Source organism: Rhipicephalus microplus, chromosome X, assembly GCF_043290135.1.
Source record: "Rhipicephalus microplus isolate Deutch F79 chromosome X, USDA_Rmic, whole genome shotgun sequence".
NCBI classification, from domain to species: domain Eukaryota; kingdom Metazoa; phylum Arthropoda; class Arachnida; order Ixodida; family Ixodidae; genus Rhipicephalus; species Rhipicephalus microplus.
Window position 1 is genome coordinate 143,775,604 of NC_134710.1, and position 64,727 is coordinate 143,840,330.

A 64,727-nucleotide genomic window follows, 5' to 3' on the forward strand; every position below is an offset into this window, starting at 1 on the left:
ATATACATGACGACGATCCCAGTGATGAACGAACCAAAGGACTCTTTATTCCTGTATTTTCTGGGGCCGTGACGAGACAGTCTTTCACAGCATCTTGGAGTTTGTCGTCTGAGTTGACGCACTTCCCTTTCAGATGTTTTGTTTCAGGCACATGGAAATTGCAGGAAATGAATGATGACCTTCATTTCACTGTCAGAAATCTCGTAACGCATCATGGCACCTTGATCGTCAAACTTTTCAGTGTGAACACCATCTTGTCCTTACAAGCACTGCCGCATCAATCGTGGCACCTTTTTACAAGAACCTCTGCTCTCTCCTCCGCATACGGGTATCCCCACATACGCCTCTCCACGATATAGACTCCAATTGCATACTTGGATATCTTGTTACTTTCTCCCATAGCGGCATAAGCATCTATGTTAAAGGGACACTAAAGTCAATTAACAATTTACGTCAGAGTAAAAGCTCAATGTATGACAACATCTAAAACACCAATATTATCAACAGCAGTGCCCTACTTTCCGTGAAATTAAGGTGAATGCACAGGAACACATGCACCACAGTAGCACATATTCAAAATGATACCGATGACGTGAGCCGAACCGCGTGCAATTAATCACTAGTAATCGATCTAGCACAAACTCAACGCCGCAATAACTTTACGAATCAGTCCAGTAGGAGCAAAGTTACAAAAATTTGTCACACGCTGCAATCGCATTCTCTCTTTTCTCGTCCCGATAAAACCGGTGGAAGCCAAACAGGGAAGGATGGAAGAGGCAAACTAAAAACGTCACGCTCGTTTTGTGATCTTGAACACTTTTTTCCTTTTTTTGTTGTTGAATGCGTGGCTTTTTCAGTCCGATCGCACGTGCATTTGTGGACAAGTGACTGCCTCCCGCGGCGATCTCTGTAACGACCAAGTGTGCCATGTTCAAATAGCCAAAGGCTGATACATGGGCTTACTACGAGTGATTTTTGGGCTTATTGCATGAATGTCGAGAGAAGAGAAAGCAATTTTTAACTGACTTTGATAATCTATTGTAAATTCCAGGCTGCTTGCTACGCTCTAATATTTGGCTCGGGCGTTGTCGGGAGCCCCTACTACTGATCGGCAGCATTTTCTGACTATGATCAAAAAGCGTTGCAGGGCCCCTTTAAAAAATGTCAGCTTTGTGACTTATTTTATCACACTAGAGTCACTGTAATTTTTCTAAGGCCAGTTATGTCAATTTGTATGGTGTGCATTGTTTGTGCCATTTTCTTATGCTTTGTTTTAGACATAGTTTTTACTATAGGCATATTTTTAATCATGCAGTGCACCTATTCACCTTGTCTGTAGTATTTTGGTTTCTTGCTCCTTTTCATGTGTTGTGCCAAAATTTCTATATACAGCTCTGCTGTGGTGTTCAATTCATATTGTACTAGTGATAATAAATTTTTTTAAATTTAAGATTTTCCCAGTTCGATCTGAATGTAGGAGGTACTATACTGTAGGTTTTATTTTACTCTTTATTTTCTTTCTTTCTCTTTTTTTTCACCGAAAGGTGCTCTTGAAAAGGATGTGGTTTTATATGAAATTATCTCCTGAAATGTCCCATGTGATGTTAGTTCAGCCAAGAAAGTGAAAAGCAAAGGTTTAATGAGGTATTCTTCTTGTCTGCTAGAATTAACCTACACTCTTGCTTGAAGTTTTTACTAGGGTTCTTGAGATTAGTTTGGATTTCTCAATTTTGTGGTGTTCCCTGGCGGAATGACGACTGCCGTAAGGCTTGGAAGAAACAAAATAAAGCGTGGAGGCTTCTACGCGATATGCTCACTGCAGGTAACCTCATCAAGTTTAAAGAGATCAAATCACAAGGGCAGAGGACGTGCCGGTAAGCTGGGAAAGACAGCTGGCAGAGGTTCATATCGAAAGTGAACGCCTATAGAGATGGAGCTAAGGCCTGGAAGAGCATCGGGAAAATAAGAGGCCAACCAACATATTTGGTACCATTACTAGGCACCCAAGGGGAAAGCCTGGAAGATCAAGCTGATTTTCTTGGAGGATATTTCAAATCTATATCTCGCTCAACACACTACTCAGACACTTTCTAAAGGTACGAAACGAGGTGTGAACAACAAAATTTCAATAGAATATTTACAACTAATGATGTGTATAATCAACCGTTCTGCTCAGCTGAACCACGGACAGCACTAAACTGTTGCAACAGTTCTGCTCCAGGCTCTGATAGAATTGTTTGTGATATACTGAGACACCGCAGGAAACTCTAGAAACACTACTTTCCTTATACATTTTCATAGAGTTTTCTGGGCTCCGCCGTGGTGGTCTAGTGACTAAGGTACTCGGCTGCTGACCCGCAGGTCACGGGTTCAAATCCCGGCTGCGGCGGCTGCATTTCCGATGGAGGCGGTAATGCTGTAGGCCCGTGTGCTCAGATTTGGATGCACGTTAAAGAACCCCAGGTGGTCGAAATTTTCGGAGCCCTCCACTACGGCGTCTCTCATAATCATATGGTGGTTTTGGGACGTTAAACTCCACATATCAATCAATATCAGAGTTTTCTGGTGAGCTTCCTACTTCCTGAAAAGAGACTATTGTGACCCTTATTCTGAAACAGAACAAGGATCCATCTTCTGTCACAAGTTACAGGCCATTCGTGTTTACAAGCTCGCTGTGTAAACTTTTCGAAAAAATAAGAAACCACCGACTCATACATTTTCTAGATTTGATAGAATATCTTTACCCACAGCACTGCAGTCTACGAGAAGGTCGATCTACCACTGACCATCTTGTGCGCCTTTAGGGGCAGATCTATGAGGCCTTCGTACACAAGCAATATTTTCTCTCTGTGTTCCTCAACATGGAAAAAGCGTATCACACAGCATGGTGATTTGGAAAATTGCGAGATTCGTCCAACCTAGGTGTTTGAGGTAGAATGTCCAACATAGTTGAAGTTACTTGTCGGATTGCACGTTTCGTGTACGAGTGGGAAACGTGCTATCACGAACATTTGTTCAAGAAACGGGAGTACCATAAGGTGGGGTCCTCAGCTGCACACTTTTTATTGTTGAAATGAATTCACTGCATCTGTATATTCCACGCAATGTGTATTATTGCACGTATGTGGATGATGAATAGGTAGAATGTGAATCGTGCAACTTGGCGACATGTGAGCGACAGGTTCAGCTTGGTCTAAACAAGGTGGCCAAACGGGCTGACGAAAATGGGTTCTGCCTCAATCCTCCAAAAAGTACAATAGCGATAAGAAACACCCTATGCATTCGTAATTAATGATTTCTCTAGCTCTGCACATTTTCGAAACCGCCCCTCGGTGAGGCAGCCGTACTCACTTCTCGTAAGGAGCATAGCCGAGAAAACTGGTGTGCAGCTTTTTGAACACTGTGTAATGGCTCCTGGTGGACGCTGTTACGCCTGGGTGTCCACACCGAACGTCATTGCCACTGCCAAAACAAGCTGCGCTGTGGCTCTTAATTTGAGGATCATGACGCAACCTATTAGCGGTTCTTAAGTAGAGGAATCTAACATCACAGTCAGCGGCGCTTCTGATTGGATGTTGGTTAAGTAAAGGTTCACACGGTGCCTTTAAAAGAGCCTAGCGGCACGTTGGTATGTGTTCACAGAACTGAGCCTGGAGCCACATTCTCCCCCTGGCCCTGGAGGCGATCCTGGAGAGACCTGGCGAAGGAGCGCGCCCGACATCCGATCCACGTTGAAGCAGCTCATCTTTCCGGCGCATCGTCTGGTGGTGGGGGTGCTGTTACCATGGGAGTCCACAACGATTGTCGTAGCCACTGCAAAAGCAATCATTTTCAAGGCCAGCGAGCGAGCCCGCCTGACATCATCATCTCAACGACGTCAACAAGCGGCGCCATTCAGTCTGGCGAGTCTTACGCAATGCAAAACAGCATCACTCGTCCTTGGGTGCGACCCAGCGCAGCCATTCCAGATTTGGGGATCATTACGTAACCCAGCGGTGGTTCCTGACTCGAGGAATCTGACATCACAGCCACCGGTGCGTCTGATTGGACGTTGGTGACGTAAAGACCCACCCGGTGCCTATAAAAAAAGCCAAGTGGCGCGTTGCCAGCAGATGACCTATGCGTCAGAGAAGCCGACGTATGCGTCAGAGAAGACATCTCGGCTCTTCGAGTCCCTAAGCTGTCGGCCCGTGTGCCGAATATTTAACGCCTCTATTTCTATGCTGTACATAAACCTTGCCTTAACTCACCGTCGTCTTGTTCGTTTGTGGATCATCTCTGCGCAGAAGCAGTCGTGAGGTGAGAAACATACGCTACGTGACAGCCAGCGACCTTGACAGTGGCGAGTACCAGAGCAGTGGCACCTTCGGGACTGTGTTGTCGTCGCGCCTCGAAACAGTGGATGGCAGCTGCGAGATCGGACGGCGTCAGCGACATCGATGCGGTCAGTGCCTAATGTTTTCCCCTCAGTTCACCAGACTACTCGAGCACAGGTTATAGCAGCTTAGAGAAGGGCTGTGTGAAGCATTAGTGAGTGAGCTTTGATCGTTTCAAGCGAAGTCGGAACGCTTTGAAACCAAAGTTAATGCAGAAAATGTAAACACGACAGTGTTAAAAATTGCTTGCGCGTTTTGCAGGTAGACTTATAGTGGGTACGGCAAGTAGATTTTTAACAAGGGCAAATAGCAAGAAGCTAGTGTGAACGATGGAGAACCTTAAAGTAAACAAACTCGTCGAAATTTGTGAGGAACTTGGTTTTACTTTGGGCAGTGCGAAACGAAAGCAAGCGATCCTTGAGATCATGAAGGATGAAGGAGTGTCAGCTGAGGAAGTCGATGAGGCCTAGGCGGATATCAAAGCATATCGCGAGGAGGCTGAGAGGCGAGAAGGAAAAGTTCGCGAACGTGAAGAAGCTGGAAGGCGAGAATGCCGTGAGGAGGCCGAAAGACAGGAGCGCCTTGAGATGAAACGAATGGAATTGGCAATTCTGCAGTGTTTGCAGGCGCCTAGCGTAGCTTGTGGGACAGTTCAGGTCAGCGGGCATTGAATTCGGGAGCAACTGCCACCGTTCGTAAGCGGCGAGGACGTGACGAAGTATATTGCCAAATTTGAACACGTCTGTGAGCGAAATGCTTTGGAGCGGTCTCTTTGGGCGCAGAACCTGTTAGCTCATCTTACCGGGGAAGTGTCTCACGTGAAAACGTGCTTGCCAACGGAAGCGTTTGAGAGCTTTGACAAGGTTAGGGAAGTGCTCTTGAGACGTTATAAGTTGTCACCCGAGGCTTTCCGGCAAAGGCTCGGTATGCAAAAAAAGGGCAATGAGTCACACGTTGACTTCGCATTTCGCCTCAAAGCCTATTTATTTGAATGGCTCAAGTGCAAATGTGTTTATGACGATCGCGATAAAGTGCTAGAATGCAATGCATTGCAGAAGTTCTACCTCTGCGTCGAGGATGATGTCAAGCTTTGGCTGCAAGACAAACTTGGCAAAGTGCAGCTTAACAAGACAGCAGGGTTAACTGAGGAGTATTATACTTGCCGAAAGTTGTATAACAAGGTAATGCGCGTTGAAAAAGATGAAAGGAAAGAGAGCTTTTTAAAGAACCCTGATCAATGGAAACCAACTCGGTACAATAATTTCAGGAAATTAACCGTGTCTTATGAAGAACACTGTAGGGGAAGAGCAAACAGAAGCAGAGAAATCGAGTGAGGTTCCTAAATAACGCACTGATACCACACGGGCGTTTGAATCACAGCAGCCGCTAATCTGCTACAACTGCAAAAAGGAAGGGCACATTGCGATAAACTGTAAACAAAAGTTTGCTTTTGCAACAATCTGAGAATCGGAAAAGAACACGTGGTTGTTAGAGCCGTATCTTTAGGAAATTAGTGTGAATGGGAAAACGTGTCGAGCACTTCGAGTCTCAGTGGCGACGATAGACGTCATCCATCCTTCGTTTGTGTCTCCGGACGATTTTACAAGAGAATGCGCGAGGATCAGGCAATTCGCCGAGGCGCAGAGCGCTTGCTTACCAATCGCTACAGTTGTCATTGAACGCCTCTTCGATAAGCTTCGCACTGAAACCTCTGTGTCTGCCGCGCTTCCTGATCATTTTCCTGATCTTTTTTACAATAACTCTGCGCAGCTTCTCAAAGAGCAGGGTAAATCGTTCTTCTCCAACTTAGCGTACATGGCCCTCACACGATCGCAAGCGCGGAAGCTTTCCCAATAACTTGATCTCGTTTAGTGTAGTAAAACACCACCTGCTAAAGAGGCTAATCTGCGTGACTTTGGCAACGAGGCGATGGTGCCTCGGATCTCCCCATAAGTCACTCGAGCCACGTGTCGCGGAAGCCGTCTCTGTCGGCGGAGGAGGCGACATGACGCCATTGAGTGAGAGCAAGAGGGGTGCAACACTCTGGCCTGTAGCGAAAAGTTGGAGTGAGCTGTCGAGGGTAGATCGAGAAACGCTCATTCGAGAGCAGCGTGAGGACCTCTTGATTAAAGTGGTCATGGAAAGTGTAAGGTTGGAAACAAAGAAAAAGAATGTTTTTTTTTTTTTGTTGAAAAGGCAGGGCTCCTGTATCGGAGCTACACAAATCTGCAAGGTCGCAAGTACAAGCAGCTCTTGGTGCCACAAAAGTATCGTCGCCAACTATTGGAACTGGCGCATAAAAAGTGTCGGCAGGCCATCTCGGCACCAAGGCTAGAGTTTGCCTTGAGTTTTATTGGCCGAAATGCTGGAAAGGATATCGAAGACTTTTTAAGTTCCTGCGACACTTGTCAGAGAGTGGGAAATGCACGGACAAGTGCAAAGCACCCATGGAACTTGTGCCGATTATCACAGAACCTTTTCGGCGCCTAGTAATTGATATCGTCGGGCCATATCCAGAGTCAAGGCAAGCTTGTTTATACCTCCTGATGGCCCTCTGTGTAGCCACAAAATTTCTGGAAGCGATACCACTTAAATAGCTCAACTCTCCTCATGTTGTGGATGCACTGCTATCTATATTTGCATGCCTCGTATTTCCTTATGAATACCAATGCGACAACGATTCTATATTCACCAGGTGACTTACCTCTACGTTTTTGGATAAATGCAGAATAAAACTAGTTCACAGCTTGATCCATCACCCGCGCTTTAATCCAGTGGAGCGTATCCATTCCGTTCTGAGACGGATACTGAGAGCTCTTTGCTATGAGCACAAATGAGACTGGGAAGCGTGAATTCCTCCCGCTATGTTCGCTTTGAGATCAGCTTCTCATGAGAGCACTGCTTTTAGCTCTGCAGGGCTTGTGTATGGCAGGAGTTTGAGAACACCATTGTGAATGCTACGCGAGTCCTGGGAGAGATTCGATGAAGGACCCTAATGTAGTTGCGTATGTTCTAGACCTCCTTGGAAAAACTAAAGACCTTGTGGAAAGGCACATGAAGGCTGCACAAGTGTTGTTGAAGGAGTACTACGACAAATCGGCGAATAAACGCACCTTTGAAGTAGGTAGTCAGGTAATGCTGCTGCGGCCGTTCAAAAAGAACAAGCTGGAGGTTCATTGGGAAGGGCCCGCCAAATCAATATTGAAGCTTTCTGATACCAAATGTGAAGTGAAATTAGGAAGGCGGTTGAACAAAATTTACCATACTAACTTCATGAAACCATACGTTCAACGTCAAGTGGTCGTAAATCTGCTTTTGAATGTTTCAGACGAAGAAGGAGCAGAAATTTTGACTTCTAGTGATGTAATCGAAAGGGGATTCGATGTAATCTTGGAGCAGTTGAACCTGGAGCCTAGATTAAGTGAAGTCCAGAAGGGTGGACTTGAGGAGGATTGTTTCCGAGTTTAAAGACGTGTTTTCGGATCGTCCTGGAAACACGACAGTGATGGAACACGATATTGAGCTAACTTGTGGGAAGTCAATCCGTAGCAAGCCGTGTCGATGTTCCCCTGTTCAAAAGCAGATCATGAATGAGGATATCAATAAAATGCTGTAGTTAGGAGTTATAGTACCGGGCAGGAGTGACTTTACATCCCCTCTAATATTGGGTCAAGTGCCGGGAAAAGATCCTAGGCCATGCATCTATTGTCGGCGTCTTAATGCCATAACTCGAGACCAAACTTATCCAACACCAAATCTAGAGGAGAGGGTAGAAACTGTCACAGTCTAGTTATATTTCTACGTTAGATATCATGTAAGGGTATTGGCAAGTCCCCTTTAATTAGCACGTTAGACTCTACGCCATGTTTCTTTCTCAATTCGTAATGTATCGTCCACTTAAGCTGAGCTTTGGATTGAAAAATGCTCCCTTTTGTTTTTCAGGCTTAATGGACCGTGCTCCTAATGGCCTCTCTGAGTTTGCTTTGCCATATCTTGACGATGTCACCATCTTCTCAAGCAGCTGGAAAGAACACTTCGAGCATTTACGAGTCGTGCTGAACAGGTTGAAAGAAGTTGGTCTTACGCTAAAACCTGCTAAATGTCATCTAAGGTGCGGCGAGGTGCCTTACCTGGGACACATTGTGGGGGTGGCCGGCGTAGACCTCCAGAAACTAAGGTAGCCGCCGTCGTGAACTATCCCCGACCAACCACAAAATCAGAGATAAGGGAATTGTTGGGCCTAGCTGGCTACTATCAGCACTACGTGCAAAGCTGCTCTAGCATTGCCAGCCGTCTATCTGACGCACTTTGAAAGTATGAGCCGGTTAAAGTGGTATGAGATACAGAAAAAGAGAATGCGTTTTGCAAGCTGAAACAGGCCCTAAGCGAAAAGCCCATTTTCATGGCACCCAATTTCTCTAAGGGATTTGTCATTTGATACGACGCAAGTGATCGTGGCATGGGAGCTATAATATGCCAGGAAGACAGTGTTGGTAACGAAAGGCCAGTTTTGTATTTAGGTTGAAAACTGACCTGCAGGGAGAGGCATGCAATACCTCTGAAAAGAAATGCGCTTGCCTCGTGTGGGCCGTTCAAAAGCTAGCCTGTTATGTCTCCGGTTTGACGTTTGTGGTCGAAACGGACCACTGTCCTCTAACCGAGTTAACTGCTTTATTACTGCTCATTCGCCCTTTATTCTTAATTTTCACCATCATGTCAAGTTTTCTTTTAGCATTAGCTATCATGGCTCCACAGTCGTGGCTCTGCTGTCATGAGCACAGAGAAACGGCCATTAACTGCTTTATTGTCCTCTTTTGTCCTTTATTCTTAATTTTCACCATCATGTCGAGTTTTCTTTTAAGCATTAGCTGTTTTTATTATATTTTCATTTGTCATTGATGAAGAATACTGATAGCACTTTTTTCTGCACCATTACTTGTAGCATTTTTTATGAACGATCTTGTGATGAAATTTTAACTGCCCAAAAAAGGCTCAAAAGCTTTGTGTTGAAAACAGAAGCAGGGTGTAGGTGCATAAGAACAAAAGTACTATCATAATTTTTGTGTTGTATAGAGCTTCTTATAATGTAAATATTTTTTGTTGGTGGTTATGGTTTTGTGAACCTTTCTTTCTCTCTCTCTATTTTCCAAAAAGAGCAGGACATTGCTTTTGTGGCTATGTGAGTTACTCTGGAAATTCGATGTCTGTAGTTCTTAAAATTGGTCCTATTCCACAGTTTTACACTGCATCTGTGTTTTTTTTACAAAAACACACATACAGACATATTCAGACAGTGGTACAACACCGAAACAAAAGCACACATTCAGAATTTAGGCATATATAGCAGTGATCGAAGTGGCGATCGAAGCAGAATGCTTTTTTTTTTTCACTGGAAGTGTATTTCACATATTATAAATAATATTCCAGTAGATTCCCTTTAAGACGAACTTGAAGGGACCACGATCATTTGTTCATGTTATGAAGAGTTCGTCTGATCATAAGTGCCCCCGAAAACGAAATGCTAACATGCCAAGCAGTATGCCCAAATGTGTTATTTGAAAACACTTAATGAAGTATACTTGCAATGGGGAGGAAAAGAACAAGAAAGAGCATTTACTTGGCTCAGCTCGTTAAAACTCAAGATTTTATCTGATGTCTGCAAGATTTTATTTGATGTTTGAATATTTTCTTATTTTCAGCTCGCAGTAACTTTTCCTGAACGACATGCAGCCTCTTCGTTTACACTACTCACAAAAGAGACACAACGGAGCTGTATTCAGTGTGCAAAATGACCTTCCTTTGTTGTGTACTTTCACAATAAAAATGGCGCATCACAAGTTGCTAGATTCAGGCGGGAACAGATATGACGCACACAGGCCTTATGCAAAACAACGTAAACTGAACACATGTGCTCAGGCGCCATTATGTGATGGTAATAACAATCCATCTGGCTCTTCTGATCGGAGTGCTAGTGCCGCATATGTGGTTTTCATTATATCTCGCTTTCTCCATCCACATTGCACTTTGCTTTCGATATGCTTTGAGTCTCTGCACCAGGAAATTGTTCTTTATTTTGCTTTCTCTTGTTCACCAGTTCTTGTTGGTTGCTGTAACAGTTCATTCTAATAGAAGCCACCTGTTACGTAGTTCGTCTTAAGCAGATTTTTCGGCATCGAGTCTATGACAAACCAAACAAACACTCTCGTGCTGTTCGTCTTAAACAAAAATTCGTCTTAACACAGTTGGTCTTTAAGGGAGTTCAATTTATTTCTAGGCAATTAAGTACAAATCGAAATGCAACAGCACTTTGTTGTGAATAGCTTTTATGCTCCTGGATTTTTGTAATGCGTTTTCTGTGCTGACTGGATGCTATAAATGTGCTTATAGGAAAAAGCATGTTTCAATGACGGTAAAAGGGAGCTTGGACTTAAACAGTGTGTATAAGTCGGGGATGTTATAGTATTGGGATCATTATTAACCAAGCCATTGCCAAAGCCATGTCGTCTTTAAGCTATGTATATCATTTTTACACATTTATTTGAAACAAAACATGAATTTCACCCTGCAATTCATACCACAGTAATCTGAGAGAAACACTGGCATTTGCACTGTAAGTTTGTCAAACATAATTTCTGCTATTCTTTCTGTTTAGTAGAAAGCCATGTTACCCTAAATTTTGTGGGCATGAAAAAGGGGGAACGTGTGCAAACGTGGTGAAATCTACCCAAATTTAAATGCAATGAAAACTGTGGATAACTCACATTGTGTACTGGGCTTTGATAATGATAGCGTAAGGAGTAATATAATTCAGTATGCAACATGAACTGCGGTGGAGTGGCCACCGAAAGTGACTTGAAGGAAGAAGCCGCATATTTATTTCAATTAAAAATTTAGCTAACTTGTTGATGTATGGGCACAATTTAAAGATTATTCTATTATTGAGTATATTGGTTTCCAAATGCTTTTTGCATTGTTTTTCTGTGCACCCTGTAACTAGGAAAGGGTTTTTCTTAAACTGCATACACCTAAACACCAGGTCTTTATTTGTTAGCCTCTCATATGTAGCATCTCAGCACTGATGAAAAAATAGAAAATTATGTGGTGTTGACTCAACCTGAGTAAGTGTTCAGTTGTTACTCCAGGAAAGCTCACCATCTGGGCATTAGCTTGTGTTTGTGAGCTGCTTCAGCAGAGCTTGAGTTGCAAAATGAAGTGTCTGTAGCACATATACTTCATTATAATAATGAATATAGTAATTTTCTTATTAGGTCCTTAGAATAAAATACACAATAAAATACAATCCTGAAGCATAATTCTGTAATATAAATCATAAAAAAATAGTTTTTAAATTGTGAAATATATTTTATGGCATGCATCTTTCTTTGATTCTAACAAACTTGCACCACATTTCATCACATCATATATATTCGGCGACTTGCTGTCCACGGGAGTGATTGCATTATATTTTTGGGCTGATAACGTAACATCAACATCTTGTAGTGCAAGTGATCGTATACAAACAACTTTGATGGTTTATATTTTTCAATGAAACTTAGTTTTAGAGTCCTACGCTCTTTTCGCTTCAAGGTAGCCAGTCATATCACATTTAAAAATCTTTGCAATCTTGTACTGGGCTGCTATGCCTTTTGATTCCCTACTTTGGGAAAGTCTGCTACATAACTTGACTCTTGTTCCTATTTAGTCTGTGTTTGTGCAGCTTGTTTTTTTGGTAGCAAGTAGAATCCATGCGGTGTGCTCAGTCTATCATCTTGCAGGTGGCTTGCATAGTAACTTAGTATTCTACCGGTAACGTTTGGAAAAAAAAAGCCCAGAAGTGAAAGTAAAAGTAAGTGTGTTACATTGGTGCATTTTCCAGTAGGCTATTTTATTTCTAGGCCTTTTTTGGTCCTCTTTGTCTTTATTCTTTTTATAACGGCTGTACAAAATGTGAAAATTTAAGGTTTTGTTTTGTTAGTATGTAGCATTTGTTCTCTCTTGAGGACGTTGTCGCCAGAGGCAAAATGTAGCTTTTATGAAAGACTTTTTACAAGGTGCCAATTATTTAATACTCAAAAAAGTTGTATTGCATTGAGAAAATAATAGTTAGCACCAACTGCCATCTTTCAACTTGCTGCTCTGTCGTTCACCAAGTGTCTCCATTGCATCTGAGAAGGCCCAGCACCGATTGCAATGAGCATTTATGTTTATGTTTTTTTCTTAATGCTTAACCTACGTTAGGTTGCGGTAAATTATGTGGCTGTGGTACAAAGTTCCTTTTGCAAGTAGCAAAATGGCTGTTGGTGACTTATGGCGACACGTGCCTGCATAGAAAGGAGCAGCACCGTCTTGATGTAGCACAAGACCCTGCAATCAGTGGACTTTAAAGGAGGAGTGGTCACAAGGTTACCTGTTTTAAAGTGTGCAATGTGTGTCAGTCCCAGTATGAGGAAGTGTAAATAGTGTACATAATCTTCATAGGCAGAAGCATTCTACCTGGCCAAACAGGAACACCTAAGTTGGTCAAGATGCTGTGTGGGGTGTGTCTGTTGTGAATGGTGTAAATATATGTTAGAAAGGTCCGCAGTGCCACAGGAAGCGATTTGTGACACTACAGTGGATGTACAAAAAAGTGGTACATGCAACGGCATTGTGCTTTATTTTGTCAAATAAAAGAACAGAATAAGAAAAGAAAAAGAAGAATATTTCTGCAGTCGTCTTGCTGCTGGGAGCTTCTTGCAGTAATCGGGCTGCTGTCACCCCTGAGAAGCATGGTGAGCTACATTGTCAAACCTCAGCAACGTACTGAGCTATCTTTGACAGGATGTCGCTTTTCTTGGTCTTGATGTTGCAAGGAACATTGTTGTGGCGCAGCCAGGCAAGCAGCACAGCAGAGTTCACCTTGTTTAGCATGTCAAACTGGAACCAGAAGCATGTAATTAGTATTGTTATTTTGGTCACTGCTAAACAGGTGTGCACCTGGCTGACTGTTGATAGTTGTCTTGGAGTACATTTAGGAGCTAGTTAGATAATGACCTTGGTAGTTTCAGAATATTCTATCATTTAATCACTGTTTCTATATGATCAAAGAGTTAAGTCTTCCTACAAATTGACTGCACTAGACGGCATGAAGTGCTCGAGTTTGATAGAGTTGCTGTTTATGCCCTCATTCCAAAAGTGTGCTACGTAACAAAATAGAGTTTGCAATACAGAAGAACTGGGTTGTAAAAATGGGGATATATCTCAAGTACAGGTTGTAACTGTCGGATTGAAACATGCACACATTGTATGAACTTGAATAAGCGCCTTGGAACATTGTGGTGTCATCCATAGGTAGAACCCCATGAATGTGGTGTAATGGCATCCCATGCACTCAATGTGTTTTCATAGTTTTGCTGCATGCGAGTGCACTGCTGCTCATTTTTATAAGAATAAGAATAAGATTTATTTGATCTTGACAACTTCAAGAAAGGTACAGGAGCTAAAGGCGAACAACGCCTGACAGGGGCCCCGGTACCCGTAACATGTTACAACATCATATTACATGGCATAATAGTAGTTCATTGGCAGTAAACAAAAATATAAAAAAATCGTTACACATTTGATATACAATGCGTTAGGAATACAAAGTCTTTCGCATTCGTACGTCCACATAGTTACTGTGCTATTTTTTTTTTTTTTTTAATAGACAGAGGCATAAGATAACAAAAGGAGTATTGATATCAGCACACAATCAAGCTCAATCAAACGCATGGAATGCAATAGTATACATAGATACATACACATACATCCATATATATATACATATATATATATACATACATATATACATACACATATATATACACATACACACATATATACATACACACATATATATACATACACACACACATACACACACATATATACACACATATATACACCTACATACACATATATACACACATATACATACACATATATACACATACACATATATACACACATACACACACATATACCCACACACACATGTGTTGCAATAGTCATTCTCTCAAAGCCTGTGCAAGTAACAGTTCCTTCACCTTATTTTTAAATGCATTTCTAGTCGTGAAGAATTCAATATGACCTTCTAGCTTATTCAGGATCATTAGTACTTGGTGGCTGGTTGTTTGTGTACCATAGTTAGTCCTGGTTTTTAATGTTCGTCTTCTCTTCAGTCTCATGTCGTATGGGACTTCATTACTGCTGCTGTCGTCTAGATATAGTGCATTGGAATGTATATACTGCAGTAGTTTGAAGTCATAAACTTTGTTTGCTTGAAGCATTTGATATTTTAAAAATAACGGTGACGTGCTTAATTGGTACCATGGCCCCTGATAACTTTCATAAATGCGCAGTATCATTTTTTGTAGACGAATAATCCTATTGTAGTTGGTTTTTGTAGTGGTACCCCAGACCAGTATTCCGTAGCATAGTCTAGAGTAGAACAATGAATTATATAGGTTTTGCTTCAACCAGATAGGTATCAAGGGTGCAATTTTATACAAGCAGCCAACAGCTCGGGAGAGTTCAACGACTAAATTATTAACATGAACGTTCCACGAAAGATGCTCTTGGAACCAGACACCAAGAAACTTTTGCTCTTTAACCCTGGTTAACTCATGCCCTTGGAAAGTTAGAACTATTTCCCGGCTAAGTTGTTTGTTCAGAGCACGAAATATGACATAGTTTGTCTTTGCTATATTAAGCTGCAGTCTATTTTGGCCTAGCCAAGTCGAGAGCAACGCAAGGTACTCGTTGGCCTTAGTTTCCAAATCAGTTAAGTCTGTGGATTTAAAAAAAACATTAGTGTCATCGGCATACATAATAATTTCAGGAGAGTTTGCTATAGTTACAATATCGTTAATATAAACAAGAAATAAAAATGGCCCCAGTATGGACCCCTGAGGAACTCCTTGTGTTAGCTTTAGTTTCGATGATTTTGCGTTTTGTATTTGCACAATTTGAGAAAGTTTTATAAGTTTCTTGAAAGCGAAGGATGACTTTCACTGCCATACTACTAATAGTTTTAAACAAAAGAAAATAATAGAATGCTTTACAGGCACTTCTAAAAGCAATGTAATGCCCTCGGCTTGCTTCGCCAAACCAACTTTTTACCTTATCATTGAAGCGTGGGCATGCTGGTTGAATATTCGAGGGAACACAGCGTAAAAGTAGTTTAGGGCAAGGAAGCACTGTGTGTGTGTTGCCTTGCATTGTCCGAGTTTTCTTTTGTGCAATGTTCCTACCAACGTTTCCTGCGTAGCACAGCTACACCAACAATAACACCAGAGTCCTTGTAACACTGAAGCCATTGGCGACTCACTGCAGTGATCACATGGTTTTGCGGCAAACAAATCCATGTTTGCTAGCCATTACACATTAGTACATCAGATTAAGACGTTAATATTTCGACTCCCAGTACATAAATTCTGTTTGTTGGTTTTGGTTAAAAAAATAGCTGTCATTTCTCCTTAAATGTAAAGTTTTGACAATATTCAGTTAATTTTCATGTTGGAAGAGTCAAAGTTTCAAATATATAGGTGTGTACAGGGGCATAGACCGGAATTGTCTTTTTCTGGGGGAGGGGGGGGAGGGAAGGGAAGTTTCCTTCATTTAAAGTTGGGGCTGGCCAGGCAGATGTGTTCGCGTGTCATTTTGTACTTTGTACGGGTGGCTGGATGGATGGATATACTTTATTGGATCCTTCGGAACTCGCTTTAGCACGAGGCGGGCTGCTCCCACGTCGGAATAGAAAGAGCAAGGCTTTTTGCTGCTTCGCGCCCCGCTGGACTGCTCATGATATTCACACCGAAGAGAAAGCCTCGAGTATAGTGCGTAGAATACTGCCAGTATATTCTGGGCACTATACCTCGAAGGAGACGCGGGAGTTGCGGATTACCTGAGAATGACGTCACAGATTAGCGACTGCGCGTCTTCCCCGCGCCGGCTCGGAGACGACAGGGACCTTTTCTCCGACAAATGAAACTACCCACCCCGCGGTAAGGGATATGGCGGAATTTCGCGTGGCTCTTGGGCGTTACTGCCGCACGTGCTCCTGGATTAGAGTTTCTAGGCCAAGCTATTTCGATAAAGTTTGTTCGGGATAGAGCGGCAATGCGCTGGTGGTTCTGTACTAGACAGCTAGTGAAACGGGCGGTACAAGCCACCAGAATGGTCTAGTGACACTGGTTCCCCTCTGTTCGCCTCGTCCATGTGAGTGGGGGACCTTTGCGAGGCTTGTCTGAAGGCCCCTTTATAGAGTCCGGAGATGGTAATTGCAGCTTCCCATTTGAACGACGTATATGACTTCGCGCCGTGCAGCGTCTGCGATGTTTCTCTACCGTGTCGGTGTATGAAGATCTGTGACTTCCTGTGCAAATGACTTCCTGTGTGGCGTGTTCGTCTGGGGCGATAGTCAAGTACTGAGGAGGAATGCGCACCGGCGTAGCCAGGGGGGAAGTAGATGGCGGGGTTCATGGTCCCCCCACCCCGAGGAATTTCAATTTTGCATACGTATGTACACACACGCAGAAACATGTGGAAAGAGTGGTCGAACCCTCCCATCGAAATTCTGGCTACGCTACTGGGGATACGGTTTGGTTTGTGTGTTAAAATGGTGCCCTTAGCAACAAACGGGACATTTTCCTGCGCGCGTGATGTACAGCGTAACTTCAATTGGGTGAGTGTAACCTTGTATACTTGTTTTAAATGAACCTGATTTCTTCCCGTCATCTGACGCTGGTAAAAATCTTTTATGAACGGGCCCCATAAGACACACGTGAGGCAGTTACAAAACCAAGTAAAAAGAACAAATTGCACTGTGCTAGCATATCGACACTGCTTAGTTCTACTAGCTGTTTTCACATGAACTGCATTTTTTTTTAAAGTTTATTGATTTTGCACAGACACAATCACATATAAATCATTATTATGGACACTGACACACACAGACATCCCTAAATAGTTACACCCCACCACAGGCCTGTTTTACAGTGAATCGCATCAAAGCAAACTCGTCGTCATGGAACTCGTGAAAGTAGCACTTAGCTCCAGATAGTTATCGCCGAACAAGACAAGCGAAATCAAAATTGATCGAGGCAAGCTCACACAAAGCGCGGTCATTATAGTATGTCAGACTGGAATTACCCCGCCACATGGGAGTGAAAAAGTTTGAATGATGGCCCGTCGCGGCTGTGTGCTTTCGTGAAAAGGTCACTCATTCCACTTGTGTGCCGTGTATCGCTGTAATTTTTCACGTACTATTTCCTGCTTATCTATTTCTGTCGAACTCTGCACTGGAGAACTGGAATAGGAACCTTTTCTTCGCCTTGGAAGCACAACACACTGGGGTAGCCGCTGCTGTGCTTTTTGCATTGATTGATATATGGGGTTTTGTGTTATAAAACCACCATATGATTATGAGAAACACCATAGTGGGGGGCTCAAGAAATTTCTACCACCTGCGGTTCTTTAACGTGGAACTAAATCTGAGCTCACGGGCCTACAACATTTTCGCCTTCATCGAAAATGCAGCCGCCGCCGTTGGATTCAATCTCACGACCTGCGGGTTAGTAGCCGATGCATTTCTTGCAGACAGGCAAAAAGTTTTTCATGCATTTGAATAGTGTTAAACTCCACAAATAATATAATTTTTTTCTGGTTCACATTTTATGCAAGACAAAGAAGCCCAAATTTGCGTTTTAGTAAACCGACAACTTCTTATTTATATTGTGTGCACTCGGAACCATTTTAGTAAAGGTTTTACAAAAATTTCATGATGGCGATTATGATGTGAACATCATCTTTGGGACATGTATGCCGCACATTTTTGTGCTTGTACTATACTTTACAATGAGCAACATATAGTGCCGTTTGCTATGCCTAGGCATAAAATGTCGGGCCGTACAAGTTGTTAATGAACATTTATTTCTTTTGTTGTTATAGAAGGCGCGCAGTTTATTCAGTGTGAATTAAGCAGATACGAAGATATAGGCCAGTGGTGTCAAACTTGCACCCGGGCCGCAGTCACCAAATTTAGTCCTGTAAAGGGCTGGGACAGTGAGTCCGTGAGAAGCGGAAGGGGGGGGGGGGGGGTCCGAACAAAATTTTATCTAACGTTGCTATTTTCCCATATCCAATGTATGGCTCATGTCTAAAGAAGGTTCGGCATCAGGTTTCAAGAACAATATCGATACCGATCTACGCAATGACTAAAAGCTGGAAGCCGGAACTGGTTTATAAAATATTTATTCCACAATCATTTTTCAACACAAGGTAATGTAAGCAACATGGCGTGTCTCACGAAAAAAAATTGCTTGATATATATATATATATATATATATATATATATATATATATATATATATATATATATATATATATATATATTCGTGTGTGTGTGTGACGCTATGATGAATGGGAGACTGCGGCTGACTCATACGCCATGTTTATTATATTCTCACTTCTTCCTTCTCGGCTTCTATTTCTAACTGCTAACCATCACTACCTTCTTACGTTACAGGATTGCGGTGTGCCCCCAAGCACGCCTCCACATTCTGACGGTCTCCACGTTGTTGGTGACCCTCCTTCGAGTGGATGTTCGGCCACCATCGTCTTTCGGCCTGTCGGGAAGAAGGCCAACTTCTTGGCTGCATCGGGGGATGCGATCGCCGCCTTCCTTTCGGGGTTCCCGCCACCCAGCGAGTGCGGGTCAATTTCCGGCGAAACCTTGTTTCTGTCGACACCTACCCTACCGCCGATCTGACTGCGCTACTTCAGGTTGGAACGATCTGTGCGACCAAACTTCCAGCCAAACAACTCGACCTGAACACCTGTGTTGGCATGGTCTTTGGAGTGGACTCAACGATCCCCTTCGAGGACCTCGCCGACAACATTGCATCACCTGTGCCCCTCGTGTCCGGTGTATGCAGAGGCAACTGCCTCACCCTCACCTTCGCTGGGACTACCGTCCCGCCGGATATACTGCTTTACAAGCAAAGGCGCCCAGTTGGACCCCGTCAGCCACGGCCCCTGCAGTGCTCCCGTGTCGGCCGCTTCGGGCACGCAACTGCCACCTGCTATCGGGACGAACGGTGCCTGCGCTGCGGCATCAAGCACGCCCCAGGATCGTGTGCAGCACACCCTCGTTGCATAAACTGCAGCGGGAAACACCCTGCAACCGAGTCCCGCTGTCCAGCCTGGCAGCTTCATCGCGGGGCCGCGGTTATCATGGCCTCAACCAAGGGCACCGTGACTCGCCGCCAAGCCCTGCACCATGCTAGGACCCCTGGCAGCAACGCCTCCATTATCAAGGGACGCTCCTTCCGAGATGCGCTCGCCGGTACCGGCCACACTACCTCGGAGGCCACTCCTCGTCCTACAACGAGTGCGCCCATCGTCCCCACTACAATGACGATGGCCCCGCCCTTATCCACAGCTCAGTCGGCCCCTACCATCGTCCGAAAGTGCTCGACGGCGATGCAGACACCGCGCGCTTTCTCACAAACGCCGGTTCTTGTCACCGTCACCAGAAGCACGAAGACTGAGCCCACTACTTCGACATCACAGCAACGTGACCGCCAAACGAAGAACGACAGCCTCAGTGCTCTTGCTGCGGGACTTCCAGTGGCGCTCAGGGCCCTACCAAGTGGCTCCCACGAGCGCAATCTCACTGTTGTGCCCCTACTGGCCTTCGAGGCCATGGCCGAACGGTTTGGCATCTCTCTGAACGAATCGGCTTCATATCGTGAGTTCCACTCTGGCCCGTGTTAAAATGTGCACATCACTTTACCGCTGGCCTTCTTGGTGGAATTCCCAGTCGACTGCGAGTGACATACCGGACTTCTTCTTGTGCACGTGCGCTTATTTCTCCTTTCTCTCGTTCCCCCATCCCATTCAGAGTCATTTGCTTCGTGCGAAAACACATTGCGCCGCGCCCCACGCCTCCTCGGAGTCCAACAAGACCTAGTTCACAGACGCTGCACCGAGCTGCTTGACTGCTTTTTTTAAAAGATGATAGTCTTTCTTGGGGACCTTTGACGCAAAAAATTTGGTCTGTCCATCCGTCTGTCTGTCTGTACATTTGTCTGTTTGTCCACTCCTAACAGCCTCGGGTACTTGAACCCACCAATGTTGCCCAAGTTTTAGCGTTCATACTTGTGCAATTGTCAATTAATAAGCAATTATTGCACAAGTCTGAGGCACGATAACAACACGTATATATTCTGCATGTGCATCTTTTACTAGAAAATGCATACATAAGTAATTTTAAAGACCGTAGCACTATCCCGCTGCGCTGACCACTCAACGCTTGCACGAAAAGGGGAGTGTTTCCAATGCTTTGCTAAGACGCGATGGTGGTGGCACCTACCCGTTGCCTTGCGTTTCTGACCTTATCACTTCTGAGACGGGCGCGCGCACCCGTCTCAAAACACGCGCTTTGTTTTGCAAAAAGACTGCTAGGCGCTGATGTCACACGTATGGCGTGGCTTAATGCGCTCGTCACCTTCCTTGCACGTTCGAGGCACTCTAACGCAGTGCCTCTAAAATACCGTTCACCAGTTTTGCGCAGAATATCAAATTTTTTGTTCCCTCTCTCCACACGCAAGACTATCGATGACATTCGCAGATTACATGCTGATACGGGGCCAATTTTTTCTTTCCTGTCTTCGCGCGCGCGTTGCGCTATCAGAGCAGACCCTCTCTCCCGTTCTCTATCAGTTTGGGAACGCCCTAACTTATTTCCACTTGTCCAGTGTTTTTTTCTCCTTTTCTTTTTTTTTTCTTTCTTTCCTTTCACAAGTGCATCTCCTCACCCCGGCTTATCGGCGGTCTATGTCTATCGCGTCTGCCGCGTTGGGTTTCTTGCGCGCGTGCATGATACGAGCAATCAAATGATTTTCACCACCCTTCTCTTACCCCTTTCTTCTGTCTCTTTAATCCCCATTTCCCCATTCCCTGTGCAGAACTGTGGAGGTGCCCTCCATTGAGAGAGACAGTAACGGAACTGCGCTTTTTTCTTCCTTTTCCCCCTTTCAAAATCGCTTCGTAAGAAAAAAAACAAAAGCACAGAAAAAGGCAAAGAAAACTCTATAAGAAAACGAAAAAAAAAGTAAAAGTAACTTAACTAATTGGGCGCGCCGAAGCCTTCGAGGAACCTTAGTTCCTTCTCGGACAGACACCGAGGGCTTGCAGAGAGACACGAAGGGCTTGCTAATGCGTGACACCTGTTCGCATGCCATCTGCGCGGCCTCGACGATAACTCGGGTGCGCTCATCCCTGTGCTTGTACAGTGTCACTGTGTCCTTGAGAAGGGGCACACAGTTGCACTCAGTGCAGTGCTGAGCAAGAAAACCATCTTTCCCGTTTCTAACATTGTTAGCGTGTTCATAAAGTCGATCATTCAGACACCTTCTAGTCGTTCTGGCATAATAAGCACCGCAAGAAAAGGGGGGCGTATAGACAACTTTCCGGGAGCATGTCACATACCTGTTCCTATGCTGAACTCTACATTCAGTTGATGACTGCTTTATCAGGGGGTTTGTAGATTTCTTTAAACTGATTATTTGAAAGGTGCAGAGAACAGCACACGCACTCCCGCACATTTTTTTGATTTTCTTGAGCCTGTGTGATATCTGGTATTCGTACGGAGCAACGGCTATCTTTTCACACTCTGTATCCGTGTTCCTTGGATCCTGTCCCTGCCTCTGCTCTGCCCTATTGGTCTGCAGGATAGTCTCAGCAACGGAAGCGATAAACGCCTCAGGAAGACTATCCTGCAGACCAATAGGACAAAGCAGAGGCAGGGACAGATTTCGAGCAACACGGATAGTGTGTGAAAAGATAGCCGTTGTTCCGTACAAACACCAGATAACACACAGGCTCAAGAAAATCGGAAAATGTGTGGGAGTTCGTGTCCTGTTCTCTGCACCGTTCAAATTAATCAGTCTCACCAAATCTACAAACCCCCTGAAAAATCAGGCATCAACTGGATGCAGAGGTAAGCATAGAAGCAGGTATATGACATGCTCCCGGGAAGTTGAATGTAAACATTCGACAGAAGTCTGGCTGGTTGCGTATGAAACTGGGAGATCATTCAAACTCCAACCAAAAGTTTTTAAGAAAGTCGACGTTTCGAAACCGACTTAGTTGCTTCCTCAGTGGTGACTTGAGAGGCTACGTAGCAGCGGCGTCTTCAAAGCACTCGCGGGGTGGATAATGACCCCCTCCTCTCTCTCTTTTTTTTTCTCGTTTTGCTGTGGAGAGCAGTCCACTTTTATACACTGAGGGAAGGTTTCCGAGAGAGCGGTTGGTGTTATGGGCTGTCCTCTGTACGTGCCACGACTCGACTAACATCCTTCTCCTCCAGTTCGGTTCGCTTTCAAGGATGGCCGTCGTTTCGAAATTTATCTGGTGATCCAATGTCTCAGCATGTTCGGCGACTGCGCTGCACTCTTTGTAGAACTTCCGTACATCGTTGGCGTGTTGCTTCAGTCGTTCCGGTGGGTTTTTCGTTTTTCCGATATACGACGAGGGGCACTCGGGCACGGAATTTTGTAAACGACACCGGGGGTCCTGTCAAGTGTTGTCCGGTCTTTCGGGCTGGGGAGGAGGCGGCCCAGCGTACGCGAAGGCACGTGCGTATACGAACGCCTTCCTTCTTAAAGATCCGCGCCAACATCTCGCTGGTTCCCTAAACATATGGAACCAGTACGCTTTACGGGGGGCGGCCAATTAAGGTTGATTGGGGTTTTCGTATCCTCTGTTGCTGTGCGTGGCGGGTGGCGGCTCGAGTGAAGTTTTTTGGGTATCTATTTTTTCGGTGGTCCGCAATTACGCTGGCCTCTTCTTTCTTTCGCTCTGTGTCAGGGAAGTTGTCTATAGGACCCCCCTTTCATGTGGTGCTTGTTATGTCGGAACGACCAGAAGGTGTCTGAACGATCAACTGAGAGAACAGGCTAACAATGTTAGAAACGGGAAAAATGGTTTTCTTGCTCAGCAATACACTGAGTGCCACTTTGTGCCCCTTTTCATAGACACAGTGACGCTGTATAAGCACAGGGATGAGCGCACCCGAGTTATCCTCGAGGCCGCGCAGATGGCACGCGAAGAGGTGTCATGCATTAGCAAGACCCCCTCCCGTTTTTCTGTCTGAGAAGGAACTAAGGTTCCTCGAAGGTTTCCGTGCGCGAAAGTAGTTACATTACTTTTAGTTTTCTGTTTCGTTTCCTTGTAGAATTTTCTTTGCCTTTTTCTGTTCTTTTGTTTTTTCCCCCGCTTACTCATGTAATGCTCTTCGTGCCATATGGTTTTTATCAAACATAGTTTACTGTCTCCTCTATATGTTTTTGCGCTTTGCGCGATAAACTCAGTTGGAAGTTAGCCCTCGTGTCCTTCTTGTCCCTGGTTCGTAGTTCTGTTCTCGCGCTATAAGTATGGTCATCGCATACCAACTAGCCCAAACTGCTACACTTCTGAAAGAGGAGCTGAGCTAGGTAGGCTTCATTGCTTTTCTTTATTTTCTCCCTTTGCGTAGTCTCTTTCTCTCGGTTTCTTGTGTGGTATAAGTAAATAAATAAATAAATTTCTACAAAAGAATGTATATGCCCATAAGTGCCCAGGCTTGAGCTTTTGCAAGTGAGCAATGGGCGCATGAGCAGCCTTTCACGGCGTGTTTTGCTGGTAGAAAAGCGCCATCTGCATTTCTCTGACTATGTCAACATAGTAGTCTTAGAGCGTGTATTCCACAGATTACGATTCTATTCATCGTTTATCTTATTTCATGACATTAATCATCATCGTGATGTGTCCTTGGGAACATGGTGATTAGGTGTCGTTCGGTACGTCTCGATATTATGTAATAACCAATAGAACCAAGAGTATTTCCGCCGTATAAATCTCCCAAATGGAAAACAGAACAAGCAATAATTAGAGTGCACGTGCTCAACTTGATCTAACACGTGACGTAACCTGAAAAGTCACCACGATATCCAAGGATATCCTATTGAAATACCCAACATTTTATCTATTTTTTCTAAATTCAAAAATTAGGTACACTAGGAAGTATTTTACCGAGGGCTCTTCGACGAGAGTACGTGATCGGTGACCGTGAATGACTTTCGTGCGCTGCTTATGAACGCATTCGTTTGGTTTGGAGAAGACTGCATTAACCAACCATCTTCTGCTAGATTGAGGGAGCAAAGGTCTGTAAATTGTCGGGCTTACCTTTTTCTGTTTGAGCAGGCTGTCCACTTCTGCAATGGTCCAACACTTCCGGGTGCTTGCTTTGTTTCGAGGTGACTTGTGCATCACCTAATAAAACATATTAGTTTGAGTGCAAGTTAAAAATGATACTGACATTGTAAGGCTGTCCGGTAAATTCGTGTAACATTTGAAATTATGCGCTATGGGCAAGTAGAGTCAGCATTTTGCAAGCTCGTAGGGTTACGCTTTTCTGAGACAGCGGCGAGGTAAGGCTCTCAGAAAAAGACTCGTGCACGCGAAATACTTTTCAATAAAATTCGCCTATAGAGCCCTCTCGTTTGTCCTTTTCTGCGTACATTATTTTACCACTGTAAGGCGCAAGCCTGCCAGAAGCCTTTTCCAGTTCGCCCAAGAAGGCACACCCTATCAAAAGGTTGCTGCAACCTTCATTCATTTGTTCTGTGGCGTCCTTTTTTATAGACACCTGATGACAGCTTCTTCAACTTCTCTATCGTCAAAACACCTCATTGCATGTCATAATGAGCAAGTCGGATGAAAAATTAAGGCAAATTATCAATGACCCGCAGAGCTGCGGTTGATTAGCTAAGCAAAGGAGTAGCGACTCTTTAGCAAAGCCACACCCAACATTTAGCACCTAACTCAGTGTGTGCCATTTCTTTGTGTTCGCCTTAAGACCGTGCCTACCCGAGTTGGATTGCCTGTGCCATGCCACTTTCTTCTTTTTTTTTTCATATTTCAGTATCTCTTTTGTGTTTTTTATCTCTCTTTCTCGCGCTCTACTTCTATCTCGCCTTCAATATCTCGCTCTTTCTTCCCCTCCCCCTTTTTATTCACTGTCTGGGCTTTCGCTTGCACTTTTTCTCGCTTGCACTTTCTCTAGCTGATAGTAAGTTCCCCCCAAAATCCTTACAACAACTCGATCGTATGCTTCCCATAAGTGCATGCTCTACGTGCGTGGGCGCACAGTACTCGTATTGACGTTCTCTTTCGTATTATGGGTACACGAATTTGAATCTTGCCTTGCCATGAAAGTTTATTTTGTTTAAGTTCTCTCTTTCTTTGTCTTTTCCTACTCTTTTCTCCTTTCCACATCACCGCGTTAGACACTTTGAATTTTAAAGGTGGAGGCACGATTATGACAGTTAACGTTCGGCCTGATCAGAGATTGCAAGCTTAAACAGTTCTGCTGTTGAAAAGAATCTATGGAATATTCTTCGCTAAATAGAAAATCTGTTTGAAGAATACACGAGAGAGCTTACAAAGATGAATTAAACACTCTTCTTTACGACGCCTTTACGAGCTAATACGGTTAAACATTGTACGAAAGTCCGCCCCTTTTTGGTATATATAAGCATATGATCCGCATCCAAGCCTTTAGTCATAATTCAAATGCGTATACTGACAATTCCAACAATCGCTAATGGGCACTCTGTGAAGCAGCTGAGAATGTTACTATATGAAAAAAAAAACCTATGTGCTATTGCCATATGATATGCATAGTGAGCGATGAAATGAGGGTCAGACAGGATGGACTTAAGTTTCTGTAAGGCACAATCGTGTTGTGCTACAGATCATACCAGTTACTATGAGAGAAACTACTGGCAAATCAGTTAGACGTGGTTGATTGCAAGTAAGGTGGTGCTTTTGAGGTGATTTAGGTCACATTACAATTGAAAAAGGTATCCACTGGAGTTGCGTAATTGTGCCAGGTGATACATAAAGAAAATAAGTAAGTTATGAAAATTATCACCGTTATACAGGGGGCAAGTTCTGGTAAGCGTGAATGCTGATTTTATTTCGGCACAGAAGCCATATCATTTATTCTCCGTGACATTGTTTCTTGATAAGGCAGGAAGCGAGAAATACCACTTATAATAGTCAATAGTTCAGCCATGGCAACTGCATTTAGGTCGAGCCGTTTTCGTTTCATTCTGCCTTATGCTGCTGTAGGGTGGCTAAATCGCTCACCTCAGTAGATAACTTAGTGAATGAGGTATACGCCTAACTGCTCTTGTTGAATCGATGTGAATAAAAAGTTAGTTTTTCATGCATCTTAAAGTGCCCCAGTGCAAGTATTTCTAGTTTGTTAAGTGCAAGCACCAATATATCATGCTTACCTCCAGGTGTAGGCTGCATAATGGCGTGAGGTCATCTGCTTCCTTCGGCGTTGACTGCAAGGGTTGCCAGGCGATCTCTCGGTCTGTTGCATTCTCGTCTACAAGAATGTTGGTAGTACACGAATAGCTGGCCTCTTCGTCTTGGTAAGCTTTCTCACCTGGGCTAGCAAGAGTTTTTGCCGCGCCTGTTGCTACACGCTTGTGTGAGGAGTATCGTTCGAAAGTGATCCTCTTTTCGTCTTTTGTCTTGATAATCGACAGACTGGCCACTTTAGGCTTAATTGGAGGAGCCGGGCGTGGCAGTGCTGCTGAGTGGTGGTTGAAAGTGATTTTTTGGTGATTATTTGCCTTGTTCGGTGGCAGGGTCTCCCTGACCTGCTTGACTGGATGATGCAGATATGGCTTAACAACTGCTTGCCGGTGCTCTTCAAACTGAGGTTTTCTCGCTGCCTGCGCATTTGTGCAGAGTTTCCTTGTGTTGTCGTATGGTGGCGTTTTCGTTAATAAACGAATCGCTGGGTTCCACCCTCGTTTGAGACGCATGGAAGAAGCGTTCTGTGCTGATTGATCAGTGTTAGTTTCCTTTACTTGCCTACCACCCGAAGACGGAGAGGTTGTGCGCCGTGCGAAGTCACGCATGTCCTGTGCTGCCGTTGTTGACACGCCCTTCAATTCACCAAGTTGCGTGAATGGGTCGCCCTGTCGCATCGCAGTTCGAGCCTGGGCGAGGATTCCATCTTTTGCGTTTCCATGATTTCCGCAGCGCGAAGCATCAGTGATATTCTGCGCGGGAGTGCTAAAGCTGCTCGGCTTATCTGCAAACTGCGCGGACGCTTTCTGCGCTTGCAGTACCACTTTTGTGTGACCAGGTACTGCGTTTCTGTCGGCCTCACCACTTGAGGTATAATGAACCGTCTGTGCAGGAGCACTTGCGCCCAGTTGCGAGGACGTCTTCTCCCGTAGATGCGCGACTGTCACAAGGTTCGTAGGCTTACTTCTAGCGTCTTCGGAAGTTTTGCCTTCAGATACACAACGAGTATTCTGCGCGTTAAGTGCTGCCCAGCCTGCTTGTTGTTCCTGCAGAGTTTTCTGTGAGCTCGCAGTTCCCGCGGGGGTCATTGTTTCTGTCTTGTAGCTCATCACATCGGTGCGTATAGCTTGGCGAACTTCTGTGAATGACACCGTTTTTCTCGTGGTTATTTCGCTATTTGCTTCCTGCACCACAGGGGACACGCATGAATTTAGCCATTCTACCACAGCTGGGAACGCGGCTGCTGACGTATTCATGCGTACTTGAGGGCTCGATAAATGGTCACCCACTTGATAGCGGCTGCTGCCAGGTTCATTTGGCGGTTGGGCTCTGGAGCAAGCGCTGACTTGACTGTGGTGGTGGTGGACGTGGCTTTGCTTTGGCTGAAAGCTTGGTTTCAGTTTTGTCAAACTAGACAAGCTGTTCTGCTGTGTCTTTTGTACCTCATCGTCACATTCTGAGACCACTTCCAAATCGCCGATGAAGACTGTCACTGTCGGTGCTTCAAAAGACACTTGCGGCCTGTAGGGGACTTGACAGCTTGGCCTTGGTGTCCAGCTGACATTGTCAATACCAGTCTATAGTGTAAAAAGAAAATAAAATTGTAATACAAATAAGGACAGTCCTTATTTTGCAATAATAGAAATTTCCTACTTTAGTCTTTTATTTGTAATTGTTAACACTGTGCCTGCAGCAGTTTATGTCATTGTTCAGCACCAGTTCTCAATGTCCTTTAATTTTTTTTCAACTTACTATATCCACACTTCCATTCAATTTTATCTATTTACTAGTGCATAAAAAGGCATTTGAAATAATTCCAAACAGTTGTATAGACTTCAAATATTTAAAAAAAAATTCAGCTTGTGAGCGAAATAACAAAATCGTGACTTAACGTGCGACGAACGCCTATATATCTTGAGACATTAACGATTGCATGTGGAGCTGCCTTATATATATGGTCGTAATCAGACTAAACCTACTTTAATTGCTGTGTCCTCGTGCACAGGCTTTTATCGGCAGCGCCCTTTGTGTAGCAGCGCTGTCAATGGAAGTCTCACATTTACACACCGTGAACTACATAATGCTATTCGCGTGGGTGCTTATTCCTATGGTGTATAATTACGCGCATTTACAACGGGCCACTTGGAAGTCATCGCAAGCTAAGAGTCTGGCGATATTTTATTGTCTCAGGCATCCTATACTTGCATGAGCCTGCTGCAAAGGGAAACCAAACACACGAGTTTGCGATATGTTCCTTTTTTTTCTTAGCGAACTTAATGGACTTTGGATGCCTAAGTCTCCTGGACGTAGGTGAGCGTATGTGTGTGTGTGGTGGGGGTGCGGAATTAGAGGGTTAAAGCTCTCCCCCACCCTCTAAATAATTTCCAAACTTTGATTGATTGATTTGTGGGGTTTAACGTCCCAAAACCACGCTATGATTACGAGAGGCGCCGTAGTAGAGGGCTCCAGGAATTCCTACCACCTGTGGTTCTTTAACGTGCATGCACCGAAATCTGAGCACACGGGCCTGCAACATTTCCACCTGCATCGGAAATGCAGCTGCCGCAGCCGGGATTTTATCCGGCGACCTGCGGGTCAGCAACCGAGTACCTTAGCCACTAGACCACCGCGGCGGGGCAATTTCCAAACTTTGCTTGTGTATATATTTACGCACACATATAAACGCACGCGTGAACATACATAGAGTATACTTGAACCGCCCTCCCCCTAAAAAAAATTTCTGGCTATACCCCTGCCTAAGGTGTTTTTTTAATTGCCAGAGTTTAAACTTCCCATAATACGACAACATAACGAGAGACGCCGGAATAGAGGGCTGTAGAAATTTCGAGTGCCTGGTGTTTTTGAATGAGTGCCTAATCTATACAGACCTCAAGCATTTTTTTCCTTCATCGAAAATGCGGCCACCGTGGCCGGGACTCGATCCCGCAACTTTCGGGTCAGCAGTCGAACACGATATCTCCAAGTGCGGTGTTTAGTTTAATACTAACACAACACTGCCTGACAACATCGAAGTGTAACGGCTCGTACCCAGCCGCCAACGAGAGACCTTGAGTAAAATACTAAATCACCTAATTAAACAAACCACTGCAATATCCCAAAATTTACCAACAACATCATTTTTATATTTTTAGAAGATTTTGTTCTGTGTGTCATTTGTTGAAACGTGCGAGTCTATCTTTACTGCTCTGCTGCCCTAATATATCTCATACTAAAGGGCAAAGAGCATCGTCGAGGAACACGGCGACGTGATTTGAGACTGGCGCTTGCTTATGTACCCTTGTTGTCCGCACTTGGGAATAGTGTAAATATCTTGTGACTTTTCTGTCTGCTTTTTCGCAACAACAATTTTCTTCACTGTCCGTAGCCTCTTTTCACTGTCCGTAGCCTCTTTTTTTTTCACTGTCCGTAGCAAGTCCAGTATGTCAGAGCTACACTGTTGTCGGAGATCAATGTCAATTGATGATGTAGGGCCAGCCCAGTCGGCCAGGGCTACGCTGACGTCGGAGATCGTGAGGGCACAACCGATCGGTACGAAATCCAGTGAGCGCGTAACGATTGCCGTATGCCTACAACCTCTGCTTCCCATAACACTGATGTTAGTACTATCCTTTGGTGGCAGTACACAGAGGTACAAAGATATATTTAAGTTTCAAATAAATTACTATAATATAGTACAATGCAACATTACGGTGCTGTGTACAATATTATGAGTGGCATTTACAGGGGTTATTATTTCGGGTTTATGAACTTGCATTCTTGTGAATTCCATAAGGTCATCGAGTGCCTGTCTTTCCTCGAAATCGTTACGCGTCGGCGCAGTCACTGACTGTTTTCTGCTCCTCTGTAACTTTCCTTCCCCCTCTCTCCTTCCCCAGTGCAGAATAGCGTACCGTGGCTTGGCCCTTGTTTACCTCCCCGTCTTTCTCCGTACTTTCTCTTTCTCTCTCTCGTTATGAGTGGCCAGCGCCCCATTACACATACAATATTTATGGATCATTACTATAGACTTTAGCGTTTCCGATTTGAGCCGGAAGTAGGTACGTCGTGTTTCCTTCCGCCCAGCTTTTCGCTTTTATCTGAACACCAGTAAAATCTAGTTTACCGGGAAGCTATACGGCAGCGATCGGCATTCTAGTGGGAGTCTGTATGCGCTCTGACGTTAGGATATCGACGAGGTCAACGTCACTTGTTAGCATATGTCACCCTAATTTTTTTCTTTTCTTTTTAAAAGGGCCCTGACACACTTTTTCAAGTAACCATCGAATGAACTCTCTGGAATAGCTTATTGCCTCACGAACGAGTGCTTGTGGAGTTACAAAGAGTCGTCGCATGCTGCGATTGCATTCTCTCTTCTCTCGTCCCGACAAAAGCACTGGAAGCTAAGCAGAGAGGGATGGCAGGCGCAAAGAATAAGGTCACGCGCGCCTTGTGACATTTGGCACCTTTGCTTTTTTTTCTTCGATTGTGCGGCTTTTTCAGTGTGATCTTGTGTGCACGCCTGGACAAGTCCCGGCCTGCCCCGGCAATCTCTATAACGACCGAGCGTCTCATGTTCAAATCGGTCAATGGCTGATAGATGAACTTACTAAGAGTGATTTTTGGATTTACTCAGTGAATTGCCGGGAGAAGAGAAAGCAATTTTCAGCTGAATTTGATCATTTGTTGTGAATTCCATACCGCGTGCTGCGCTATAATATTTGGCTCGCGTGTTGTCGGGAGCCTTTACTATCGATCGGCAGTGCTTTCTCACCAAGCTCAAGAAGTGTGCCAGGGGCCCTTTAAAGTCAGATTTGCCTAGCATTGCGATGATCCCTGCAGACTTCACGCTGCCGCCATATACTGACGCTAACGATAACTTGTGTTCGCGGAGTTTATTTCTTTTCTATGTCAATGTTCTTTGTTGTAACATTATGTTATACTGTATGTATACATTTATTAGCACAAAATAAAACGGAATTATTTTTCAGCTCTAGCTCTAAATTAACGTATTTGTATTTCTTTCGCAGCGCCACGCATGACCTCCACCCTTGAGAAGCTTTTTTTCTTCTAAAACTGTTATCTTGTATATTGTTTACAAGCACGGTTGTTGAGAGCAAGAAATGAAGTCAAAGATTGCGTCTACGGCATAAGTGATAAGGTAGTCATAAAAAAAAGAAAATGGAGGTATATTTTGCGCGATGAATTACCCGTTAAATGAAGCCAGAGGAAGTTCAACCTGGACAATACTATTTAGTAAAAATTGCCTGAATTGGGAGTTGTTGTTAAAAAACAGACTTAATGAAAGATTCGGAAAACAAAAAAAAACTAATGATGTTGACGTCTGTTTCATTAATGTTCTGGTCAAGTCATGTTTTTAGATATTTTCTTGGAACATCAAAGGGCCCTGCGAGTGTTATTGAGCATGCATGTTCAAACACAATTCGAGAGAGTGCCGCCGCCAGACAGCGCCGCCACGTGCAATGCGAGCCATGTATTATTACCTTACCGTATGCCGCAAGCAGCCCACAACCTTTCATAACAGATCGCTTTCAATCTCAGTTTACTCATATGCCCAATGCGAAATACGATTTTGCATGTTTAGCTTTACCCTCGAAACCTTGAACTGTGTACATTTATAAGATGAAACGACTAGTTGAATCGTGACAGGGGTGCTATGCAGAATGGCCCGAGCTTCTCGGGCAGACGAGTTTGCTCCGAACTCGCTCTGCGGTGGCCATGGCATGAAGACAGCGCGAAGCGCGTGATGGCAGCGTTGATGAAAATGGCTACAGGATTGCGCGTGGCGTTGGAAACGACTGTAGGACATTTGCGGCGCTTATCAAAGATACGCTGCGTGCGAACACTTTAGCGCCGCCACTCAGTCAACATGCCGATTGATATGTAGGGTTTAACGTCCCAAAAACCACCATATGATTGCGAAAGATGCCGTAGTGGAGAGCTCCGGAAATTTCGACCGCCTGGGCTCTTTAACGTGCAGCCGAATCTGAGCACATGTGTCTACAGCATTTCCGCCTCCATCAGAAATGCAGCCGTCGCAACTGGGACTCGATCCCGCGACCAGCGGGTCAAGTTTGATTGTCGCGCTGTTCTTTAGCCAAGCGCGTCCCCCAGGCATGTTTGTGGGCGTATGTCCTCTTTCAGACAGGAATCCGTTCCACCTAGAGCATGGACAATTCCAATCTCGAAGGCAGCAAGGGTGCTCATGCAGAACTCTCGTGCTGCTCGCTTCGCTTCTGTCAAATATTGCAAATTAATATAAGGACAGGTGGCCACTAGGGGCACTCGCATCATGGCGGCAACGCAGCTGCGGTTGGATACGTCGTGAGCGCAGTGAAATATAATGCGAGACATCGTAGCCACGTGGCGATATCACTTTTACTTGAGCGTGCATGTGTGCATAGTCTGTGCGATAAAGCTGATAGATTAATCGTGCTGCACGACTTGGCTACTGCTCCTTGGCAAGAGCGAGCGTGGTGGGCGTACCCGATCTGCGCCGCGGGCGTCTGTCAATCAAGGTAATTGACGTGTGAACCTTAATACAAACTCGTTGATTCTTAGAAGGCCTCAGTTCAACTCGTAACTGTGATGGTGCCGCTGTGACTGTAAAGCGTTTGATGCGGTGAACGCTAAGCGGCAGCTTCTTTGCATATAAAATAATTTGGTGAGCTTGCAGTATACAAGAGAGGAGCTTCTGATAACCTATAGCTTCTTGCATTGTTTTAGTGTTGTTCGTCTACTCATGTGCATCATCGGCTTCGAAGTGAAGACCGCATCAGCTCTGTCTTAATTTGGTTGTACTAAATGACTGATGATTAACTACAATTACACTGAGCTGCCTTGTTCTTATTGATAAGGCTTTAATTATAAAGCAATCATCTCAGGCGCAATTAGCGAGGCCATGATTAGTATGGTGCTATTAAATGTATTCCTGATTAGCAAGATCCTACCTGTTATCGTATCAGTAAGGGATAATTACCATGGTTTTACTTAACGTGCTCATGAATATCATCGAGTTAATAAGCATAGTTTGGTTAGCTCATCACCTAGCATGCATTAGGTAGCACAGTTCTATAGCTTGACATGCCTTCATCAGCTTGGTTTATAAGATGTGGCATAATTACCTCGGCCTTACAATGACTTCGCATAATTAGCCTAGTCAAAGCATTTCTGGCCTAACTAACCAAGTATACCATCCAGCCAAAAAATCACAGAATTTACACGGAGTGAATGATGATGAGTGGGACCAAGCTTCGGAGGGTTTTATTGGTAAACCGTGAATTGTTTGTTCTGTATGTCTGTCTGTACGTCCGTCCGTTCATCCATCCATTCACCTCTTCGTCCGTTCCTCCGCACATGCTGAGGGAGTCATGGAACTATTGGCGATCAAGTACCGCGAGCCAAGAGGAACAGACCCGCTGCTTAGGAACTTCGCCCCTGATAGCTAATTAGCCGGCCGCATATGCTCGAGTGCTAGCGGGTGAAGACAACAAAGACGATGTGCACCGGCCGAGCAGTGCGCCATAATGTACAGGCTTATGATGATTAACACGTGGCCTCGGATTTAGCTGGTGTCGCGATGTTGTAAGGCGATTCACCGGTACTGATCTCCGAGTTTACCATGCTGATTAATCTAAAATAGATTTAGTGCTGGAATCAAAAAAGCTGCAAAATAAACTTAAGCACCATGTGTCTCTAAAACTATCATCAGGAAAGTTTCAGACACTTTATTGCATGGGTGCACTTCAGCACTCGCCCGCCGCGGTGGTATATACTCGGCTGCTGACCCGCAGGTAACAGTATCGAATCCGGGCTGCGGCGGCTGCATATTCGATGGAGGCGGAAATGTTGTAGGCCCGTGTGCTCAGATTTGGGTGCACGTTAAAAAACCCCAGCTGGTCGAAATTTCCGAAGCCTTCCACTACGGCATCTCTCATAATCATATGGTGGTTTTGGTACGTTAAGCCCCGCATATCAATCAATCAAATGTGGAAAAAGAAACGTAGACGAAAAAATAACTTGCCACTGGCAGGATCAAAACGTGCGACCTTCGAATTACACGTCTGATGCTATACGACTGAGTTACGATGGCGGTCATCCCTCCGTTCACTTTATTGGGTATACATGTGTATTTAAAAGTGGGAGCGTCAGTCAGCGCTGCCTGTTGCCATTGCGGCGAGTGGGAACACTGTTTTTGCCCGTTGGCGTCACGCATAGCACGTGATGTTATTACGAGCTGGCAGCTGACGAAAAAGAGCAGCCCACATCCCTCCACAGGGGGAACTCTAGTAAATGCGTCGCAGTGAGCTGGGGGTATCGCGCGAATGTTAGGTAATTTAGTATGGTTCCGGAATGCTTAATTGTTATTTCGTCTTTACTCTTCTGATTCATTGAACGAAGGAGAAGGGTTGCCTTCAACGAGTGGCGGGACGCTGTGGTTGTGCCCCACTACTGGTTGAAGGTACTGTTGCTCCCATCGCATGTACTCGAGTCAAGCAAAGCGTCAGGACAGGCGAAAGCCAAGTCAAGACGCCCGTGACTGAATTCCGAACGCGCGATGCAGTGCCTACATATATGGGTGGCTACTGAACAGTTTCGAAGCGCGAGCAGTCGGTTTTTTACTAGTAGACGCTACCTGCGTCGGCCTTGCAAGGTGAGAGAGCGGGAGGGGAGTGACAGTTGGCACGAGACGCGAGCATGTAGACGAGCATGTAGCGATGTCGACGGCGCCGCCGATGCCGGATCCGCGACCTCGCGCGACCAAGAAATGCTCCGCATTTGAAATCTTCCGCATACTACATGAAGGCATCTAGTCAGCTAGAACAAGACTCGCGATGAATGAAGAAAAAAGTGTAAATTTAAAGGCTCGTTTTTTTTGTTAGACACGATATTATAAAATACCAAAAGAGTTTAATTGAATTAAGAACTCTATGAAATAAAGCACTGCACTATAAATGTATATTGTGCTCGTTTAGTATGGAACATTTCAATTATCTTTTCGCCCTTGTAGAAACGCTTCCTCCGTGTTCTACCGATTAATATCGTATCGTTTGTGCACAGCTAATGAAACAGACAGGAAAGCCAGCGAACGTACAGGGGACAATAGCCGTGGTTCTTCACTCTATTGTGATAATTCCAACATAAATTGAACGAAAGAAACTGCACTAAAAATCACCGTTCTTTTTGGTTAGATCCGCACGCACAACTTTTGAAATACGTAATTCAAAGGTTGTGGGTACGGATTCCATTGGCGAAAAAGGAAATTTTTTTCACGTTAAATTTTTTAAAATTTAGGTGAGAGTCATTACAATACAGTTAAGACACCTTAAATAATATGGTTGCGTTGGGTAACCGGCCCGAGCCCCGCCGAACTACGTGGTTTGATGACCGTGTATATAGTGTATTTGTCACACAGTGATCCTCAGCTCAGCCACGAATCTCCATAAATTTCAATATCGGTCTCTCATTTACGCACTTCTACAAACGCCTCGAATAATCCTACATGCATTTGATTGTGTCGCGTAAGATAATGACACCATTTGAATGCCCGAAGGTCACAGCATAAAAGAAGCTTCTGTAAAGCAGTGTCTGCTTCACGGGACAAGGCGCCCTTTATCTGTGCACAAAGTGCTTCCGTCCTGGTCCTGCTTCAACAAACAGAGGTTGGCTCTCGAGATGCGCTGTGAGTTTCCTCGAAGACGGAGGACTGATCAATTCCTTTTGTAGAGTCGTTAACGTAAGTGTTTTTTTTAATTCCTGTATGTACCATTACCTCTGCATATTTGGGTCATTTATACTTTATATTTTCATGGTTCTTGTTATTGTTTTTTTTTTGTTGCGATCGTTTTACATACCTTCAATTTTGGCACAGCCGGCCCAATTTTTTATACTTCTTAAACAGAAAAAGGAAAAAGGGTACCATGGTCCAGGCAATAAAAGCGTGTGCAGTTATTCAACGATAACTCGATCCCGCTCAGGCCGATATACAAGCGGTAAACAAACTCTGCTATCAACATGACACGCAGGTAAGTCTAGCCCCACTGGAGCCCGCCATCCGGGTACGATTCCCGGCTCTTGACGGCGTAAAACACACGAGATGTTCACCACGGTGGGCACCGGTGCGGGTGGCAGTTCTATTGCACAATATACGCCATTGAATTATGCTGAAATTTAGAGGACAAGCATCTATATCAAGAAATATTTTTGTTTGTCTCAAATATAAAATATGTTTGTGTAGTGGACAAAAGCTTTACAGACAAAAGGAGATAGCCTGTCATGCTTCTCCTAGCAGCAGGAGCCCAGTTTCTCGGTGTTGTCTTATATATTCGTATAAATGAGTACACACGCATACACACACACATGCACACAGTGTTGCGAACCGGACCGATCCCGCCGAAGCCACCACTGTTGCGAAAGACGGCGACGCCAACACGGCCCCGAAGGCGCCACTGCTTTCAACTCCGTCGGGAAGGTCACCAGCCGTTTGGTAGCGTATGTTTCTCAGCCCGTGACTGCTTCTGCGCGGAGCTGATAAGACGAGCGGACGAGACGACGGTGAGTTAAACAAGGTTTATGTACAGCATATATACAGAGGCGTTACAATTTCGGCACTGGGGCCGACAGAGACTCGAAGAGCCGAGCTCTCCTCTCTAATACATAGGTCAACTTTTCGCCTAAGACCGCTGACTCACACACATGTCGGCTCTCCGACATGGGGACTCCTCTCTCATAGGACCTCCGATCGCGACGCGCCGCAGGGCTTCTTTTATTTACACCGGGTCCAACCAAAATGTCCAATCAGAAGCGCCGCTGGTCGTCAGGGCAGACTCCTCCAATGGGGTTGCCGCGTCATGCGTCAGACCACCAGACACGAGGACGCCGGCTCGCTGTCACGTGCGCAGCTGACTCAATGCACGTGGGCCAGAGAAGCGCCGCGCGTGGTCACGCCGTCGAGTTGATCGCGCCAGGCGGACTGCGGGCTGGCCTTGACCCAGATTGCCTTTTTCAGAGGCACGGTCGTTTGCCGAAGACTCGCTGGCATAACAGCACCCCCGCCGCCATACAATGCACCGGAAAGACGAGCTGCTTCCCCGGGGCTCGGATGTCAGGTGCGCTCGTTCGCCAAGTCCCTCCAGGTTCGCCTCCAGGGACATGGGGAGAATACAGCTCCAGACTGTTCCGGGAACACATCCCATTTTTGACGACGGATCCCAGCTCCACTGGCTTGTCGCCACAACTTGTCGACCAGCTTCACTCGTCTCTTCTGACCATCTTCGGTTTCAGCACTTGTCTATGGTTCTGCAACTTGCCAAGAACGGATCGACAACAGACAACACACGACACAAGCAAGTGCCCTCGGTCACCCGACAGAACACCAGACAAAGTATAGTACAACATATACCTATCTACGTGTCTATTGGAATTTTGTTCCCTCTACATCAAGAGGCACATGTGGGACACAAGACTCTTAAAGTAAGAACTTGAATTTTTCACACTTACAACAACGTAACGGATTAGAATACCACATAAAGCTGGCCCCTTGTGATCACTCTAAACGAGAGCGCTCAGCTAAGGTCGTGATGAGGTCAAAATTTTTGCCCCGAATCGCCAGCCAGAAACCGAAAGGTTGAGAAGTTACTAGCTGGAACGCACTGCTCAATGCACCTGCATTAGCGTTTACCTTTCCTTTATTTTTTTTTTGATAGCGAACGTCAAAGTTGCGCTGTGGAGCAACATGCTCCACTTCAGTAACCGGCCACTTTTAGGCGACGATACCTATGCGGCACCAAGAGCGGCTCACACTTTCGACGTTGCACAGGGGAACAACGATACGGCTTGCTACTGATTGACTCCTCACCGCTTAGCTCGATATCGTGTTCGATCACCGTCGTGTCTCCGGGACGGTCCGACAACACATACCCAAACTCGGAAACAATCTTTCTCAGGTCCTCTTTCTCAGGTCCTCCTTCACTTAAGCTTGGCTCTAGGTTTATCTGCTCCCGGATTACTTTCGATCCCCCTTCGATTACCTCACTAGAACTCAAATTTTCTGCTTCCTCTTCCTCCGAAGCCTTCAACAGCTGATTTACGACCGCTTGATGTTGAACATTGGGTTTCATCAAGTTGTAAATTTCGTTCTGCCGCCTTCCTACTTGCACCTCATAATTTGTATCGCAAGGCTTCGATAATACTTTGGCGGGCCCTTCCCGATCAACCTCAAGCTTGTTCCTTTTGGATGGCTGCAGCCGCATTACCTGATTATCAACTTCAAAAGCGCGCTTCTTCCCCGATTTCTCGTAGTGCTCCTTCGACAGCACTTTTGCCGCGTTTTTCTGGCTTTCCACTAGCGCTTCAATTTGGCTTTCCACTAGCGCTTCTTCCCCGATTTCTCGTAGTGCTCCTTCGACAGCACTTTTGCCGCGTTTTTCTGGCTTTCCACTAGCGCTTCAATTTGGCTTTCCACTAGCGCTTCAATCGAGAGATCCTCACTCTGCTCTCGAATGAGCGTCTCTCGATCAACTCTCGGCAGCTCGCTCCAACTTTCCGCTACAGGCGAGAGCGTTGCAGCCCTCTCGCTCTGACTCAATGGCGCCATGTCGTCTCCCCTTTCTCCGGAAACCGCGCCGGTCGTGTCGGCGACGGGCCGCTCGCGTGACTGCTCACATGACTCATGCGGAAACTTTCCTTTCTGGGGTTCCGTCGACCCGCCGACAAGGTCACTTGAGAGTTCACCGCATGGAACCAGGTCCAGCTTCCGCGAAAGCTTTCGCGCTTGCGATCGCGTGAGGGCCATGCACGCAAAGTTGGGGAAGAACGATTTGCCCTGCTCTTTGAGGAGCTGCTCCGAGTTGTTGGAGAAAAGATAAGGAAAACGATCATTTAGCGCGGCAGACACAGCCGCTTCGGTGCGAAGCTCACCGAACGGGCCTTTAATGACAACCGTGGCGATTGGTAAGCGAACACTCTGCTCCTCGGCGACCTGCCTGATCCACGCGCATTCTCCTGTGAAGTCCTCCGGAGACACCAATGAAGGATGGACAACGTCCATGGTTGCCGCTGAGTCTCTAAGTGCTCGGCATGTTTTCTCATTCACCCTAATTTCTTGGAGATACGGCTCCAACAACCGAATGTTTTTTTCTGATTCTCGGATCGCTGCGAAGGCAAACTTTTCCTGACAGTTTCTCGCGATGTGTCCTTCCTTTTTGCAGTTGTAGCAGATTAGCGGCTTCCGTGATTCAAACGCCCGTGTGGTATCAGTGCGTTGTTTAGAAACCTCACTCGATTTTTCCGCTTCTGTTTTCCCTTCCTCTACAGTGTCCTTCGTAAGAGACGGGTCCTTTTGAAATTACGGTGCGGAGCGGGTTTCCGTTGATCAGGTTTCTTTGAAAAGCCCTCTTTTCTTTCATCCTTTTCAACGCGCACTGCCCTGCTATGCAACTTTCGGCGAGTATAATACTCCTCAGCTAACTCTGCTGCCTTGTTTAGCTGTACTTCACCAAGTTTGTCCTGCAGCCAAAGTTTGACATCCTCCTCGATGCAGCGGTAGAATTGCTCCAATGCAACGCATTCCACCACTTTATCGCGGTCGTCATAAACACCTTCGCCCTTGAGCCATTCAATCAAATCGGCTTTAAGACGAAACGCGAAGTCAACGTGTGACTCATTCCCCTTTTCAGCATACCGGAACCTTTGCCTGAAAGCCTCGGGTGACAACTTATAACGTCTCAAGAGCACTTCCTTAACCTCGTCATAGCTCTCAAACGCTTCCCTCGACAAGCAAGTTATCGCGTCGGACACTTCGCCGGGAAGAAGAGCTAGCAGGTTCCGCGCCCAAAGAGGCCGCTCCAAAGCGTTTCGCTCACAGACGTGTTCAAACTTGACGAGATACTTCGCCATGTCCTCGCCTACTACGAACGGTGGCAGTTGGTCCCGAATTCTAAAACCGCTGACCTGAATCGTCGGGGAAGCTACGCTAGGCGCCTGCGAACACTGTAGGATTGCCAATTCTAGTCGTTTCATCTCAAGGCGCTCCTGTCTCTCGGCCTCCTCGCGCTCGCGACGTTCTACTTCTCGCCTTTCAGCCTCCTCACGGCGTGCTTTAATATCCACCCAGGCCTCATCGACTTCCTCAGCCGACACTCCCTCATCCTTCATGATCTCAAGGATCGCTTGCTTTCGTTTCGCACGGCCCAAAGTAATGCCGAGTTCCTCACAAATTTCGATGAGTTCCTTCACTTTAAGGTTCTCCATCGTTCACACTAGCCTCTTGCTGTTTGCCCCTGTTAACAATTTACTTGCCGTACCCACTATAAGTCAACTAGCAAGACGCGCAAGCAATTTTTCACTCTCCCGTGTTTACCCCCTCCGCATTAACTTTGGTTTCAAAGCACTTCGACTTTGCTTGAAACGATCAAAGCTCACTCTAATGCTTCACACAGCCCTTCTCTAAACTACTACAACCTGAGCTAGAGTAGTCTGGTGAACTGAGGGGAAAACATCAGGCACTCACCGCATCGATGTCGCTGACGCCGGCCGATCCCGCAGCTGCCAACCACTGTTGCGAACCGGACCGATCCCGCCGAAGCCACCACTGTTGCGAAAGACGGCGACGCCAACACGGCCCCGAAGGCGCCACTGCTTTCAACTCCGCCGGGAAGGTCACCAGCCGTTTGGTAGCGTATGTTTCTCAGCCCGCGACTGCTTCTGCGCGGAGCTGATAAGACGAGCGGACGAGACGACGGTGAGTTAAACAAGGTTTATGTACAGCATATATACAGAGGCGTTACAATTTCGGCACTGGGGCCGACAGAGACTCGAAGAGCCGAGCTCTCCTCTCTAATACATAGGTCAACTTTTCGCCTAAGACCGCTGACTCACACACATGTCGGCTCTCCGACATGGGGACTCCTCTCTCATAGGACATCCGATCGCGACGCGCCGCAGGGCTTCTTTTATTTACACCGGGTCCAACCAAAATGTCCAATCAGAAGCGCCGCTGGTCGTCAAGGCAGACTCCTCCAATGGGGTTGCCGCGCCATGCGTCAGACCACCAGACACGAGGACGCCGGCTCGCTGTCACGTGCGCAGCTGACTCAATGCACGTGGGCCAGAGAAGCGCCGCGCGTGTTCACGCCGTCGAGTTGATCGCGCCAGGCGGACTGCGGGCTGGCCTTGACCCAGATTGCCTTTTTCAGAGGCACGGTCGTTTGCCGAGGACTCGCTGGCATAACAACAGACATGCATGCACATACACACAACACACACACATGCACACAAGCACACACATACACACACACAGCATTCAGCAGCATCGTACTCTTGGTGGGCAGCCGAATTATATCATTTATGGCACATTAAACCATAGATTTTTTCTTGCTCGTCATGAAAACTGGCACAATGTGGTAAGTTGAGTATATTATCGGAAAGGCTGGTTTGTAAGCTGAAATTTGGTTAGCAGCAAGGTTTGGTTGACTGTTGTCGAATTTTCATTATGTTCATTTACGACGGTGCTTGTTGTGATGGCTCGCCCTGTTTAGCAGCGCGGATATGTTTAGAAAATTCTTACGTGCACAGAAAATGTGCCGTCCGCGATTGACCATTGCTACAGGTATCTCCTTTTTATCTGGTAAAACGCTTGCATGAGTGGCGAGCGAACACCAGCCACCGATGCCCTTGCACACGAAGAGCGAACACCAGCCACTACGCGTGTGGGACTATAAAGACCAAATACAGACAGCTTTTCACTCGTTTTTGTTGTCGATTGTTTGCCGACATACTTAACCAACATTATGTGCGACAACGTGATACAGGTTGACATCACGATGTTTGCACATAGGTGCTCCGTTTTCACACACACATAATTTTTTTGCGCGAAAATTGGTCACAAAGCGAAATCGACCGATCCTGTGTGGCGGAATATATATGCGGCGAAGCGAAGCGCTAGTTTAATGCAGTGGATATGAACAGCGGCTTCCATTCCACAAGCGCTATTTGAAATTTGGGCGTTTATAGCTCAGTTTGCCTATTGGCTATCTGGGAAGTGGGTGGTCAGCTCGTGAAAGAAGCTGGTAGGTTCCTTTTTTTTTTGTGGAGCCCAGCCATTCCCATTCGCACTCATCTCCAACATCTCTCCCTCTCCCCCTTTTTTACCTCTGCCCTTTCCCATAAAACCGGCAAACGCACGAAACCATCGCTTCGCCCTGCCGTCTTTAATTCCCTGGGGTTTTCGAAGTTCCACTCCACCCAGTGGTTGGTCCTTACCCTGGGCCAGCTTGCGCGGCGCGCGCTTCACACTCACTCACTCAGTCGTTCCCCCATAGAGCGAGGTAAACGCTCTCCCCGCCCGCTCGCAGCCCTACCACCTTCATCAAAGCCAGCAGCGAGATAAGCCCATAGTCATTTGCGGCCCTCTTCGAATGAGCTTCGCTCATCGGTTGTATTCATACACGGAGCAACTGCCAGCTTTCTTTTATTACGTCACTCACCTACTCTTAATGAATATTATATTGTATCACATGTGCACCATTAGGGCTGTGTTGTGTATGAAGTTAAACAGTGTTTTGTGAAATTTGTTGCCAAGTATTTAACGTTCATAACTGCTCGTGTCATTGTAGCAGAGGCCGGCTTCCAGGATGTGACGGGAGATATTCGACGTACTGTATGGATTGAAAACTGAATGGAATCGGAGGTCAGCTTTCCCCCCCCCCCTTCATTTCTTGATCCGCCGCGTGCCCAGGTGAACAGGTGATTTGCAGCATAACGCAGCCGACTAATTTCTTCATCTATTCTGCTCTTTCGTATGCAATGCATACCCGGCCAAAACGCAGTACGTTTTCTGTACCACACACACACACGCACGCATGCACACGTGCGCACACACACACACACACACACACACACACACACACGGTTTGACTGTCAGGCCACAGCTGTCCCACTGCTATACAGGTGACACTTCTCACATCGCACGTAACGTTCAGCTATACACTGCTCTGGGCTTGCGCGTGTCGTGAATACCCACCTGGGCATCCTTGGCCGTCCAGCGCAGCTGCGGGGTGGGGAACGCCGGGATGCGTGACACCATGGAGAACGGCTCGCCACACAGCTGGCCCATCCTGAGCTTGACGTATTGTAGGAAAGAGCCAATGATGGGATAAGGATTAATGCGCGCCAAGGACTGCGCCTCCCTGGGACGCACACACAGGATCGGGTACACGTAGTAGTGGTCGCGTCTCGTTTGGAACTGCACCTTCACGTATATCATCATTTCCTCGGTCTGGTCCGGGAGGCGGTAGCCGTACTGCACCAGGATATCGGAGTTAATTGGCGTGTGCTCCTATAGAGAACGAACTGTTGCAATAAGGAATAATCTGCAAGCTGTAGGGAGGAGGAGGAACAGGAGGGAAAGGAAAGGCTGGGATGTTAACCAGTCTGGAAAGACCAGTATGCTACCTTACACTGGGGATAGGGACGAGGGAGTTTTAAAGATGGAAAAAAATGAGAAAAGAGAGCTCGCACACGCACTGGGTTCACAAATGTTGATGACTTGGAACATAATGACGCACACAAATTGGCGAAAGTCCGAAAAGACACGGTTTTAGTTAACTGGAGTTGCACTGAATGATGGATGCTTTCTTGACTTCTCGGAAATGATGGTGATCATTAGCCATATTTCTACTCGAGCGATTCAAGTACTGGGCTTAAGGCGTCCACTACTTAAAGAGCGTTTCGAGAAAGTGTTGTCCACACGTCGAACAAGATCTGCCATATGGTATCCATGAGGGAACGAAGCATAGTTATGACTTGCCACCTTTCTTATGTGTGTCATCAGCGGTTGGTGAAGATCCCTGAGTGGGCGTCGTCTGCTGACGTTCTATGGTTAGCGATGATTTGGAAGAATAGGCATTGCTCTTCAGAAATAGTGGAAGACTAGGCCATTGCTCTTCAGAAATAGTTTTCCTCTCCGAAGTCTTCTTTGAATTTGTCGGTCCTGTTGCGGCTTGACTTGATGGTGCAGCAGTAGAGGTGGCGCTGTCGTTTCGAGCTTGCGCAGTCTTTGAGATCGAACGATGGCATCGACTCCACTACCGACGCGGGACTGTTTCGGCAGCATCCCTGTGGGTCGAATTGGTTGTAACCATTTGCTTAAACACCGTGCACTCCTTCTTGATTCGAGGGCAGTCTTTCCGTGAGGCAGTGTGTGAGCCATTACAGTTACTGCATTTAAGAAATGTGGACTGACACGCATCTTCCGAACGGGCTCTGTGCACCGGGGGCACCGTAGTGAGTTCGGGCAAAAACCCTTGACTTGATCTAGGTTAAAGCACTGGTGGCATTGAAGTGGCTTTTGCACAAAAGCCCAAACAGGAATTCGAAAATGTCTAACTTTGACATGGGATGGTGCGCAATCGCCTTTGAAGACCAATTTCACACAGCGTGACTTCCCAAGGCGGTGTACCTGAGTGATGACAGTATCCTCATTTGCCGGTTTGATGAGGGTAGGCAAATCAGCGTTGGGAATCGCAATGTTTGCGTCGTATATCAGACCAGCTATGGATGAGTTGTCAATCGGTGTAAAGGGACGCACTTTGATGCCGCGTAGCTCAGTCACTTGTTTTAGTGGTCCAATTGCGCATTCACGCGGAATATGTCTATTGCGAGTGTATTTTTTCACGTATTTACTCTGATTTCCTTGATTTCATGAGGTACCACACGTTCCAAAAAAAGCAGAGTGTGCTTTCCTGTTCAGTAGTCGCAGCTTTCCTGAGGACTCCTCTGGCACAAAGATGATGACTTGTGGCCATCGTTCATGCCTTGACTTCATAGTTGCTGTACATGCAGAGGTGGGCGAGGCTGCGTTGACGATCTTTCTCTTCGCCCCGTTGCTCCGGGCAGGAATGAAATCATCGTCGGATGAGTCGTCTTCGGAGGCGGCTGAGTACAGCTCTGTGTACTCGCTGTCACAGAGTGAAGTTCCACTCTTCCTCGCGGTGGTCAGCTGAGATGACTGCTGGCCAGGCGGTCCTCCGGTAGGCCCCGCGTTCATGGCCGCAAGACGCGGAGCCGAGGCACCATACAAAACTGAACGTTTCACCGGAAAAATAGGAGAGCACGGAGACAAGCGCTTGGATACCCGAACACTTCGTCGTCGTCCCTCTGCGATCTGTAAGTTTGCCTGTAACTTAATAAAAGAGATACATCAGAGAAGAGTTTACACTTGCGTGAAGAGCGCCGTCTGGGATATATGTTGCATCTGCCCATTTGGATCAGAGACGGGTGATCAGCAATAAATATATGGCCGAGTTATTCTGTACAGGGAAAGCACGGAAATGCACTGAAAGACCCTAAATACGCGTGCACTAAGAGGACGAAAACAATGCGATACCAATAAAAGACACAGACGAGAGGATAAAGGCACGCAATTTCGGTAAAGAGATGCACTGAAAGACAACAGAAGCGTGCTAGAAAGCAGCCAGAGGCGTTCACAATTTTGTAGAAGCCATGGTGAATAATGCATTACCAACTACCCCAGTCTTACACTTTACTCCATGGTGAACATAGATATACGGTATGCACATAACTGAATATATATACTATGCACACAATTCAAGTGAATGCGGTACATGCACTATCCTATATGTGTAACTAGTACACTTATTCCTGCTCTCAGTAGCAATTTTCATTGCACCAAGCCCTCGAGTTCTTCGGTTTCATTGGCTGCATAAATTAGATACAAGTTCCTTTCAGGGTTTTCGGCTATCGCGGAATATATCTGGCGAAAACGGCGCAAGCGAAATCAAGCCATTGAGCTCTTTGCGTCGTTCCTCGTGGAAAGACATGAGAAAACAAAGAAAAACATTCCTACAGATCCCTCGCATTGTGGGAACCGATTTTTCTAGAAGCAGTCAGCGTGCAGTTGCTTATGCCAAAATTTATGGCTTTGAGTCGGCGTGTACAAAGTACTTTGTTGTCAGACGCAATGTCGACATTCACGTTACAACATAGACGTCACATTTACCGAAACTAATGTCAGCGGCGTGAATCCCAAAGCAGAGACCAGCAAGGATATACTATGACTCGTTGAGTAATACGAAAGCATATCTCAATTTTATTACAACCTTATAAAGCATGTACTACCACAATTCACGTTTTACAAGTACCACCACCACAATTTATATTGCCGGGAACCATGCATTGGGTTTGTTTATTTGTGTTTTGCTTTTTCGGCCTGGCTGCGCTGGCCTATGCTATCACTGTTTTCACAGCGTTTCGAACAAGCGCTATCGAACAGCGTTTCGAACGTTCCGAACAAACAGCGTTTCAAACAAACGCTATCACAGCGTTCCCGATACAATTGTACTATTCGAGAAACCTTCGCGCCGAGGGATATAAATTTCCGCACAGCCGATGCCGCGACATTCGATCTCCGACGCTCACTAGCGTGCACGTCGTTCTGCCGGCCGCTGCTTCGCCGCCTGTGTATTCTTTCAGTTGTTAGGGGAGCACAGGTTCGCTCCAATTAACTTGTTTTCCTTCCTTTGCTGCGTGACATCTGGTGGAGGTGCGGGGTACATGAACGCTAAGCCATTGCCAAGCCGACAAGCAAGCCCAAAACGACAAGCACGCCCAACTCGTGTCAGCTGCCGACAGCACGGCCTTCAGCCAGAGTTTGGACTGCTCCCGGATAAGAAGCGGAAAGAAGACGTAAAAACCACGATGATCAACGCAGGCACCATGACCAGCGCTACCAACCCTCCCGTCGTTCTGCAACAACCTCGTGAGCCCCCATCATTCCGAGGATCTCCTGGTGAAGACCCGGAAGAGTGGCTGAAGAAGCTGGAGCGCATCCGCATCTTTAACAGATGGGATGACGAAGAAACGTTTCGGCATGTCTTCTTCTATTTGGAAGATGCAGCTCGAACGTGGTTTGAGAACCATGAAGGCTCCCTAACCGACTGGACTGTCTTTAAGAGCACATTCTTCAAAACATTCGCTACGCTTGTGCGGAAAGAACGAGCCGCCCTTTTGTTGGAGACGCGAATGCAACACCCTAATGAAGGTGTTGTACTGTTCGCTGAGGAGATGAAGATGCTGTTCCGGAGAGCTGACCCCGAAATGGCAGAAGAGAAGAAGGTGCGCTTTCTGATGCGGGGAGTTAAACAAGAGCTCTTCGCTGGACTCATCCGCAACCCCCTAAGACCGTCGCTGAGGTCGTCACCGAGGCTTCGATGATCGAGAGGACCTTGGATATGCGTTCGCGGCAATACGATAGACCACTCAACACCCTTTCGGTGAACCCGGTAAACGCCCCTGGATTGGCGACGGAAGACTTGCGGGAGACCATCCGCGCCGTCGTTCGCGAGGAACTGAGGAAATTGTTCCCAGCAACGCCGCAGCCCCAAGTCGCCTCCCTCACTGACGTCGTCCGCGAGGAGGTTCAGCAAGCACTGCGGAATTCTACGCCGTCGGAAGCATCTTACGAACCACAAGCGATGACCTACTCCGCTGCTGCTCGTCGACCCCGACCCGTCCCAACCCGTTATCCAGAGGCCCCACCGTACCGCCGGCCAATGTTGCCCGCCCGACCCCCTGTAACCCTAAACCAGGTGCCCAGGAAGACCGAGGTGTGGCGAACGCCAGATAATCGTCCGCTGTGCTACCACTGCGGAGAGGCCGACCACGACTACCGCCGCTGCCCGTACAAGAGGCTGGGTTTTCGTGGGTTCTCCGTCGACGCACCCCGCCCGCGAGCCGGCCAGCGCCCATTTGAGATCGAAGAATACCTGTCGAACACCAGCCGTAGACCATCCCGTTTCAACCGTTCGCCGTCGCCCTACCCGTACCAATCTCGGAACCGTCGCAGCAATGCTGACTTCGCCCGTGGAAGGTCCCCCAGCCCATGAGGGGGAAACTAGAAGCAGCAACTTCTGGAGGTGAAGTTGCACAACGGCGAGAAAATGAAAACCCTCCTACGACGCAAGACCGTGATTCACGACATGCCCTCATCCCGACGACCCGACGACACCCTGACGAGACCCACGAAAACGACGACAGCTACGCTGCGCGACGCGTACCCGAAATGACGAAGCCTGCCGCTAGGAAGACGACGATGACGACGCATAGTGCCCGACCATCAACACGCGCAAGCCACGATACGACGCCCCGACACACCCGAAATTCGAGGAATGCGGCATCCGACGTCCAGTTGTCCATCGACGGCCTTGACGTAGTCGCCCTCATTGACACGGGAGCCGACTACTCGGTCATGAGCGGGTCATTCGCGTCCAAGCAAAACAAAGTTACGACCAGATGGGATGGTCCGCATATACGCACAGCAGGAGGCCACCTCGTGACCCCAAGTGGAATGTGCACATCGCGCGTCACCATAGACGGCACTACGTACCCTTCGGAGTTCGTCAATTTGCCTAACTGCTCCCGCGACGTAATTCTCGGAATGGACTTTTTGACGGACAATGGCGCAATTATTGATATGCAGACCAGGTCGATAACGTTTTCTTCCGATCACTCCACGACGCCGCAGCCGAACCTCGGACACCGTGCTGCTGTAAGGGTCGCCGATGATCACGTCACCCTGCCACCCCGCGCAAGCTTGATGATCACCGCCTATTGTAAAGGTGCTGCTCCTGACGTCGACGCTATTGTGGAGACTGACCAAAGGTTGCTTCTAGACCGCGGTGTGTCTGTCGCAAGAGGCATTGCGCGGTTTAAGCAACGCAGATCCCACGTTTTGGTCACCAATTTCACCGAGGAGTACCAGCATCTAAACAAGGGCGCTGCAATTGCGTTCCTCGAACAAACGCAAGAAGCGAGTCAAGTGATCGCGGTCGCCACCTTTGAACGCGCACGCGCAGATGCTTCCAGGCTGCCACATCCTTTCGACGTGAACCCGGCGCCGTCGCAAGAAAATCGGGACAGATTACTGGAGTTGCTCCGTCGCTACAGCGGGTGTTTTTCCTCGAACTCGAAGTTACGTCAGACATCTTTGGCGAAGCACCGGATAATAACCGAAGATGGAGCCCGACCTACCAGACAGTCACCGTACCACGTTTCTTCACACGAGCGCGAAGCCATCCGGACTCAAGTAGATGACATGCTCAGCGACGACATAACACAGCCATCAAAAAGTCCGTGGGCTGCACCGGTTGTACTCGTGAAGAAAAAAGATGGCACTTTAAGATTCTGCGTTGACTACCGGAGACTAAACAAAATCACCAAAAAGGACGTGTACCCCCTGCCACGAATCGACGACGCCCTCGACCACCTCTGCCACGCCAAGCACTTCTCATCCATGGATCTGAAGACCGGCTACTGGCAAATTGAAGTGGACGAGAGAGACCGAGAGAAGACTGCATTTATAACCCCGGACGGTCTATACGAGTTCAAGGTGATGCCGTTTGGGCTGTGCACGGCGCCCGCAACGTTTCAGAGAGTCATGGACACTGTGCTAGCAGGCCTGAAGTGGCACACTTGCCTCGTATACCTCGACGACATTGTCGTATTCGCCCGGACTTTCGACGAACACCTCACAAGGTTGGAATCTGTACTCGAGACCATTCGTACGTCGGGATTAACGCTGAAGCCTGAGAAGTGCCGTTTCGCGTACGAGGAACTCAAGTTCTTGGGTCACGTCGTGAACGCCGCGGGAGTCCTACCTGACCCGGCAAAAACATCAGCCATTGCGAACTTCCCAAGGCCGAAAGATAAGAAGGGTGTGCGAAGGTTTCTCGGACTGTGCGCATACTACCGGCGCTCACACGCATTGCAGAGCCACTCACGCGCCTGACGAAAGAAAGCACCCCTTTCAGCTCAGAAAACGACCAAGAAAAGGCATTCTGCGAGCTGCAACAACGCCTGCGAAAGCCGCCCGTGCTTGCTCATTTCGACAAAAATGCCGAAACGGAAATGCACACGGACGCCAGTGATATCGGTTTGGGTGCCGTCCTTGTCCAAAAGCAAAGCGGTTACGAAAAGGTAATCGCCTATGCAAGCCGTGGCCTGTCGAAGGAGGAGAGAAACTACTCTGCCTCCGAGAAAGAGTGCCTGGCTATCATATGGGCCATTTCGAAATTTCGCCTATATGTCTATGGTAGACCGTTTAAGGTTGTGACAGAACATCATGCGCTGTGTTGGCTCGCCGATTTGAAGGACCCCTCTTGCCGTCTTGGACGGTGGAGCTTGCGCCTGCAAGAGTTCGACGTTACAATATTCTACAAATCCGGCAGAAAACACTCCGACCCCGTCTGCTTGTCCCGCGCCCCCGTCGACCCACCACCACAGGACTCGGATGAAGACAGCGCGTTCTTCGGAGTCGTGACAGAGAGCGACCTAGCCGCCCAGCAGCGTGCCGACCCTGACCTCCGCGCCATGATCGACTACCTCGAAGGACGCAACGTCGCCGTGCCTAGGGCGTTCAAGTGCAACTTACCAGCGTTCAGCCTCAAAAACTCCATCGTAATGAAGAAGAATTTCAACCCCGGAACGAGAACGAATTATCTACTTGTCATCCCCGCAGACCTTCGTGACGAAATTCAGAAGCGTGCCACGACGACCCGTCTTCCGGACATCTCGGAAGCTCGCACGATTACAAAAATCACGGCGAAATACTTCTGGCCCCGCCTTACATCCGATGTCACCCACTACGTCCGGAGCTGCCGTGACTGCCAGCGACGAAAAACACCACCGACGAGACTCGCCGGACTTCTGCAGTCGATCGCCGTCCCAAAGAAGCCCTTACAACAGATCGGAATGGACCTTCTGGGCCCGTTCCCTACATCCCGATCCGCGAACAAATGGATTGTCGTAGCGACAGACTACATGACGCGCTACGCAGAGACCACCGCTCTTCCGAGGGGAACTGCACAAGAAGTTGCAAAGTTCTTTATTAACCAAGTGCTGCGACATGGAGCCCCTGAGGTCCTAATCACGGACCGCGGAACGACCTTCACTGTGGAGCTCATGCAAGGAATCTTACGCTACAGCAGCACGGATCCCCGAAGAACGACGGCGTACCACCCCCAAACGAACGGACTAACGGAACGGCTGAATAAGACAATCGCGGATATGCTGTCTATGTACGTCGACGTTGAACATGAGACGTGGGACGAAGTCCTCCCGTACGTCACGTTTGCGTACAACACGGCTATCCATGAAACCACGCAGATGACACCGTTTGAGCTCGTCTACGGAAGACGGCCGACTACGATGCTCGACGCCATGCTTCCGCACGTAGAAGACGACGACCTCAACGTCGACGTCCAAGGATACCTCCAACGTGCGGAGGAGGCCCGCCAGCTCGCTCGAGTTCGTATAACGGACCAGCAACTGGTGGATGCCGGACGCTACAATCTCCGACACCGAGACGCCAAGTACCATCCTGGAGATCGTGTGTGGGTTTGGACTCCCATTCGACGACGTGGACTTAGTGAGAAACTTCTACGACGCTATTTCGGACCCTACCGGATTCTACGACGTGTTGGCGAACTAACGTACGAAGTGATCCCCGATGGTGACTCCCGTACATCACGACGACGCACGCGACCTGAAGTCGTCCATGTGTTTCGCTTAAAACCTTTCTACGGACGATGACGAACTTTATTTTAATTTGTTTGGACTGTCCTTTATGTTAGCATCGGGTCAATGCACTCTTAGAGGGGGGGTAATGCCGCGAACCATGCATTGGGTTTGTTCATTTGTGTTTTGCTTTTTCGGCCTGGCTGCGCTGGCCTGTGCTATCACTGTTTTCACAGCGTTTCGAACAAACGCTATCGAACAGTGTTTCGAGCGTTCCGAACAAACAGCGTTTCGAACAAACGCTATCACAGCGTTCTCGATACAATTTCGACTATTAGAGAAACCCTCGCGCCGAGGGATATAAATCCCGCTCAGCCGATGCCGCGACATTCGATCGCCGACGCTCACTAGCGTGCACGTCGTTCTGCCGGCCGCTGCTTCGCCGCCTGTGTATTCTTTCAGTTGTTAGGGGAGCACAGGTTCGCTCCAATAAACTTGTTTTCCTTAGAGACAACTGCGTCGTCCTTTGCTGCGTGACAATATTAAGCAGCCGTTGGTGTAATGCATTTATTTGCTACCTGTACCACGTATTTGCTTGCTAAGGACTGTTGCAGCATGCTTTCCAGGGTTTATGTGCTGCTATAAGGTCGCAAACTAGAAAAAACAAGCACCGTTTACCACCTGTCACCTTTGAAGCAGGCTGACAGCTTTCCGCGCATTTGATTGCTTGGAATCCACAGCTTCTAAAGCCACCGTTGACTGATCCACCTTAGTAATTACTGAAATGGGCACATCTTCACTGCTTGCAATATGCTGAAATACTTTTCTATCTGTCCGCTCTCAATTGGGCTCGGTAATGCAAACAGCAATAGCTCTAGCATTTGTTGTACATGGCCAAGATGAGATTGTTTCACTTGCCGCAGTCTCTCGGTTAGCGCCTGTACGTGTGCTTGTAAGCTTTTTTGTCCTGCTTGTGATTCCGGCGCTTCGATGTTATGACGAGCCAGCCCGAGTTAGTATTTCCGGCACAAATTGCCAGGTACATGAAAGGAACTTGAATGATATTGTGCTTTATCATAATATCATGTATAAGGGAGAGGTATGGTATTTCACACGCTACTCCAACCATGTCCTTTTGCCAGTACGCGAGCTTGACATTTTCAGTGTTGGATTCAGCAGACGAGCAATATGTCGGTTATGATTGAAAGAAAAAGTGCGTCGGGAAAAAGTTGGTTGAAGCATTGAAGACGATCGTGAGAAATGTTGAGGAGAATACTAATCTCTCTCAGGACTTTATTGATCATACGCTTTACACGGTCAAATCATGTCAAATGTGCTCCTATGTACATTTTCAGTGTTCTCTTGGGTATGCTTCTCTGGTGGATGTCGTATTCAACTTGTATCTCATTTCAACATTTTGCCGAGATCATCACAACCGAAGTGTGATGTTGTAAATACATTGACTGAAAAATATGCTATGCCTCTAATAAAGTCATCCTTTAACTTTCCCAACAAAATGTTTTGGTTGACAACCTCAGAGACCCTAGAGATTCTATAGTTCAAAATATAGGCCGAGATTTACTTTCCCATTTTCAGTGTTGTGAAATATAAGCTTCATCTGAGCAAGAAGAGTCAATTCAGTTGGTATCATTTTAGAGAAAACGTATTGAACAAGATGCTTAAAACTACGAAGGTCTGCAAATCCTGTGAGAAATCAATAAACTTTTCGCGTATCCCTATACCTCTCATGCGACGTCACAACGCAGCGAAAAGTAGCGATGCCAAAAAGACGCGTACGCACTCAGCAAGGCATTATTGCGTCGAAAGACACGTCGAGTTTTTCAGAATTGCTCAAGAGTTTTCTCGTGGGTTGGAAAATCGCTACTTGCTCATTATTTTCGCAGCGGCCATCTACTCAAGGCAGCTGGCAAAAGGAATGAATTTAGTTTATTTAATATAAGGCTACAACAGGGGGGGCGGATTAGTTGATGCAATTTCATTTCGTAATAAAATGCCATAGACTCTAAAAACTAAGAGAGTGTTGGGCACTCGATTTGGGAGAGTATTTTCTTGTCGCATATTTTGCTCTCTTTTCCAGAGTAAATCACCTTTTGTTAAGGTAGAGTACAGTGATTCCCCCAGAACGGGTCAAAGCACTACCCCTCAACAGATTAACATAAAGCTGCTCGAAGCAGAGTAGCATAACCCCACCGAAGAGAGTAGCAGTACAACTGACGAAAAAAAATAACAGAAATTGGGCTTTTTAATTGTCATTACAGACTTCCTCACGTGGCGGATGGTCAGGATGGCTAAATACGAGGACCACAGAAAGAAAGGCAAAAAAAAAACTACTCAGTAGGATTCAAACCTTCCACCTCTAGACGCACTGCACATTGCGAGCCTGACATGGTAACCACTGTATATTTCTCTTGGGATAGGTAATGTTTATGATCTGTCTGCATTTTCTTGTTTAGAAGTGCAGATTTGAGTGCCTCCACTGTTATAAAAACCAGCTGAACAGTAGGTAACATGTTTAATGCATTTGTTTTGTACTTCGTGAGATCAAAACGTCTGTCCGACACGTTTTTACTGTAGAAAAAGAAGATTAGTGCAGGCGAATATATGAACGACATTTCCACTGAATCGCTAAGTGGTTATTCGTTTCTGTGTAGGAAACATTGCGCTCATGAAGTGTCCATTAAACAATTGAGTTCTCTTTTTCACAATCTTGGACATATTTTCGGCCATTTTTCTTCACGTACCTATTCCCGTTCAACCACTCAAGCCACACCAACTGTAGCCGTACCGTGCGTTAGGCTTACACGAGCATCTCCGTCTGCAATGGTCGTAGCGATAAATATGAATATTGTGAGCACAGTCACTGACCCTTCTTTATCAATGGGACGTGTTGTCATCATTTGTATAATTTCCTAATCTCTACATACCATCATCAGTGTGTGCCAGCTCGAGCTCATCTCGAACAAAGCTATTTCTCGTAAATAGGGGACGGTGCCTCTCGATCCCCAAGTCCTCTCGCACGTTATCACTGGAGCTCCGCTCGGGTCGTCGTCTACTACCACCTGCCATGGCAGTGCAAGACAATCCTGGGTCATGCAAAACCGCCGGCCCAGTGCAACCTCAGCCGTCGACTCTGGCAATGCAGAGCCACCAGTGGTATCCGCCAGTGTTCTCAGGTCTCAAAGGGGATGACATTGAACAATGGCTACACACCAGTATACGACCTCGTCGGCTAGTTGAACAAGTGGGATACTCTACACAAATTACGTACAGTCCCTGTCTGCCTGACTGATGTTCCCAAAACCTGGTTTTGGAACCACCTCCAAGATCTTCCCGACTGGGACACATTCGCACGGCAGCTTCGTCAGATTTTTCGTTCCCTCAGTGTTCGCGCGGAGGCAGCAACGAAGAAGTTTCCTGAAGGCATTCAACTGGTGGCTGAATCATACACCTCGTTCACTGAGAATGTTCTTGCTTAGTGCAAGCGTGTAAACTTATCTATGCCTCAAGGCGACCAAATACGCCATATTATCAAAGGCATAAATACTGTCGCTTTCAATGCCATTGCATTGAAAAATCCTACCACGGCTCAAGATGTCCTCACGGTTTGCCATAGTCTAGACAAACTTCAACCTCTTCGTCTCTGATATGATGCCTCGGACATTCGTCTTCCTGCGGCCCTAGACATCTGTTCCCCGGTCCGCGACATCGTTCGTGAGGTGCTTCATGGGCGCTGCTCTTCCTGCGCCCCACCATCTACTTCACCCTCAGCTACAGCCTATAGTTGCGGCCTATGGCGTCTGCGTCACGTCTACCTTGTTCCACCAAATCCAGACCTCTTCAGGTACTAACGCACGCCGAAGTTTTGGCACTCTCAGCACCCACCACTATCCCAACAGATACACCAGGTGGCCGTGTACCTGTGGCGTCAGTGTCACCACCGATGCGTCCACAGCCGTATTGCACCATGCCGCGTCCTCTTCGCCCCATATGTTACTATTTTGGCTATCGGGGTCACATATCTCGCTTTTGATGAAGGCGCCAACAGGACGAGCTCGAGCAGGCACACCCTGATAATGGTATCTACAGATGAGGAAATTAAACAAATGATAATGACACGTCTAATTGATAAGGAAGGGTCAGTGACTGCACCCACAATTTTAGTATAAGGAGACTGTCATAGCCGTTTGGTTCGAATTCAGATGGTGACTGATTAAATAAGATAGTATTCGCTTATTTCACTACACAGAGGCAAAGCTAAAAATTCGGTTATTAGGAGTTCCAAGTGCTTTCCTGGGCGATGAAATTCACAGCCGTGCGCTGAAAACACTGTTCTTTTTGTTAATCGTCTTTAACGCCTCAGCAAACAAATGCAGTACTTTTCACTGCATATATGTGTGCTTATTTGGTGGTGATAATCCCTCGCAATGTGCAAGGCATCTTTATGTAATCAAGATCAAGAGTATAGCCGGGTTTTACTTTCTCATGCCTGAAGAGTATATGGGTACTGCACTCTCTCGGAGATAGAGTAAAAAAACAGTTTCGCTCTCTCATTTCACGCAGAGTGAAAATGAATTTTCCTCTATTTGATGTTTTGCTGGAGAAGAGGAACACTCTGAGGAGTAGCTTGACCTTTTTACTCCTGTGATACCGTCCGCAGTTTTTGGAGTGTAGGTTCTCTGGTCCGTGTCATTCCTGGCAGCTCATTAAAGAAATTCTTTATGTACGATAACTACATTGAATGATAGTCATGTAATGCTGTCGAGACTCCTTATGCCCATTAACGGGATTTTTTCATGAGCTGTTATTTGTTCTGCAAACACCCTTTTTTTTTCTTTAACGCCTCTTTTCAAGCCACCTCGTTCATTGCTAGGCACCGCATGACAAGCAGGGCGGAGATTACTTGACGTAAAAAAATTATTGACTCATTTATTTGCTTATGTATTTGTGAGAGAACTGCCAAGGTCGACAGGGTGTTGCAGACACTCCGGGAATATTTAACCATGCGCTCATCGAAATGCAACAGGCTTGAAGACAGAGCAGGTAGCTTAATGCAATTTGCTTTCGAAGGAAGAAAGCATAACTTTCTGCTGGCAGGAACCGCCCTTGTTTGGCATTTTCACAATTCGTTGCATGTATCGCACATGCCTGCTTTGCCGATGATGTAAACTTGATATTAGGCCCGATGAATTAAGAACAAAACATAATGGTGTGACCATATAGAGCCCCTGCTGAGTGGTGCCCTCCTCCGCTATTTTGGGCACTCAAGACGAAAATGCACCACACACAGCGTGCTTGCACCGGAATCAACCAATACCGCTCATTGTGCTAGTGCACGGAAGGCAATCCTCTCTGTAGACATACGGGATAACGTATTAATATCTGTGGCAGGATCACTACACTGCTCAGTTGAGAGGAAACTTCAGCTCAGCTGTTTATTTGCTGATGTGCCGCCAGTGGTGACTGCTCCGAAAGTAGGGTGGAGGCGGGAGGGTGTGTAAGGGGGGGGGGGACAGCATTCATAACAAAGAAATAGCTTTAGCACTACGTATACTCTGAACTTTCATTTCTGTAATATCTTACACGAATGGTCCGTTACTATGCTTGACATCTGTTTTCATAACACGAGTGCATGCATGGAATGTGTGTTGTCATCGGAGGAGTAAAGTCAATGCAGCGCATTATAGCGCACTTACGGTGTTCTTCCAGAACTTTTTCAGGTCCTTAAAGCTTCTGAATGGACAGTCAGAGAAAAGTTTGAAGGACACTGCTGTGGCCAGTGCAATCTTCATGCTGTAACAAGAACAATTAAAACGAATTAAACCGGTAACTCGTAAATTGTAATATCCACACTGAAAGAACTGCGTTAAAAGAATATTAGCAAATTTCGATAACTGGTCAATTGTGTTTGTCATTTTTAGTGCAAGAAATATTCTCCGCTTCGAATGGTCTAGCTCATGGAAAACAATTACGCTGTCTGTCACAGTTAAATAATTAAAATTCTGTGTTGTTTAAAATTAGCACTCCTCATAAGATGGGAAACCTTTGTTTCCTGGGAGTACGCGAGAGCTCCAGCCGCATATTTCATGATTTCATTCGGACCCTGACGCTTAAGCTTATATACAACGGAATGCATTACCGTACGTTGACTTACTTCAGCTGCCATAGTTGTTTGTGTAAATTGTAGCACTCCGTACAGGTCGCTTCAATTTTGCGCGATGGCTTGTACTTCCTTATGCTCTATACGTGGAGCATTGACAGCACTGAGTGGCTGAGCATTTCACTGCTAAGTGCTGAGTTGGTGGGCACAATACAAGGCCTTTCCGCATAGCGAACGCGGAGAGACGAGAAAAACACTGATCATTTGAAAATTATGTGATGCTCGTAAAACAAGCCCACGGGGACATTCATTGTGATGTGGTGTGTGGAATTTGCAAAAAAAAGCTAAAATGAAGTGACTGTAGAGCAAGTAAACTTTTACAGCGAAGCACATAAGTATTGGTGATTCGCAACTCAGTGAAAAGCTACTTGTGAACAACACAACAAAAAAACTCTTAGGAGGTATGTGCCACAGAACAATTCCACTAATTTCCACCGGTACATTAAAAATAAACAGAAAAAAACTAACAAAGGAAATAAGGTATTGTAGTGATAAAAATACGGGCTTGCTAGAGACGACGAAGAAGACGTTTGTTGTGGCAGAGGCTCGTGCTGCTGCAGCTGCTGCTGAAACCGCTGGCTGCTGTCTCGCTGCTGTTCGGCCCCTTAAACGGTTGCATCACCTTGGCGTGGCGTCTAACAGTATTCTTACATTTGGTGGAGGTGCTGGGTAGGGACGGATAGGGGGACTTGCAGCGTAGATGGGACGGGGCTGTCTAGTAAGATCTGTGGCGTTTGGTAGCGACGGCGGCGATCGTCTGGCGGCCTAAGCGTAAGTGAGAAGGGCGGAGATAGGCGAAGGATGGTATGTAGGAGATAGGGCATCAGAAACTTGCTCTTCGATTGTCTTGCGGAGCGTTGGGGTCAGTGTGTGCGCACTGGCCGGAATGTGCGGCACAAGAGACAATTGGCGCGCCACTTCTTCTCAGACGAACTGCTGAATTCGCTGCATTAAGGTGCTTTGTTCTGATGAAACAGCACCAATTGTTAACGCAGAATTAGAGCTCGTGTCGAGGTTTGGACGTCGAGTAGAAATGCGCTCTCTCCGCAGCTCGTCGAAACTCTGACAGTGTTGAATAAGCTGGGCGATGGTTCGCGGGTTTTTTACAACGAGCTTGTGGAAGACGTCGTCCTCGATACCTTTCATGATGTGCCGTATTTTGTCAGTATCAGACATATGGAAATCGATACGACGGCAGAGGTCTGGAATATCCTCAATATACGAGGTAAAGGTCTCGCCAGAGCGCTGTGCACGGCCACGCAAGCGCTGTTCGGCGCGAAGCTTGCGAACAGCGGGTCGGCCAAAGACTTCTGCAAAGCGCGTCTTGAAGGTTGACCAAGAGAGTATTTCCACTTTGTGGTTGTTAAACCACAGTTTTGCCACACCCGCCAGATAGAATTGAAGGTAAGCGAGCTTGTCGGTGTCATCCCACTTATTGTGGGCGCTTACCGCTTCATACTGGGACAGCCAGTTTTCGGCATCTTGGTCGTCGGTCGCGTTGAAAATTACTGGATCTCGCTGTCGTGGCATTCCGGAACAGGTGACGGATGGGAATATGACTGCAGGTGGCTGGGTCATGTCGTCAGGCATTGGCGAAGCGGGTGGTTGAGGTAGAGTCCGGGAACGGAGTTCCAGTTTGAGACAACCAGCACTCTCCATGCACTTCCTCTGCGCTCATCATGCCGTCGTTCACTGTGCGCGTGCCGAACTAGAGTTGTCGACGATGTCTGAACTTCCCCTGTGTGAAGCGCCGACGTCTGAAAGACCTTTCAAGCCGCTATCTTCCCGAGTCACCGTGGCCGCGGACACTCACATCCCTCCTCTATCCTGTGTTCTTGTGTCACTTTTCTGCGACGACGCGCCCTCTGTCACCGCCCTCTTTTACCCCTCCGACGCCTTTGGCTCTCGCAAAAGCTTCCTTCTCCCGTTCGCAGTTGTCACCGTAGAAAACTCCCGTGGCTCCATTTATATAACGAACTCGCTTTCTTCCCCAGCCATATTATTATGTGGCGAAGTCCTCGGTCACCTTAAGGAAATCGATTCTGTTTCGTCCAGTCACCTACCTGACGACTTGCCATTATCTCACTTAAACACCATTACCTCTGATACCACTCACACTTTATCTCCGGAGGCTTTTTTCCTAGCGATTGACCCTCAACTTCCCGCTGCTCAGCGCACCCAACTCCTGGCTCTCCTAGATCGCTTCAAGATGTCATTTGACCATAGCCAACCTTCTTTGGGTCGCACATCTGCAATCGTTCACCAAATCGACACCGGTAGCCATGCACCTTTGCAGCAGCGCCCATATCGAGTTTCTCACGCTGAACGCCGTGCCATTGATGATCAGGTGAACGATATGCTTCGACGTGGCGTAATACAACCTTCAAACAGCCCTTGGGCCTCTGCGGTTGTACTGGTAAAAAAGAAGGATGGTAGCATCAGATTTTGTGTTGATTACAGGCGTCTTAATAAGATCACGAGAAAAGATGTTTATCCGCTGCCAAGAATCATGACGCCCTCGATTGCCTGCAAGGAGCAGAGTTCTTTTCTTCTTTAGACCTTCGATCGGGCTACTGGCAGGTTTCTATGAATGAAGCCAACCGCCCCAAGACTGCGTTTGTAACGCCCGACAGATTGTATGAATTTAACGTGATGCCATTCGGCCTCTGTAATGCGCCTGCCACCTTCGAGCGTCTTATGGACAACATCCTTAGAGGCTTTAAATGGAACACATGCCTGTGCTATTTGGATGACGTCGTCGTTTTCTCGAAGGACTTCGACTCCCACCTCAACCGCCTCGCAAGCGTCCTGACTTGTCTTTCGGACGCTGGACTGCAGCTGAATTTGAAGAAATGCCACTTCGCTGCCCGCCAGCTTACCATATTAGGGCATGTTGTTAGCAAGCATGGTGTTCGTCCTGATCCAGCCAAGCTTAGCGCTGTCGCCGACTTTCCCAGGCCAGCTACACTAAAAGAACTCTGCAGCTTCATCGGCCTCTGCTCATACTTTCGCCGTTTTCGTGCGCATTTTCGCCACCATAATCGCACCCCTGACGCAGCTACTTGCCGACAACCAAGACATCTTGGCGGGGTCCCCAGCATGCGATGAAGCATTCGCCTCGTTACGGCGTCTTCTGACATCACCACCTATCTTACGCCTCTTTGATCCAGACGCTCCAACCGAAATCCATACGGACGCTAGTGGAGTAGGCCTCGGCGCGATTCTTGCTCAGCGTAAATCTGGCTTCGATGAATATGTTGTATCTTACACTAGTCGCACCCTTACTTAAGCGGAAAATAACTATTCAGTCACCGTGAAAGAATGCTTTGCCATTATTTGGGCAATCACGCAATTCCGACCTTACGTATATGGCCGCCCATTTGACGTCGTGACTGATCACCACGCATTGTGTTGGTGGTCATCATTAAAAGACCCATCTGGTCGCCTAGCTCGCTGGGCACTACGTCTCCAAGATTATGACATTCGTGTAATTTATCGGTCAGGCTGCAAGCATTCGGACGCCGACGCTCTTTCTCGCTCGCCACTTCCCCACGATTATGTTACAGCGTCTGTTTCCCGCTACGAATGTTCTTAACTTGAACATGTCGACATGTCCTCTGAGCAACACCAGGACCCATGGATAGCGTCTCTCTTAGAGTACCTGTCTCAGACGTCTCCACGTACCGACAACCATTTACTTCGATGAACTGCTCACCATTCTACCATCCGTTACGGTTTTCTGTACCGGCGAAACTACCTATCTGATGGCCGCAAAAGGTTGCTGGTGATACCTCGCCACTTACGTTCTGACGTCTGTGCCTCCTTCCACGCGGAGTCGCAATGCGCCCACGCAGGTGTAGTGAAGACGTATGCTCGCCTACGAATTCGATATTACTGGCGCGGAATGTACCGCTTTGTTAGGCAGTGCGTCCGTTCATGTACTTGTGCCAATGCCGGAAGAGCTCCCCTCGCACAACCACAGGACCATTCCAGCCACTGCCGTGTCCTTCTCGGCCTTTCGGCCGCATCGGAATCGACTTGTACGGTCCCCTATCATACACACCAAATGGAAACCGCTGGGTCATCGTAGCCGTGGACCACCTTACGCGTTACGTCGAAACTTCGGCGCTTCCCGAGGCCACTGCGCGTGAAGTCGGCTTGTTCATTCTGCACAACCTCGTCCTCCAGCGTGGTGCGCCCAGTGAGCTTCTTAGTGACTGTGGGCGTTCCTTCTTGTCGGAAGCTGTAGAAGCCCTCCTACGCGAATGCAACATCGTGCATCAAACAACCACCGCATATCACCCCCAAACCAACGGGATGATCGAGCGATTTAATCGCACGCTGGGTGACATGCTGTCCATGTATGTTTCCGATGACCATACGAACTAGGACTGCCTACTGCCATTCGTTACGTACGCTTACAACAGCGCGATTCAATCTACAACTGGATTTTCTCCGTTCTTTCTTCTTTATGGTCGGGAACCTTCATCGTAGGACACTATCCTTCTGTACCGCCCAGACCCTTCAGAATCGATGACTTTGGCCGAAGCCGCCACATATGCCGAAGAATGTCGGCAGCTCGCACGTGCGCTTACTACTCACGATCAGACTCGCCAGAAGGACTCCCATGACCAACGCTCATCTCCATCGTCATACGCGCCTGGAACAATCGAGGGGCTCCGCGTGCCATCGTCTGCCCCAGGCCTCTGCTCAAAGTTCACACCCAAGTATGACGGTCCGTACAGGATCTTGCGCCAGACGTCACCAGTCAACTACATGGTGGAACCTATTCAGCCACCTGCCGATCAACGGCACCACGGGCGTGAAACTGTGCACGTCAACCGTCTAAAACTTATCTACGACCCACCAGTCGTGTCTGTGCCATAGGTCGCCAGGATGGCACATGAGACTCAGCATTTTCACCTCCATCAAAAATGCAGCCGGCACAGCCGGGATTCGATCCCGTGACCTGTGGGTCAGAAGCCGAGTACCTTTGCCACTAGAGCACCACGACAGAGCAGGACCTAAGCAAAATCCCTTCTGAAATTCCAACAAGTCGTCAATATGTTTATTATGTGTCCGATTGAGATATTTTGACAGATACGGTTGACAAAATTCAAAAAGATATGTTTGTGGTGCTGAGTCATGGATTTGTAAACTCCACACGTTTTAATCCTTCTGAAGATTCACCAATTTTTTGGCAATTTTCGTGATATATGTAAGGTACTATATAAACGTTCTGCAGCAGTTTCCAGAATATTGTTCCGTTTCTTGAGGGCACTCTTGCGTTAGACATGTATGTATTTGAATACAATGTATATGAAATGGCCTTGGGCCAAAGTTTTCCTTCAAGGGCCTAAGTATTACCTAAATCAGTTATCGGGCAAACTCATGCGACTCGCGTGTTCCTGTGCACGCCAGAATGTCATACAGGTGATAGCAGACCTCGTAAAAAAACTGTGTTTTCGTCAGTCTATACCGTCATCTTGAAAGAAAATCAATATAAACAGCTTTTTTGTTTGATGTGACTCATTTTGATATCTTCCAGTGCATTTATTCGCGAAAGATCACTTTCGGCAAGTAAAAATTTTACTTTGGCGAAACGGATTTTATAGAAAAAAGCTGAATAATATTTAGCGGACATTTTCCTGACATTCGGTCGTTTCTGCTGGTTTGCCTACCGGTGAACTTCGACTGTCGCATAAAGTGATACATGACTCCGACGGTAGTGAGCTGATCGACGTAGTTTTTTCAGGTGACTTATTTCTGATTCACCCTCATATCGCGCATTGTCAGTGATCAGGCAAGGTGCAGCGCTTTCTATATTGGAAAAGGTACAGGTGTTTTGTGTAGGTCGTGTGCTCGAAAAGTTTCTGTTCTTGCGCTCGAGCCTTAGACAGAAGTGTAGGAAGAGATAACACAGCGCCCACCTTACCTTGGTAATACGAAGCACTCCATGGGCTCTATCGCAACCTCATTCTCACGCAGCTGAACCCAAGTTTCATGGCTGATTTTCGACGTTCCCAGAAGGTCGACCAGCTGCGAAAAGATGTTGGAGATTGCTGAGCGGAAAAATGGTTGGGGCAAAGTGTTGATGTACGTACATATATGGTATGGAGGGAAAAGTCGTCCATCGGCTTTAATTCAATGAAACCTCTTTCTTGATACTTGATGCATAAATGCATAAATGCTCTGTTTCAGCGGGCGGTAACAAAAAGCAAGTATTCTAA

At 46.8% G+C, this 64,727-nt stretch overlaps 1 protein-coding gene across 1 annotated transcript; it reads right to left on the reverse strand.

Annotated features, from left to right (window-relative positions):
- Nucleotides 1-13,009: 13,009 nt before the first annotated feature.
- Nucleotides 13,010-45,834, reverse strand: LOC142775113 (uncharacterized). The gene is made up of 5 exons (XM_075876456.1): nt 45,628-45,834; nt 43,810-44,124; nt 26,741-28,348; nt 24,624-24,710; nt 13,010-13,292 (listed from the first exon to the last, which is right to left on the reverse strand). The coding sequence occupies exons 1-5, from the start codon at nt 45,832-45,834 to the stop codon at nt 13,161-13,163; spliced, it is 2,349 nt and encodes a 782-aa protein (XP_075732571.1). The 3' UTR covers nt 13,010-13,160.
- Between the last annotated feature and the right edge of the window lie 18,893 nt (nt 45,835-64,727).

What these genes read in the sequence shown, in the direction of transcription:
- LOC142775113 (XM_075876456.1), bottom strand. Translation starts at nt 45,834, where the DNA reads ATGAACGCGGGGCCTACCGGAGGACCGCCTGGCCAGCAGTCATCTCAG. An exon ending in GGACGGCCAAGGATGCCCAG is followed by an intron (nt 28,349 to 43,809) that starts GTGGGTATTCAC and finishes TTTACACTATAG; the next exon opens with ACTGGTATTGACAATGTCAG. An exon ending in TATGCAGCCTACACCTGGAG is followed by an intron (nt 24,711 to 26,740) that starts GTAAGCATGATA and finishes ATGTTTTATTAG; the next exon opens with GTGATGCACAAGTCACCTCG.